We start from the raw sequence: 69,655 nt of genomic DNA, 5'->3' as shown, positions 1-69,655 counted from the left end.
AGCTGGAGTTCCGATGGAGACTGGCATAGGATTGATCCGGTTTCACACGGTCTAGGTTTCAAGAAGTCCAAAGATGCGACCAGAGTCAGGAGAAGAATCCCCTATAATGTTTTAAAACTGTTAGATCTTTTTGTGTATAAGAAAATTAAATTCATTGAAGAGAATGAGTCATGAGTTTTTGGACTTACCGTCAGCGAGATGAAAGTTGAGGCAGAGATGACGAGGATGTTTCCAAAGAAAGAATCAGCTAAAATGGCAGCTACAAGAGGCAACATGCTGAGGCATCCATTGACAATGTTCGAAATCTGAGCAGCAGCGATGCTCTTGATGTTGAATTCCTCGATCAAGAAGACAATCAAGTTCAGTACCCATCCGAAAGATGTTATGGACATACCTAACAATGTAGCTGCACCACGTAGAACAGACATCAATATGTATAAGTCTCGCCTTCAAAGGAACATAGACAACAACAACAACAACAACAAAAAACAAACAGACAAACCCATCATGAATGGAAAAGTTATCCAGCCACCGGGCTTGCTGCTTGGACCTCCAGCGCATTGCGCTTCTGTATCACCCGAAACTGAACCAGCCATGGAAGAAAACAAGTGGGAGCACTTGTGTGTGACTTTCTTTGTTTGTGTGTGATGATGCATATAATGAGCCGTATATATAAGCAAATGCACAATAATTATGTTCTTTAGTCCCAAAACTACCTAATCATGTTTTGACATTCCATCTACTTATGTCCTATTCTGAAAACAGGTTGGTGAAAAAACACCAAAAGGATTTGGTCAGATCTTTAATGGCATCAGAATCCACTTCGAATAATTTCGCATAAATTAATCAATATACTTACGAGCACACGATGCTCACAACCACCTATAGTGTGTCTAGTCCCTTTGTGTTAGTTACTTCGAGTAATCTTTATATAAAATAATCAAATATACTTACGAATACACAAGGCTCACGACCACATATAGTGTTCATGATCATCTGTTCTCAAAAGAGACTGACCCAGCCACTACAGAGCATTGAGGAAGCAGAATACACGTGGGTGCTAAGTAGAAAATTCTTAAAAACTATATATAAGGACGTTCAGAATAACTTTTCCCATTGAAACGATTTCTTAGCTGTTGTCCAAAATATACCTAAACCCACTTTTTTATATTTATTCTGGTTGGTCCCCTCTAAACGTGTGATTCTTAGAAGTTAGAAATATGGATTAGAGGGAAATGATAATTAACATGAATCTACTATATCAATATGTAACCTAATTCAGTTGTAGTTGACATTACATCGTTGATAAAAGTCAGCTTATTTGTTCGGTTGACCCCAAAAGTTTGTCCGTTCAAGTTTCACAAATCTGTCCAATACTTATTTTTAGAGGAAATTACTACTTGGTCCAATACTTATTTTTAGAAAAACATTTTCATAGTGAATAACAGATACATAATCTGGAATTTTGGATACAAGGAAATAAGGGACAACACCACAGTAATCTATATATATAAATAAACACTTTCTCCGTTGGTCGAAAACCGAGACTAGTACTAGTTATGTCCATGATGCTAATAACATCTCCTTCCCGGAAGAAAAAGGATCATATTTTTCTTCGGACTAGACCTTTGAAAAAGTCAAAGCTGTAGTTGAACACACAACATTACATATTAGCTTTAACATGTAATATCATAATGTTATTATCCATTTAATTGATTCAACTTACCTATTGCCATCAGGGTGAAGCTCATACATTTGATAATCATCTCCAATAGCCAGCAGATATCCCGAAGATGTCAAACCCTAGTAGAGATGTAAGGAGAATTAAAGCACAATGACTAGAATTTTTATATAACAAATCCATAAGACTCCTCTTTACCTGGATAGTCACAACGTTTTGAACAACTTGGTCCTCGATTTTATCTTCAACGATCACTCTTTGGCCGCTGCACATGTGAGAATACATGGCAACGTATTCAGAAATTTGGATACAGCCACAAGTGAATAAAACTATGTGTGTTTATGTATCAACAAAACAAAAACATCAATTATTGGTCAGTAATATGTCTTGTTCTTACTTTAAGAGCTTTTAGATTATTGCAGGGAAACTACGACATTGAATATTGAAATAATTTTATGGTGTTTTTCTACGCCAAGTAAACATGCTAATGGACGAAGGTTTACCCAATTAGTTCAGAAAGTGACAAATGGAATACACCAGAACTAAAAATCAGTTCTAAAATTCAGATAACACAGACATTTCATTGACAAGCAAAAGGAAAAGACAGATTACCTGTGAAGCCATGTCCTGTAGTAAAGCTCCTCGAGAGATTTAAAACCTGTAAAATGAAGTGCAATGACATAGAATGGGGCTTAAGACTTGATAATAAGATTAGTCAAAAACTGACTGATGAATCTTCAAGCAATCTTTAAGAGGTTTAACATTACCTTGGTCAATAAATAGATCAAAGAATTTTTCGAATTTATGAAAGAAGGCAGCAATAATTTCTTCTCTTTTAAGTAGAACTGATGCAGGAGATATATCTTTTAGTACAGCATTTAAGCATGTGGTCGGTTGATTGTTGTCCACATTCAATCCCACACCTGCAAAAAAAAAGGATCAGTTTAGCAATTTTCTTGGAACAAAGGCAACGCAACTTGTAAAGAAGAGTAAATTAATGCGTATTACCAACACTAACGTGAAATATTCTAGATCTGTAGGTAGAGGTACACAAAATGCCTCCGACTTTAAGGCCATTCAAGTAAAGATCATTGGGCCACTTTATTTTAACGTCTATATACGGCAAACCCTGAAAATTGATTTAGCCAAAAAAAAGTCAGAGATCTTTTTTGAATCTGATGCAAAGAAGGGAGGAGGAAAGCAAGAGATAGATAGAAACCTTGTTGTCACAAACATCTTTCACAGCCTCAGTTACAGCAAGAGATACAACATACTGAATCAAAGGAACGATTCGACCATCTTCCATTTCTACCGTAAAAGAATACATAAGACAACCCTTTGGAGATTCCCACACATTCTTTGTTCTGCCTGAAATTTACACTTACGGTTTCAGGTTCCATTTTTTTTTATTATTATTATTATTCTAATTTAACAAACTCTTACCTCTACCCTTGAACTGAATATCTGAGACACAAACCGAACCAACCGGAAGCTCAGAAAAGTTACTGAAAGAAAATACAGATTAAAACACGCAAAAGGTAAAACCTTTTGAAAGAAAACAGATGTTGAAATGATGCTTACTAAGAAACAACATCGTGAGTGGAAGACAAGCGGGGAGACCAGATGAGAAACCGACCAAAGCGAGCAGTTGAAAGCGAGTTCATGAAGAGTGAAGGACTGAATGAATCATCATCTCTAACCAAATTATTAATCTCGGAATCTAGAAAGAGTGAAACTTTAGTAGTATCATCTGGGAGCTTAAGCACGTTCTCGCTCTTCAAACGCTTTGCTGTATCATTCTCAACACAGGACTTCCCACACAAAACCAAGCTACACGAATCTAGATCACCATCCATTGCTTTATTCAAAACAAAAAAAAAAAACGAAAAAGTGTTAACTATACTTACAATCCAATTTCAAACCGAAAAGGAGTTTGGAATAGAATGGTTCGAACCTGTGGCAGCGACGGAGAAAGATAGACGCCAAGAAGGCCTTAAAGAAACGAAACGCCACAAGTTCGCCACTTGCATATACGTAGAAAAAGGCAGGCTTTCGGACGGAGAAAACAATGTCTACCGAAATTGAGAACTGTAGATGACGACGACGACTACCAAGGCCCTTTTTACCGGTTTAATACGGTCTGGTTTAATATTCCGGTTAGAGTTGACTCAAAAGTCAAAATCAGAAGACTCTATTTCACTAGATACTTGTAATATATAAAGAGTTAGTGTCAATCCACTAATTACCAATTGATTTTAAGTTGGAAGTCCGATACATCCAATTTAGCATTAATAAAATAGTACTCGAGGTTGTCAAACGAAATTACAAATTTGTTGCGGCTTCATCGCAGATCCAACAAAATCACTCTGAAACGGTAACTAGGAAGAAATGGCCTTGAGAAGGGTTTCTTGAGGCGGGCCTTGATAGGATTGATCGTTGTTGGTGCAATTGAGACGAGGGAGCCGGTCGGGAACAGACGCAAAAGCCACTTTGTCTTAGCTTCTCTGTTTGGAGATGATGAGTACGAAACGAAACGCTCGTTCATAGCGTTGCCGAAGGACGAAAAGGTAAAGACACTTATGCCCTTAAGTTGTTGTCAATGTATAACAAGCTGAAAGTAAAAGAAAAATCCATAATTGTTAGACCCAATTTTGGTCAAGACCAAAATGGGTCCCGATCAGAGACATGGACCAAGACATGCCGAGGCCCACAACAAGAATCAAGCTCGAAGAAGGAGTCACAGAGGTCGCAATGATCGCGGAGATGGCACGGAAATCTCGGAGTCGACTTGCTATAAAGAAAGGAGAAAAAACAAAGAAGAGGACACGTTGAAAACCCTAGAGAGAGCCTTACATTCATATCAATCTTATTGTCTTCCCACTTCTAGATTCCTTCTTGATCGAACTTTTGTGTATCATTCGATCTAGTTCAACTCATTGGATTCGATCCCAGTTATCAATAAAGTCTATTTTAACCTACTGAAAATTATTTAACATCGTTGTGTTCTAAAAATATCGTTGCCCACATCATTTATCTTTCCTAGATCAACCCCGATCACTATTAAATACTTTGTGTAGAATTTAGGTTCTACAGTAATGTCTTCAGTTTGCTATATATTTTTCGGTTTCGAACCAACATTCTATCCCAAACTTGTGATGAGAAAAATATATAGCAAGCTGAAGGTAAAAAGAGAATCCATAATGTCTTCAGCTTGCTATATATTTTTCTCATCACAAGTTTGCCAAGTTTGTAGAAATGTGATTCTTTCGTAACACCAAAGATCTTTATATAAAGAAAGGAAGAGTTGTCTCCGTCCTGGCTCCAAACCCTCTTGACAAGGTCTAGAGATTGATCAACTTTAGTTATATGTTCTTGGAGGATTCTAAGCGATGTGTATAAAATGATTCTATCGGAGATATACGAGCGTGTTGAGACTTGAGATTCGTATCTGTAATCTTTTCATCCTTTGGCGTGTTGTATTTTTTGTAACAATGTTATTTAACTTTATATAACCTTACTTTTTTTTATAAAAAGATGAACATCAAACTAAACAATCTTCAACCGCAGTTTTGTATATACGAGACATAATTGTTTAAAAAATAAGACCCAAGAAAATACAAGAATACATGACGGTGACTTCACTTATATTAATGGGACCAAAAGAAAGTGATGATAGATGTTAAGAATCTACATCATCCAGTTTAGTCGGTTTTGGGAAGAAGAAACATGGTCACCTCCTCTAAATGATGAATCATCAAAGTTGATCAAGCTTCTTACTGATTGTTTGTTGCTGCCATTTTGTTGCAAATAGGAAGGATGAGAGAGGTTGTCGCTAGAATCCAGTAGCAAGAATGGAGAAGCGGAGGCAGTGGAAGCCATGGCTGTTGCTCCGACAGGAAGTGGATGGTTATGTGTCCCTTCGTATGTTGTTATCAATATCGACATGTCTTCTAAACACCTTTGCACCTTCACAAATGCTTACAACTCTTTAATAACTATATTATGTACACAGATTGCATATAACGACAAAAACTATATATATATATATATATATATAGACATAAAATAGAGTCATGACATGTAGTTTAGTGATTTATAGTTTTATACTAGTGGCATCACATGCATTTTCAAATCTAGTAAATAAAATATTAAAATTTCTGTTATTTTTGTAAATAAAATCATAAATTTTGATTATGTAGTACATATTTGAACTTCTCGCAGAGAGAGCTTACCTGTTTCCTAACGGGGCATCCTGGAGCCACGGTGCATCGGTAATAAGCTCTTGGACATGGATTCCCTTTCGCGGTTTTTTGACCGTACTTTCTCCATTGGCATCCATCATTCATCTACACATATACATAAAAATTTATATAGTTTTATGTTACATTTCTCCAAATTGAGTCATAGATCAGATATATAATGATACTCACCGTTGGAGTGTCACATCTGGCTCTCACAGATACCCTGGTCTTTCTATTACCCGGAGAAGACATTATGACACGTTGCGTGTTCATATCTTGTCCCTGGGCTTTGTTGCTACTATTGTATCTTTGCGTGTTATTAGACTCAAGTTCTTTGTTCTCGTCTTGTTTCTGCTTTTTCTGCAAAGAAAGAGAAAGCCCTAATTCTCCCTCTACCAAATTCAGGGAATCATATCTTTCCACTCCTCTTTTCCGATCTTTGGCTTGTGCTCCAAGGAACGTTTCAAGATACTAAGTTTTTTTAAAAAAGACATCAAGTTATGTAAGTGTTAACTATCAGACTACTCGTGAAATTAACGTGCATGAAAAGACAAGATTCTCTCACCATGTTGTTGGTTTGATCGATTACCGGGAATTTCATCTCGAGCTGGCGATAATCTTGAAGGGTTTGCTCTACAAGCTTCCTCAACCTCGTATTCTCTTCTTTCACATGTTCCATTTCGATCTGCATTTGCAAGAGCTGATCTCCATCCATGGATGTTAACATATTATCACACAAAATGTTCTGATGTATATTTAGACGTATCATAAGTACCTCCTCACGTTCTTTTTCTTCTTGTCGGGTTCTTGAACTTAAACAAGAATCTTCAATTTCGTCTTCTTTCACCATTTTTTCATCTTTATCTTCACTAGCATCTTCTTTTTCTTCTAATTCTTTCCTCTCACAGATGTGTGTTGATCTTTCTTCATCTTTCTCTTTCTCGAGCTTGAGAGAAAGATCCATGCCCATTAATAGAGATGAAATTCAGACCTCTGTATTTGTTCTAAAAGTTTGAAGTGCTAAAGTCAAATTCCATTGTCTGATCAGAACTTCGTTTACTATTTGTATTATTCACTCTCGTACGCATCTAAAGCTAGCTTTGACTTTCTTTTAAATAATCAGTTTATCGTTAAGACAAAACTAATCCTTTTTAACTAATAAAGCAATTGTTTGGCCTTTAAAAGTAATTAAACCGGAGTTACCAATGGAATCATGGATACATTCGATGGAGTTTCTTTATAAGTTAGTTTGTTATAATATCAATATTTGGGCATTAGGGTCCAGGAAATTTCCCGTCACGTGTATGCTACCATGTGAAATACAGAAGACCATCGATGTATGTATATCTTTTCAACTTGTTAATGATGTGTTTTAAACTAAACTAGATTTTGACCCGCGCAGGCGCGCGGGTATATATTTTGAAAAATATGTTGATATTTGTTTTTCATGTAATTATTAGGATTTGGAAAAATGAATCCGAGGAACATAACCGATACCGATCCAAAGATATAGTACCAAACCCAACCATAAATTGATTAAATATTCTAATTATTCAAAATTTTGTTATTTAGAGAACCGAATCTGATCCGAACCGAAGTATTTGGGTATCCGAATTTATCTAAAAATAGATTTATATACTTATATATATTAATTATTTTTAGATTTAACGTATATAAAACATCAAAAATGATACTTTTAAATTGGTTTAAATACTTGAAAATATATATAGATAGTCAAAAGTAAATATCTGAAATAGTTAAAGTATACTCAAATCACCAAAAATACTTAAAATAATTATTGATTTCGTATCCAAAATTTTAAATCAAGCCAATTGATATGTTAAGCTTAAGTATTATGACATATGTTATTCAAATTTATACGTAATATATTATTTTATTTATACATTTTGAGAAATTTAAAATATATAATGATTTAAGACTTTAAAAATAATTTAAATTAGTTATCCAAACCCAAACCAAACCCGCAAAGATCCAAATCGAACTCAAACCAAAATTTAGAAACATTCTAATAAGGCTGAAATCTTTGACCCCGAAAACCCAAAATACAAACCGATCAGAACTAAACCCGTATGGGTATCCAAAAGCCCATCCCTAGTCATTATTATATATCGTATTTTATCATCATATAATTAATCGTATTTTATATGTACCATCATATAAGTAATCATATAATTAATAGTATTTTATACATACCATCATATAAATAATTACATATATTATATTTTTAAGACTTAATATGAAATATGAAAACCATAATTTGAGTTGGTATTTCAAATTGGGCTTTGTATTATATTTTTCTTATATATATTGACAATATTTTTTTATAATGGTTATTGAAAAATAGTTTAGTAAAAATCCATTTTTGAATATATGTATATTTTTGAATCAATTTTTGATATAAATCAAATTTGAATTATTATTTTGATTTGAAATATGTATATAAAGTTTAAATTTTGTTTTATGGTTAGTTTAGAAAATTTTTTTTTAGGGAATTAGATTGACCCATTTTGGTATATTTTAAAAGTGGCCTAGATAACTTTCAATTTTTTTAAAAAACATAAGCCCATTACTTTTTTTCTTAATACTACTATCCTTGTTTTCAAACAAAAATATTTTTTTTAAAAGACTGCAATCCATGTTTCCAAACACTCCAAATTTTTAAAAGTCCTATTCAAGTCTCCAAACACTCCAATTTTGTACTTGAGTTTTAATAAGATAGATGCATAGTTCAAAACGTACAAGAGTATAATAATGAATTGGATTATTAAATAACGAGTCTATTATCTTGAATTTTCCTCTCGAAGGATTCTTGAAACTTTCAACTTCATACGTGCTAGGGTGGTGAGGATATATTCTTGAAGTCAAATTTTGTTTGGTGCTATGGAATTGTATTGGCGTGCAGCCCTCATGCGAGGGCAGTGAGGATATTAATTACATCTTCGTGCAACTTCTCAGAAAACTTAGTTAGTATAATGGATAGTACCATAATTTTCAAATATCTGTGATTTGCTTCTTATTTTAGGAACATCTAATTTTTGAATTTGTTTTGCTTTGGAAAAATAAAGATATCCGAATAATTTACAGATATTGCGAATATTTACGGATATTTACCGATATTTACGAACATCTCGTTCAATTTACTCAATACAAGTAAATCTTTAAAACAATATACAAGTCTGTTGTCAAAAATATATTTTACATAATATAAAGTAAAAAGTAAAATTTAGTGAAACTTTGTGTTCCATAAAATTTTATAAAACATAAAATTTTAAAACATTATAATTTTATAAAGATTTTATATTTATTTCTTAATTTAATACTTTTATAAGTAATTTTATACATGAAATTATTAAATGTTAAAATAATAATTATAAATTATACTTTTACAACTCTTTATTTAAATGTATATATACTTGTATTTCTATAAAAACAAAGCTGAGCGGATATTCCACTTCAAAATTTTTAGTGTTTGTTATTTGATTTGTTTTTAGTGGATATTGATTTTTAATATTTATTTTTAACTTACGGATATTCAGATTTTTCAGATCGAATCGAAACGAATAATGAATCAAAACAAATTTAACGGATAAAATGTTCTAACCCTACTCTTTTATCCATTGTTTCTAGATCTCATTACTTTATAAAAAAAAACCAATCCTGAAGTTTTTGGGCTACAGACAATTTATATAAAAAAAGTAATAAAATAAACTTTTTAACACTATGGATTTTATGTTTATATGTACCCCATAAAAATTTTGAAAACATATGCCGATATTTTATTTGTCTATATGCTCCAAACTGACCTATCTAGCAGACATGTGCAGTGTAGCATAAACCAAAGTCACCGATCTATTGTGTGTTGATATACAGTTGATGCTGGTTTGAACTGGAAATAGTATATTAACATGTATGAGATATACGATAAGACGGGCTTGTGATGGTTTCTTTTTAAATTTTGTACGTGTTGGTCCATAATTTCATGGCGAGAATTTCGGATTATAGTATTATGTATGTCCCTCTGCTAAATAATTAAATCTATTGTTTTTTTGTAACGTGAAATTGAGATTTGCAATTAATAAATTCGTACGAAAAAAATCCAGAACAAGATAGTTTGCCTTGGGATCGGATCTTAGAAAATTAGTCAACTCGAAGACTTTCAGTTTTTCTTATTTTTATAATCTTATCTCACATTCATATTACAAGCTTTTTAATCCAAAATGTAGCATTTGGTCCATGAAATTATAACAAGTTTGATAGTCATATCTCTAGCGCCAGATCAAACTCGTGAATAGATTATAAACACAATTAATAACTATGTATTGGTTATTTACACAACGTTGTTTTAGGATAGCTACTAACATGGCATAAGTATAAAATGTTAAACTTCCTAGCTAGCCAACAGTTTTCATAATCAGAAGTTCAGTACTTACCTTTTTTTTGGTTAACTGGGAAGAACTGGAGCCAAATTCTAATATCTCCCTAGATCTGGGACTACTTCATGTCATGACGTAAAGTATATATTCCAACGGATATCGAATCAGAAGCATAATTGTTCTAATTTTAAAGGCCAAACCACTAACCCAACAGATTCTTTTTTTTAAAGGAGATAATATAAACTGAATAGCCAAACACATTGATTTGATCCCAAAAAAAAAGCCAACACATAGTTTCAGGGGGGAAGCTAGTAACGAGAGAAAGCGTACATGCTCCCATACTATTTTTTGAATAATATATATATTCTGTAATCAATAATTTGTAAATTTTACACTAGTTATAATATTTATCAATTTAATAAAAAAAAATTAAATTTGCCTCTGCATAGTTTTGCTGTTATTTATTAAGTGACTATGTGAAGATACTTTCTAACTTTCGATTTCAAAAGCAATTCATGATAAATAATATATATATATATATATATATATATATATATCTCACATCTCTTTATATTAATCTTGGAACATTACAACATGTTTTCTTAACCACGTTTCACCAATAGGATGATTCTTAGAATCCTTAAAAAATAAATTGGTATATATTAATATATATATATTATATTTTCTTATTAAACTAAATATTTAATTGATTATTAATGTACAAAAGAACATTCTCAATTCTTTCCTTAAATAAAAGCTATGAAATTACCTGATATGATTAACATATATATAATATATATTTGATAACAATTTTAGTATCATCTCTCTTTCTTATTTAGTTTTATATTATTAAAAAATAAACAATCACATTAAGCATATAATAAAAAAACTGATTTTTTCTTAATGTTTTTTTTACAACAGATTTTTTCTTAATGTTATGTTTTGAATTTTTTTAAACGACTATAAATTACTAAAAACGGTAAAAGTCATACATTGAAAATTTTGTGATCAATGGTTTAACCTTTTTTTAACAAGATACAAATGATCATAAATCATATGAATATGAAGTCTCATTAATAAATATTCATATATATATATATATTAATATCATTTAAATTAAATTATATACTATATAAAATATAATATATGTTAATTTCAAAATTTGCATTGAAAATTTATTGAGATCTTAATATTTTAATTTTGAAAATTGTATTGAAAAAACTCACCTTAATTTTTTTGTAATTAACGGTTTAAATTTTTGTTACAACAAATATACAAATGTTAATAAAATCATATGAGTAGAAAGTGTCAATAATATATTTATATTAAAATATACTATATATATATTAAGTAGAAAGTGTCAATAATATATATTTATATATATATCTATGTCAATATCAAAAAAAATTAATTATATACCATATAAAGTAAATAAAATGATTGTTTTGATTTATTTTCCAATGATTTTAAATAAACAAAAGGTATTGATTGTGAATTATGTGCTTACTCTAATGTATATATTTTTATGTGTACAAATTATTTTTTAAATAGGTGGTTTCTCATATTATATTTGATTCTCACAATCCCAGAAATATATTTTTTCAAATCAAAGTGATTTTTGATATTGGAAGCACTATATATATATATATATTATTTCATTCAAATTAAATAATTTACTCTTGATTTTTTATCCTAAAAATCTTTTAATGAAATATCATGACAAGATTCCAATAACCTATTTTTTGAGTTTGTTTGGAGAATGAGAGATTTGATCATGTTTAATATTTGTTTCTCCCTAATACCATATCTGGCTATTATAATTTTAAGAATGAGAGATTTGAACTATTTATTATAATTTTTCTGATTTAGAATAAACTCCAAAACGTAATATAGTACCTAACATGCAGACAAATTTTAATATAAAATACTTAATTTTAAAAAATTATTTTTATTTATTAAATTAGATTAATAATAAAATAATAAAATTAGATGATATTTTTATTTAGTTATAGTGTTATACAATGAATCAAGTTGTGTTTGATGTTTCTACAATTTTATACTTTGTAATTCTTCTATTAAATATGTAAAATACAATGGGTTGAACAAAAATATTATCAATTTTATAATAATATTAGAAAATGTAACCAATGTAAAACGGGTTAAAATGTATTGTAATGTTTCGGTTTCATGTCATAAAATAAGTTTGAATCTTCAAAGAATATTAGATAGAGCTTTACAGTATATATTTTGAATTATTTTTCACAAACACAAATGGATGTCACAAAATAAAGTTGCACCTTCTATTCATAGATTTAAGATAGAAGACTAAATTGTGCTGTTATCACAAAACTAAAATTACAAATTTTAATAAAATATTTTTCATATAAATTTAAATTATTTTAATTAAAATAGTATAAAGGGTGATCATAATTCTTTCCTATCCCAACAAATTTAGCACACTTTAAAAATAAATAAAATAAATTTTACAAAACATATAAAAATATTTAAAATTATAAATTCTAATTGAAAAAAATATTAAACCAAAATAATTCAAAGCGCGTATCAAAATCTAGTTGCTTTATATTATGAGAAGTTTTAAGTCTTCTTAAAATGTATTAGAAGTCTGATTGATAGTGTAGGTATGAGAACATCTAGTTATTTACCTTAGATTCAATAAAATTGTCATTAAAATGTATCACGACCATTTTCTCTTTGTATTTTATATATCAATTTTTTTTATGATGTAATACTGTAGTTTCAAACCAATTTCAAAAATATATATTTTAAACATTTTGACAGACTAACCAGTCTCATTTGCCTCGGTTAGAAATAAGTTATACGATTCCTTTGGATTAATGTACTAAGTTGAATCATCTGAACAAAAATATTGGAAAACAGAAACTACTTTTGCTTTAAATCCATCCACCCACGCAGAGAAGCAGACTACAGTTTGTTTATAAAACAAAAGGAAGAAAGGAAAGAATTAAGTCTTCTTGATACTCGGGAAATACTTTTAAGGATAAACTGTCTTAAGATCTTTGGAGTTGAACCTTTCTTCTAATCTTCCACACATGCTTCAGCTTCGATTGTTTCCTGCAAAACAGAAACAAAAATTAGCGACTATGATTAGAACTGCATTTATACAAAATTCCAGAATTACGAAAAGATTCATCAAAGAAGTCTTGCTTGATTGGTTCGGTGCCTCGGTTTCATCCACAACGTTCAGCAACGCAAACGATCTTGATATATGGCTTATAATGTCATTCTTTAAGCCAGACTTGACCTGTAGGATAAAAGATCAGAGAAGGAAGAATAGCATAGTAGTGATGGAAATATTTTGTTTTCATATTTAAGATGATATCCCATACAATTAAAGAAACAATATATGAAGACACTAAATAAACACACAAATGGATTATAAAAAAAAAATAGAATTCTGCATTGATAAGCTTAAAACAACTTATAAAAAGAGAACAAGAGGTCTAATACCTTCCATGTCGAATTCTCAAAGGAAAGAAGCTTATTGTTCTGAAGGTTATCAAGATCATCAAGGGCTGTTGCTGATCTTTTAATACACCGAGCTAATGATTCATCATCATATGCGTCATGAAAACAGTCTCGTGCCTTAGCATCATCTACTAACTGACTCCATACTGATCTATTGTTGGTCAAAGTCGACTCGTTTCCAAGAATCCATAAGCAGAATCTACAAAAGAAATTAATAAATGAAGAAAACACACAAAAACAGTTTTCACAAAATTAGTATAGATTAAAGGAAGTGAGATAGATACCTCGCACGTGTGAGTGCAACATTGGTTCTTTGTTGATTAGATAAAAAACCAATGGCTCCTCTACCGTTAGACCTAACGGTAGAGACTATTATAATATCTTCTTCACCACCTTGAAACCCATCAACAGACCTAACACTCACTGTGAATTTCTCACTCGTATCATACTTTTGGCCTATCTGTTCTTGAATTGCAAACACTTGAGCCTTGTAAGGTGAAATCACACCAACACTTATCGATCTTCCCGACTTTCTTGATACTGCCAGATTAATTAGCATCACATTATCAGACACCACAACTTTTAAAGACCAATCAAGAATCAAGATTAGTGTTATACCTGAGTAAAGCTTTGACAAAATCTCATCCACAACAGATACCTCAACAATGTTTTTCGAACTGAACCCTTGTCCAAACTGCTCTCTTCCATAGGGCACGTTGATGAAAGAGTAAGGCCCATACATTTTCCCAGGGAGAAACTGTTTCTCATAACTTCTCACTCTAACAGAAGGAGCATCCAAAATCTTCATACCATAAAACTCTTTATTCGGGAAAATACTAATAGAAGGATGCATCCGGTACTGCATGTTCAGCAACTGCTTCTTGTGCCCCAACAGAACCAATCTCTCGAACAAGCTCCTCCCAAGATCAGCCTCCGAAGCGATCTTGCTTTGTATCATCGCAGGTAACTGCTTCTCATCGCCGATTAAAACAGCGTGCTTAAGCCCTGGAAGCTGCAATGGGATCGCAGACTCGCATTCTTTTAACTGAGCAGCTTCGTCAATTACAAGGAGTTGTATCGGACAGCTCATGTGTAGCTTGGCGGAGCTCGACGCTGTGCAGAACATCAGATACGCGTTTTCTAAGCAGAGTCTTTGAAGTCCTAACTTCCCTATAAAATCTGGAAGTTCGATGCTTTCGCAAATCGATCCTAACATCTCCACACAGTCTTGCTTTCTTGTATCTTCTTTCCTGGAGATAACATCTGAAACACTCATAGTTCTAAGGAGATCACTAGTGGCATTCATTTTCTCCGCGACTTGAAAGGAGAGCGAAGCGGTTGGTAGATGCAGACACAAAGTTGAGAACTGAGAACGCAAGTCTGTCCTGAGTTTACTAAACCTATTTTCTACGAACTGTTTAAACGAAGGACGCTTGTCCTTCTCGATGAAGGATTGGTTATACACTTCTTTTGGATCAGTGAGCAAAGAGATCATGCGTTTAACATTTGCTCTCCATCCAGTTAAAGCAAGAAAGCAATCGTAAAGCTCATCAACTCGGTAATCAAGGAAAACATCGAAAAGGTCCTCCCGATCATTATCGATCTTCATCCTTTCTTTGTTACCAAACAAGACAATGTCTCCAAGACCGTATCCACCAAGCCTCAACGACTCGGAGACTAACTTCACAACCCTTGAAGCAACTTCCAGAACGGCTATGTTAGTTGGAGCGCAAGTCAGTGTCCTGCATCTCATTTTAAAGAGGTTTAAAAGCAGAACACTTGTTGTTTTTGTCTTCCCGGTCCCTGGTGGTCCCCATATAAGTTTGATGTTGTTGGAGTGGCGGCAGTTTTTGGCTTCTAGACAACGCAAAATCGCATCCTCCTGAGATGTATTCAGCTTGAAAGAACGGAGACTTTTCTCTAAGTGGTTTGGCATAATATTCTCACTGTTTTCTTGGCAAGAAACACAACTTTCACCACCAGCCTACACAAGAAACAGAGTTTGTAAGAATTGAATTTTATTTGCTTCAGGGGAATTTATTTTTAACTAACTTATTGTTTTTTTTTTTTTGAATGAATGTTAAATTTATTCATCCGAAAAACCATTTTTACAATGAATGCGTCTAAAGTTTGAGATGTTAATTTAGATTACATTTGAAATGTTAAATTACCTCATTGTTGCTTTGAAGTACTTTAGATATAAGGTTTAAGTTTCCACCTTCAGGATCTGGATGCAAGGCGGTCCAAATACGAATATTGGTCATCATGTTGGTCAAATAAACACCAAAGAGGCTTAGCCTTTTCTTCACACCCTTTCCTTTCTTTCTTGTTTCCATGTGATCTTCGTCGAAAACGATGGGTTTCGAAGCCAAAATAGTAATCAAATGTGGGTTATCTTCGTTCACTCCACAAACAAGAGCCAGCAAGTAAGGCTCATTGGAACATCTCAAGTCATCGATTCTATAAGGCTTGTTATCAGTCACTGCAATGAGATCGTTGAACTCCAACAGTTTCCGATCTCCGTTGGTCGTATTATCAGACACTGTCTGCAAAGTAACCTCGTAATAAAGATTCTTGGGAGGTTTAAAATCTTTGGCTGGCTTGATTTCCCAAACTTTGAAAGCTGGTGCTCGTCTCAGAGTTTCCATGCTTGACAACAAAGCAGCATGTGTCTCTTCGATGATCGGATTAACAAATGACTTAAAATACTCTTTGCTTGACTGGAATGTGCTAGGGATCTTATCAACCTATTAAACCAAAACACACGGAAAGCAACTAAGCAAAGAGGTAATAAGAGTAAATATATCTTAGGTTTCTAGGAAGAAAACAGAACCTTTCCTTTGTAAAGATTTGAGTTGAGGACATCGAGAACAGACCATGAGAAGACAACATCCACTAGATCTCTTCCTTTGATGATTCTCTCCTTCTTCGTCTTCTTTTCCTTCACTTCCCACAGTCGCTGCATTATTTTTAACTCTCACTGCAATCACAAGACTTCTCAGTTTCTTCCAATTCTATGCAAATATTTATTAGAGCTTTTTACACACAGAGAGAGAGATACATTTATTCCAAAAAGAAGATGAAGAAATATTGCAAGAAGGGAAACGAACGGTTGAGTGTTGGAAGTCGAAAAGATGTATTCTATCTTTTGTTTTCCTCCTCGGAAAGGAAAAGAGAAATCAAATAGTTTTACTTTTGAAAATTCAAATGCCATAGTACAATTTTTATACTTTCTATCTAGGTTTAGCTTTCTCAATTCAGCAAATACTTCCAATTCTTTGAGATCTTTTTTTTTTCTTTTTGACTAAATTTCTTTGAGATCTTTCTTTCTTTATTCAGGTCACAAAAACTCTAATTTATATATATACTATCCTTAAATAACACCTGCTAGTCAAAACATTCCAAAAGCTCCTACTATAATTGCGATAATAGTAGATAAATTGAAGTAGTATGAGATAATTATTTAAAGACATGGTACAATTTGTACTGCTCAATACTTACAAGTTACAACTGAACTCGGCTTGGTTCCGAGTCCTCCACACGTATGAACAGTTTTACTCCACCTTATGCTGAGAGCAGACGTGTAAGTGGGTGATTTTGCTAAATAATTACTAATTCGTAGCAAAATAGTCTACCTTTATATACAAAGCGAAATGCGTAACGAATCCAGCAACGTGTTTAGATGCTATTGACACGTGCGGCGCATGCTTTCAGCTTTGTGGTTCTCCATAACGTACGTACGCCAAAAAAAGTGTACAAAAAGCTTGTAGTCCATATGAAGTGTTACCAGAAATTGTTGAGAGTGCATGTATTAGTACGAAAGATAGATGAACTTCTGAAAATATGCTTTTACCTTGGCCGTCGATTTTGTATCCAGCTTTAAGGAATCTCATCTTTATTTCTATTCACGAACACAATTCTAATTACGTACGTCAATTTTGTGCTATACCATCAGTATACACCGTTACTTTAAAGTTACAGATGAGTTATATTTTTTTGTTCTCTGACAGTTTTACACTCTTGAGATTTTTCTTATTCTTTTTTTCTTGTAGATCATAAACCAAATTTTAGTAGTGTCATGTAGAAAATCGAATATTCTTGTCATCTAAATCATTTTTAATAATCAAAGAAAATCTTCAGTGATATTCATGGATGGTGAAATTCGATATGTAACATTGATCCACAGGGCGAATCTTCACCAAACACCACTTGGTTACTTTGGGGACTTCTTTAGTGGAATAAACTTTACATCTAGCTCCAAGAGTTGTATTTCTCTTTGCAAATTTGAAATATATAACCATACGAATCTGAGCAGTTTCTGAAAGTTAATTAGCTAAGAATCGTACGTTTACATGAAGATAGAGATCGATGACAGTTATGATTCAATGATTTGTAGATGTGTCATTAACTATGTTATACAAAACCGACTAGACCAGCTAGCCCCTTAGCTCCAGTCTTTCATTCGAACATGAGAGTTAGCGACTTTATCAATGAGGAAACAAAAGGATTGCTAGAGAATTATGTGGTCTCTGAAAACACTTCTTATAAGAAGTTTAGCCATAAGCTTTACTCATAGACATAACACTTTATGTTGGAATTACACGAATAATGGTATGTACACGGTTAAATCAGGATATTGGATACCTCGTAATTTATTGCGACGTGAGGAAGAGAAGGAGATATTAGAACCCAATATAATTAAGCTCCAGGCCTTTTCTTGGAAGATAAAAGCTCCACAAAAAATTTATCATCTTATATGGCAATTGATAACATGTCACGTGGCAGTAACAAAAAACTTGATAAGACGTAACATGAGATGCGATAACTACTGTCCAAGATGTAGGGAACCAGAAGAATCTGTTACTCATGCAATATTTGAGTGTTCGTCTACTCTACAAGTATGTACCCTATCTTCAACTCCAACGAATTCAGATATTTTCCCTATCTCGAGTATTTATGCTAATATGGATTACTTTTTCTGGAGGAAGAACATCATTGCCGAGCCAGCCTTAGATAGGGATTCATACCCCTAGATAATCTGTATATTTGGAAGGCTAGGAACGATAAACTTTTTAGGGGCATAGACAAAGATCATAGGAGCTAGTTCGCTATGCAGAGAATGAGTGTCAAGCCTGGTTCAATGCGAATGAAATAATTCCATCGACTTTACATGAGCATAGTAGTGACCAATCTCAAATCATAAGCTTGAGTAATATTTGTATGATAGATGAATCATGGACATCTACATCACAATTCAGCGGGAGTGGATGGGCTTGGATAGACAGTTTGGGGAATGCTCAACTTATGAGGACACGAAATTATATACGACGAGAGTCTCCTCTGCACACTGAAATAGAAGCATTAAGGTGGACGATGGAGAGCATGCTACAATATTCGACATGTCAGAGCTTCGGAACAGACTGCAAGGATCTGATTGCTATGATTAAGGAACCACAAACTTGGCTTAGTTTTGCAACAGAATTGGATAGGATAGAGACTTCGCATATATGTTTTTCGGAATTTAAGATTAGCCATGTTCTACGACCACAAAATCGGATCTCTGACTTCCTAGCTAGGACGACAAGATCTTTCCATAGAGATATGTATTTTGTTGGTTGTTCTATTTTTATCTGGTTACACAGACCATCTCAAGTTTGATTAATAGAATAGCCTTTTCGATGTCATAAAAAAAACTATGTTATACAAATTATTCTTCAAATTAAAATAGATTTATATTTTTTGAGACAAAATTAAAATAAAGATTAGCGGCCATAACTTTAGAACTTTCGGGTAAACATAGTAATATAAAATAATTAACAAAAAAAAACTGAGAATATGTTGAGGCATTTGGGTGTGGAAGAAACAAATGGTAGAGAATAATATAGGATTGTAGGAACTCCAAGAGGCTGAGGCCACGAGCTTTTAGTTGATAGATGATCACAACGAACTAATTTTGAGGTAGCAGCAATTTGGATTTTTTTTTAAATATATATTTAATTATAAGTCACTTTAGACCTTCTTGAGACGTTTTTCATTGCCATAATTTCCTTATTTTTGTGTGAGGTTTCTTTTTCTCTACTTTGGGTCCGTGCATAGTAATGTAATTAATTAAGTGAGAAAGCAAGTGTATCAGATATATATGCAGGCCTGGTTCTTGGCTAATAGTGTTCTGGTAAAAGTAAAACTATCATTTTTAGTACTCGCCTAATCATCAATTATATCTATCAAAAATGTTCTTTGTTACTATCATCTATCTATCAAAAATGTTCTTTGTTACTATCACAAATGATGATTAACTATCATATGCTTGATTAATAATTTAACATACATCAATTTCACGACGTATCTCTCTACTTGACGGTTTTACATGTTTATCTTTGATAGACATACTCTTTGCAATACACGAGCATAACGAACAACCGAGAAATTATATCTTTTGAGAATCAAAACCCAAACTTAATGTAATATCTTTTAAATCTTCTGACCACTAGGCCAAAAAGCTTTCGCAAAGTATCATATTTCCAGTTTCAAAAAAAAAAAAAAGTATCATATTTCAAAGTTCAAATTTAATAAAAGTTGAGAATTAATATTATATGTGCATACACTAGTAAGAAAAAGGATACAACCACGTTTTTTCGTGGTTATGACTCAATTACTTAACACAAAACACAAGTACCCAAAGTTAGATCATCCAAATCTCATCAATAGATAGAAATAGGTTCGAAGCTGGTTCAGCTACAATGGTAACTAGAGGAAGAAGCTTTCGTGGCTATATTTAAGATTTGCTACTAATGCCATGAAACAAAATATGTGGTTATAAGATCATAGCAAAAAAAGACCTATCAAAAACCGTAACAAAAGTTAGGAGTTTCGTGGCTAAAATAGCTACGTTTTAGTCATGAAATATTCATGGCTAAGAATAGCCACGAAATTTGTTTTTAATTATTCGTGACAAAATTATAGCTATTTTTAACCACATTTAATTTCGTGGCAAAATTATGGCTAGTTTTACCACGATTTTCACACGAGTTTCTATGTTTTTCTTTGTGATTTTTTCAAAAGTTGCTACAAAAAATCGTAGCTATTTCGTGGCTATAAAGAAAATTTACTAGTGATACGAAAACATGGTCTTCTATAATATACACACGTCCAAGTACTGTTAGTGAGGGCCTAATAATGTGTTTTGCCACCCACGTTATAAGAGCGAGTCAGTGTCTAATGCATATAATTTGCATTCATATGCACGTAAGTTACTTTTTCAGTGCAATTTTATTTTCTATTAGACGTTCAAGATTAGAGTTGTTAGATAATTCTAAGACTCGTGAAATAAGTTAATTTATTAATAAGTGTTTAATAAGTTAAATACACAAAAAGGAGAAATTTAAAATAGAAAATGAATTTACTATTTTGATTATGTTTGTATTTCCATATTTTACATGCAAAATAAAATTATGTTTCACTATATATATATATATATATATATATATATATATATAAGTCTCATGAGAGTTATTTCATAAGATCTAAGAGAAACATTAAGAGTTTCAGTTTCGCGAAGTTTTTAAAGCAAGAAAAAAATTGTTCTTATAATTTTTTGTGTTTCTAGAGATTTGAGTTGATATTAGAGCCTGGTTTAAGCATCGATCTTGGCAATAGAAAATAGATCATGTAAGCAAAATGACGGACATGACTAGATCTGCGCCTCATACAAAAGACTTTGGATCCGCATCCATCCAATGTATTATGTTGTCATAGGCAAACTATACGGTTTGGTCGATGAGGATGAAGGTTTTTATGCGTGTTCATGAAGTGTAAGATACAATCAAACCCGTTTCAGATTCGAAAGAAGAACAATGTTGCAACTGCTTCTTTCTCAATTCGTTCCCGAAATTTTGATTTTCCAGGTAGGAAAACAAACCGCATCAAAAGACATTTGGAATTCCATCAAGTCATGAAACCTTGAAGCTAATTGTGTAAGGGAGGTGATACTTGAGACGTTGATGACGGAGTTTGACAGATTGAAGATGGTTGATAACGATACCGACGATGACTTTGCGAGAAAGATATTGGGGTTATATTCCAAGGAAGCCTTGTTGGGAGAAAACATAGAAGTGTCCAAGATGGTGAGGAAATTCTCGAAGAGACTTCCGAGATACAAGTACATCCAGATCATAGTGTCCTTTGAGCAAGTCTCAGAATTAAATGCAACAGGTTTTGAAGATATATTTTGAAGGCTAAAGGCTTATGAGGAGCGTGTAGGGGGAAAAACTGAGAAAGAAAACCAAGGGAAGCTTATGTTTTCAAATATTGACCAGCATAGTCATAGAAACTATGATAATTTATGTAGAAGAGGTAGAAGACGGAATAGAAGAGACAAAGGTTGAGGTCAGTTCAATAACCAAAACCATGTATCACACACCAAAGTTAAAAACTCGAAAAAAGATCCTTCAAAGGTGATATGTTAGAGATGTGATAACACGGGTCACTATGCAACTTTCTATCTCGAGAAACTAATAAATAATCAAAAAAAACAATCTAAATGAGACACGAGAGGTCGACGCCTCTATGTACACAAAGTGGTGCTGCTATATGAAGGCAAAGTGATTCCAAGGAATATTGATATCTACAAAGGAAATGCAAGTGTTTGGTACTTGGATAATGGAGAGAGCAATCACATGACGAGGAATAATGATTTATTTTCGAGTTTAGATCAAAACACCCAAGGAAAGGTGAAGTTTGGTGATGGTTTGTATGTTGACATGGTAGGAAAATGTGTAGTTACTTTATTGTGCAAAACTGGAGAGAGGAAGACACTCAAAGACATATATTACATACCCGATCTTAAGCATAATATATTGAGTTTTGGACAAGCAACATAAAATGGATGTGAGGTTAACATGAAAGATACCTATTTAGCACTCACAGATTCGTATGTAAGGTTGCTAGTATGAGTTACAAGATCCTAAAACCGTCTCTACAAGATTCCTATGGATATTAGCTATCTTAAGTGTTTACATGTCAGAGATAAAGATGCTACATGGAGGTGGCACGCTCGACTAGGACATATAAGCTATTGAGTTATGAACAACATGGTAAATAAGGAAATAGTCGTAGGAATGCCGAGTGTAACACAAGAAGAAAGCTTGTGTCACTCATGTCTAGTAAGAAAGCATATTAGACACTCATTCCCGACTAAAACCGTGTTTCATGTGACAAAGTCATTGGAGTTATTGTATGGAGATTTGTACAGACTCTATGATCCGGTTGCTGGAAAGGTAGTGGTGATTAGAAATGTGATTTTTGACGAGAAAAAAGCTTGGGATTGGACATCTACAACAACCGAAAAAATTGTGAACTGAGTCTTCTTAAGCTTACACATGATGGTGAAATAGAAGAAGGTGATGATCAAGGTGATGATCATGAACAGAAAGTTATAAACAAGGAGGAAGAAGAAGAAGAAGAAGAAGAAGAAGAAGAAGAAGAAGAAGAAAAAGAAGAAGAAGAAGAAGAAGAAGAAGAAGAAGAAGAAGAAGATGATGATCACAATGCAAACTAATACGGTGGTGGTCACCCGTTGGTGTCTAGGCACTGCCGCATCATAACAAAACCAAGGTATCTCGACGATTATGTGTTACTTGCAGATCAAGAAAGTGAAATGTTGGTGCTCACCATGGATGGTGAGCTAGAGAACTATCTTGAAGCCGAACACATAAGAGAATGGATTGAAGATATGGTAGCCAAATTGGAACTATTACAAGAAACAAGACGTGTGAGCTTGTAAATAGACCGGCTGGATTTAAACCCATAGAGTCAAAGTGAATCTACAAGATAAAAAAAAGGAGGATGGTATGGTGAACAAGTATAAGGTGGAACTTATGGCAAAAGGCTGTGTACAAAGAAAAGGAATATATTTCGATGAAGTATTTGCATCAGTAGCACGTCTCGAAACTATATGGCCCTTAATAGCCTTTGCAACAACGAATGTATCAGAGATTTATCATTTGGACATAAAAACCGCTTTTTTTGAATGGAAATCTAAAGGAACTAGTATATATGACATAACACAGATTTTTTGAAAAGAAAAGAGAAAAATATCGATTTTATGTGTTGCACAAGGCTTTGTATGGATTACTCCAAGCACCTAGAGCATGTTTAATAAGTTAAACTAGGTGTTATGCCCGCACATGCATGCATAGTATTTTTATAGATATTTATCTGTTTATAAATATTAAATCAAAACCAAAATAATCAATTATTAATTTAATTTTTAAAAAGATAAATCAAACATTAAACTTTATATTTTATAATAAAAAATATTATTTCAGATAAAAACACAACATATTTAAGAATTATCTTATGTTTTAAAAATATATTTTATTTTTGAGAATTTTATTATATTTACTTATCAATTATCAAATATAATATATAAATAAAATATTATTAATATATATTCATTAGTTTTTATCAAAAAAAAAAAAATATATATATATGCTTATTATTGTGTTAAATTTTAAAAACATTCACATATAATTTAGAAAATGTATTTATTTGTTTGATAAGCATTTAATTATAAATTGTTTTATATCTAACTATAAATTTTATAATAAAATATTATTTTCAGATAACAACAGAATATATCTAAGAATTATCTTATGTTTTAAAACATGTTTTTATTTTTGAAAATTTTATTATATTTATTTAAAGTCAATTATCTAATAAAATATATAAATATAATAATATTAATAGAAATTCATTTTTAATTATTTATATTTTAGATAATTATTATCATTATTAATTTTAATCACTTATTTAATCAGATATATTTTAAATTCATTTTTATTTTTGACTAATTATATAATTTATTCATTAAGGGTATAAACGATTTATTATTAATTTTAATCATTTTTTTTAATCAGATAGATTTGAAATTCGTTTTTATATTTTGACTAATTTATATAATTATTCATAAGGGTATAAACGATATTAATCGCTCTAACTTTTAACGTGAGAGCTCTATTGCGAAAATTTACTTCGCAAATAATAGTATAGATACACAAAAAATTATAATAGAAAATGAAGTTTATTATTTAGATTATCTTTGTATTTTCATATTTCACGTGTAGAAGTGAATTTTCTTTTATTATAAATATAGGTTTTATGTAGAGTTGTTCCATAATATCTAAAAGAAACATTGAAAGCCTTAATTTTGAAAAGTTTCTAAAGCAATAAGAAAAATTGTTTTTATAATTATTTGTGTTTAACAAAAGGCATAACAAGATTTTGGTTCCGAAAACTGGTGATTAGTAACTGTTTTAGATAAATAAATAAACATAATCTGCTGCTACTGATGTATGTTGTTTGCCAATAATTTGAACTAAGCACAGTAGTTTATTTAAAACGACTGCTTTATTAGAACTAAAACCTAAAAGCATTACGACACTAAACAAGTTAATAGAAAATCAAAGAGCTACTAGCAATAGCAATGGTGTAAACAAAAGCATTTTTCAAACCGTTTTCACTTGTAACGCAAGAATATGTCTGAACTGGGAACTGTAAGCACAACACTGACCCATTCAACAATTCACCAAACTTCGTCATCCCTTAAGCGTATTTCAAACCCAATCACCAAGTTTTTTTTACTAGTGCTTGTAACTTAAAACTTTTATACATTTTAGGCTAAAAATATATACAAAAAAAATCAGTAAATTACTCTGTTACATTCATAGATACTAGACATGAGAAAAAGGAGAAGCATGCAACAAAGTAGAGGAAAGTGCAAAAAAATTAAGACATCAGTTCCATTAAAATAAAAACACACTTGAGATGGTAAAAATTGCAAACGCAGATATATAAGTTAACAAGAGCATGTTACAAATTAGAGAAAACTGAAGCAAACATGTTGTCTGTCTTAGGTTGAAACATCTTTAGGATGTTGTTCATTATCACCTTGGAGATTTCTGTATGTGTAGAACCAAGAGCAGACTGAGAAAATATCCGAAATTCAAGACTCCTGCAACGACCAAAACCCAGTAAACATTGTCAACTCTTCCCTTGTTAATGTCATTTGGTAACCACTTGGTAGTCCTCTGGAGCAGACTGATAAGAGCTGTGCTCAGATAGAAAGAGATTCCAATCACCAGCGAGGTCAGTGAAGTCGCGGTGTTCCTCAGAGACTCCGGGAATTCTCCATAGAACAATTCAATGTTACCCGGAAACTGGAAGGCCTCGCCTATCCCCACTATAACGAGAGGAGGAAACAGCCATAACACTGACATGGGATGCCCGTTTTCAACTGTTTTCAGCCTCTTCGCTTCCACAACCGCAGAGACTGCCATGCTTAGGATGGTGAGAACCTGGCCTATCCCGACCTTTTGAAGTGGAGTTAGCCGCTTACCGGTTAGCTTCTGATACATGGGGTAGACAAGCCAGTTGTTGATTATTATAAAGGTGGATGCAGAGGTCATTATAATGACTTGGAGGGACCCGGCCGGGACTTCGAAGTGAGGACCAAGCGCACGGTCCGTGACTAGAGCTTGGAGTACCATTAAGCTAGTTTGCATCACCATTGGAGTACTAACAAAGATTATGGCTACCCACAGAGGAAGAAGCCGGAGAATGGCTTTGAAATCTTCCACTTCCTGAACAGAGCACACCCTCCAGATGTTATTAACCGAGCCGCCGTCTTCGGTTTTCAAGGCTGCACGGTTCAAGAACCCATAGCTCTTGGAGGGTATTATTGCAGGAGAAGTCTTGGCGAGTCCCTGGTGATAGTCTTCTTCTTTAGACGAAACCGCAGCCTTTCTTTTCACTGTAGCGGCGACTACAACACTGATGAGGCTTTTGAAAGGACTCCCCATGGGCTTCTCATGCTTGTAGAGTCTTTTCCCGCAGACGAAAACAACGAAACTTACGAAATTCGCAGCAGCGCAGAGGCCAAACCCGAGTTTCCAGCTAGCATTGTCCTGTGTGTGTACAATAGCCGTCGCTCCGGTAATAGCCCCAGCGTATAGTGTGAGGAAGTACCAGTTGAAGAAGCTTCCTTGATCCTTAGGTTTCTCGTACTGGTTTGCTCCCGCAGATGCTAAGGTGAACCGTGTCCCACCTGCTCCAATGGTTACTAGAACTAAGGCTGTGTACAAGATCCCAAGCTGGAGTTCCGATGGAGACTGGCATAGGATTGATCCGGTTTCACACGGTCTAGGTTTCAAGAAGTCCAAAGATGCGACCAGAGTCAGGAGAAGAATCCCCTATAATGTTTTAAAACTGTTAGATCTTTTTGTGTATAAGAAAATTAAATTCATTGAAGAGAATGAGTCATGAGTTTTTGGACTTACCGTCAGCGAGATGAAAGTTGAGGCAGAGATGACGAGAATGTTTCCAAAGAAAGAATCAGCTAAAATGGCAGCTACAAGAGGCAACATGCTGAGGCATCCATTGACAATGTTCGAAATCTGAGCAGCAGCGATGCTCTTGATGTTGAATTCCTCGATCAAGAAGACAATCAAGTTCAGTACCCATCCGAAAGATGTTATGGACATACCTAACAATGTAGCTGCACCACGTAGGACAGACATCAATATGTATAAGTCTCGCCTTCAAAGGAACATAGACAACAACAACAACAACAAAAAACAAACAGACAAACCCATCATGAATGGAAAAGTTATCCAGCCACCGGGCTTGCTGCTTGGATCTCCAGCGCATTGCGCTTCTGTATCACCCGAAACTGAACCAGCCATGGAAGAAAACAAGTGGAAGCACTTGTGTGTGACTTTCTTTGTTTGTGTGTGATGATGCATATAATGAGCCGTATATATAAGCAAATGCACAATAATTATGTTCTTTAGTCCCAAAACTACCTAATCATGTTCTGACATGCCATCTACTTATGTCCTATTCTGAAATCAGGTAGGTGAACCAACACCAAAAGGATTTGGTCAGATCTTTAATGGCATCAGAATCCACTTCGAATAATTTTCCATAAATTAATCAATATACTTACGAGCACACGATGCTCACAACCACCTATAGTGTGTCAAGTCCCTTTGTGTTACTTCGATTAATCTTTATATAAAATAATCAAATATATTTACGAATACACAAGGCTCACGACCACATATAGTGTTCAAGATCTTCTGTGTCTCAAAAGAGACTGACCCAGCCATTACAGAATAAACGCGTGTGAGAAGTAGAAAATTATTAAAAACTATATATAAGGAAGTTCAGAATAACTTTTCCCATTGAATCGATTTCTTAGCTTAGCTGTTATCCAAATAATACCTAACCCATTTTTTCATATTTATTCTCGTTGTCGTTTTCAAACATTTGGTTGGTAACTCTAAAAGGAGTGTGATTCTTAGAGATATGTAACCTAATTCAGTTGACATTATACTGTTGATAAAAAAAATCAGCTTATTTGTTCTGTTGACCCTCAAAAGTTTGTCCGTTTAAGTATCACAAACCTGTCACTTTTGGCTAAAAATTGCATTGAATGGAATTTCCTTGTAAATCCACACCATACTTTGGAGTAAATTACTACTTGGTCCGATACTTATTTTAGAAAAACAATTTCATAGTGAATAACAGATACATAATCTGGAATTTTGGATACAAGGAAATAAGGGACAACACCACAGTAATCTATATATATATAAATAAACACTTTCTCCGTTGGTCGAAAACCGAGACTAGTACTAGTTATGTCCATGGTGCTATAACATCTCCTTCCCCGAAGAAAAAGGATCATATTTTTCTTCGGACTAGACCTTTGAAAAAGTCAAAACTGTAGTTGAACACAACATTACATATCAGCTTTAACATGTAATATCATAATGTTATTATCCATTTAACTGATTCAACTTACCTATTGCCATCAGGGTGAAGCTCATACATTTGATAATCATCTCCAATAGCCAGAAGATATCCCGAAGATGTCAAACCCTAGAGATATGTAAAGAGAATTAAAGCACAATGACTAGAATTTTTATATAACAAGTCCATAAGACTCCTCTTTACCTGGATAGTCACAACGTTTTGAACAACTTGGTCCTCGATTTTATCTTCAACGATCACTCTTTGCCCGCTGCACATGTGAGAATACATGGCAACGTATTCAGAAATTTGGATACAGCCACAAGTGAATAAAACTATGTGTGTGTATGTATCAAGTATCAACAAAACAAAAACATCAATTATTGGTAAGTAATATGTCTTGTTCTTATCTTTAAGAGCTTTTAGTTTATTGCAGGGAAAATACGACATCGAATATTGAAATAATTTTAAGGTGTTTTTTAGCCAAGTAAACATGCTAATGGACGAAGGTTCACCCAATTAGTTCAGAAAGTGACAAATGGAATACACCAAAACTAAAAATCAGTTTCAAAATTCAGATAACACAGACCTTTCATTGACAAGCAAAAGGAAAATGCAAATTACCTGTGAAGCCATGTCCTGTAGTAAAGCTCCTCGAGAGATTTAAAACCTGTAAAATGAAGTGCAATGACATAGAATGACTACATGGGGCTTAAGACTTGATAATGAAATTAACTGTTTCGAGGATTACCTTGGTCAATGAATAGATTAAAAAATTTCTCGAATTTATGAAAGAAGGCAGCAATAATTTCTTCTCTTTTAAGTAGAACTGATGCAGGAGATATGTCTTTTAGTACAGCATTTAAGCATGTGGTCGGTTGATCGTTGTCCACATTCAATCCCACACCTGCAAAAAAAAGGATCAGTTTAGCAATTTTCTTGGAACAAAGTACAACGCAACTTGTAAAAAAGAGTAAATTAATGCGTATTACCAACACTAACGTGAAATATTCTAGATCTGTAGGTAGAGGTACACAAAATGCCTCCGACTTTAAGGCCATTCAAGTAAAGATCATTGGGCCACTTTATTTTAACGTCTATATACGGCAAACCCTGAAATTGATTTAGCCAAAACAAAAAAAAAGTCAGAGATCTTTTTTGAATCTGATGCAAAGAAGGGAGGAGGAAAGCAAGAGATAGATAGAAACCTTGTTGTCACAAACATCTTTCACAGCCTCAGTTACAGCAAGAGATACAACATACTGAATCAAAGGAACGATTCGACCATCTTCCATTTCTACCGTAAAAGAATACATAAGACAACCCTTTGGAGATTCCCACACATTCTTTGTTCTGCCTGAAATTTACACTTACGGTTTCAGGTTCCATTTTTTTTTATTATTATTATTATTCTAATTTAACAAACTCTTACCTCTACCCTTGAACTGAATATCTGAGACACAAACCGAACCAACCGGAAGCTCAGAAAAGTTACTGAAAGAAAATACAGATTAAAACACGCAAAAGGTAAAACCTTTTGAAAGAAAACAGATGTTGAAATGATGCTTACTAAGAAACAACATCGTGAGTGGAAGACAAGCGGGGAGACCAGATGAGAAACCGACCAAAGCGAGCAGTTGAAAGCGAGTTCATGAAGAGTGAAGGATTGAATGAATCATCATCTCTAACTAAATTATTAATCTCGGAATCTAGAAAGAGTGAAACTTTAGTAGTATCATCTGGGAGCTTAAGCACGTTCTCGCTCTTCAAACGCTTTGCTGTATCATTCTCAACACAGGACTTCCCACACAAAACCAAGCTACACGAATCTAGATCACCATCCATTGCTTTATTCAAAACAAAAAAAAAAACGAAAAAGTGTTAACTATACTTACAATCCAATTTCAAACCGAAAAGGAGTTTGGAATAGAACGGTTTGAACCTGTGGCAGCGACGGAGAAAGATAGACGCCAAGAAGGCCTTAAAGAAACGAAACGCCACAAGTTCGCCACTTGCATATACGTAGAAAAAGGCAGGCTTTCGGACGGAGAAAACAATGTCTACCGAAATTGAGAACTGTAGATGACGACGACGACTACCAAGGCCCTTTTTACCGGTTTAATACGGTCTGGTTTAATATTCCGGTTAGAGTTGACTCAAAAGTCAAAATCAGAAGACTCTATTTCACTAGATACTTGTGCACCTTAAGTAATATATAAAGAGTTAGTGTCAATCCACTAATTACCAATTGATTTTAAGTTGGAAGTCCGATACATCCAATTTAGCATTAATAAAATAGTACTCGAGGTTGTCAAACGAAACTACAAATTTGTTGCGGCTTCATCGCAGATCCAACAAAATCACTCTGAAACGGTAACTAGGAAGAAATGGCCTTGAGAAGGGTTTCTTGAGGCGGGCCTTGATAGGATTGATCGTTGTTGGTGCAATTGAGACGAGGGAGCCGGTCGGGAACAGACGCAAAAGCCACTTTGTCTTAGCTTCTCTGTTTGGAGATGACGAGTACGAAACGAAACGAAACGCTCGTTCATAGCGTTGCCGAAGGACGAAAAGGTAAAGATATTTATGCCCTTAAGCTTTTGTCAATGTATAGCAAGCTGAAGGTAAAAGGAGAATCCGTAATTGTTAGACCCAATTTTGGTCAAGACCGAAATGGGCCCCGATCAGAGACATGGACTGAGACATGCCGAGGCCCACAACCAGAATTGAGCTTGAAGAAGGAGTCACAGAAGTTGCAATGATCGCGGAGCTGGCACGGAGATCTCGGAGTCGACTTGCTATAAAAGAAGGAGAAAAAACAAAGAAGAGGACACGTTGAAAACCCTAGAGAGAGCCTTACATTCATATCAATCTTATTGTCTTTCCACTTCTAGATTCCTTCTTGATCGAACTTGTGTGTATCATTCGATCTAGTTCAACTCATTGTATTTGATCCCAGTTATCAATAAAGTCTATTTTAACCTACTGGAAATTATTTAACATCGTTGTGTTCTAAAGATATCGTTGCCCACATCATTTGTCTTCCCTAGATCAACCCCGATCACTATTAAATACTTTGTGTAGAATTTAGGTTCTACAATAATGTCTTCAGTTTGCTATATATTTTTCGGTTTCGAACCAACATTCTATCCCAAACTTGTGATGAGAAAAATATATAGCAAGCTGAAGGTAAAAAGAGAATCCATAATGTCTTCAGCTTGCTATATATTTTTCTCATCACAAGTTGCCAAGTTTGTAGAAATGTGATTCTTTCGTAACACCAAAGATCTTTATATAAAGAAAGGAAGAGTTGTCTCCGTCCTGGCTCCAAACCCTCTTGACAAGGTCTAGAGATTGATCAACTTTAGTTATATGTTCTTGGAGGATTCTAAGCGATGTGTATAAAATGATTCTATCGGAGATATATACGAGCGTGTTGAGACTTGAGATTCGTATCTGTAATCTTTTCATCCTTTGGCGTGTTGTATTTTTTGTAACAATGTTATTTAACTTTATATAACCTTACTTTTTTTATAAAAAGATGAACATCAAACTAAACCATCTTCAACCGCAGTTTTGTATATACGAGACATAATTGTTTAAAAAATAAGACCCAAGAAAATACAAGAATACATGACGGTGACTTCACTTATATTAATGGGACCAAAAGAAAGTGATGATAGATGTTAAGAATCTACATCATCCAGTTTAGTCGGTTTTGGGAAGAAGAAACATGGTCACCTCCTCTAAATGATGAATCATCAAAGTTGATCAAGCTTCTTACTGATTGTTTGTTGCTGCCATTTTGTTGCAAGTAGGAAGGATGAGAGAGGTTGTCGCTAGAATCCAGTAGCAAGAATGGAGAAGCGGAGGCAGTGGAAGCCATGGCTGTTGCTCCGACAGGAAGTGGATGGTTATGTGTCCCTTCGTATGTTGTTATCAATATCGACATGTCTTCTAAACACCTTTGCACCTTCACAAATGCTTACAACTCTTTAATAACTATATTATGTACACAGATTGCATATAACGACAAAAACTATATATATATATATAGACATAAAATAGAGTCATGACATGTAGTTTAGTGATTTATAGTTTTATACTAGTGGCATCACATGCATTTTCAAATCTAGTAAATAAAATATTAAAATTTCTGTTATTTTTGTAAATAAAATCATAAATTTTGATTATGTAGTACATATTTGAACTTCTCGCAGAGAGAGCTTACCTGTTTCCTAACGGGGCATCCTGGAGCCACGGTGCATCGGTAATAAGCTCTTGGACATGGATTCCCTTTCGCGGTTTTTTGACCGTACTTTCTCCATTGGCATCCATCATTCATCTACACATATACATCAAAATTTATATAGTTTTATGTTACATTTCTCCAAATTGAGTCATAGATCAGAATATAATGATACTCACCGTTGGAGTGTCACATCTGGCTCTCACAGATACCCTGGTCTTTCTATTACCCGGAGAAGACATTATGACACGTTGCGTGTTCATATCTTGTCCCTGGGCTTTGTTGCTACTATTGTATCTTTGCGTGTTATTAGACTCAAGTTCTTTGTTCTCGTCTTGTTTCTGCTTTTTCTGCAAAGAAAGAGAAAGCCCTAATTCTCCCTCTACCAAATTCAGGGAATCATATCTTTCCACTCCTCTTTTCCGATCTTTGGCTTGTGCTCCAAGGAACGTTTCAAGATACTAAGTTTTTTTAAAAAAGACATCAAGTTATGTAAGTGTTAACTATCAGACTACTTGTGAAATTAACGTGCATGAAAAGACAAGATTCTCTCACCATGTTGTTGGTTTGATCGATTACCGGGAATTTCATCTCGAGCTGGCGATAATCTTGAAGGGTTTGCTCTACAAGCTTCCTCAACCTCGTATTCTCTTCTTTCACATGTTCCATTTCGATCTGCATTTGCAAGAGCTGATCTCCATCCATGGATGTTAACATATTATCACACAAAATGTTCTGATGTATATTTAGACGTATCATAAGTACCTCCTCACGTTCTTTTTCTTCTTGTCGGGTTCTTGAACTTAAACAAGAATCTTCAATTTCGTCTTCTTTCACCATTTTTTCATCTTTATCTTCACTAGCATCTTCTTTTTCTTCTAATTCTTTCCTCTCACAGATGTGTGTTGATCTTTCTTCATCTTTCTCTTTCTCGAGCTTGAGAGAAAGATCCATGCCCATTAATAGAGATGAAATTCAGACCTCTGTATTTGTTCTAAAAGTTTGAAGTGCTAAAGTCAAATTCCATTGTCTGATCAGAACTTCGTTTACTATTTGTATTATTCACTCTCGTACGCATCTAAAGCTAGCTTTGACTTTCTTTTAAATAATCAGTTTATCGTTAAGACAAAACTAATCCTTTTTAACTAATAAAGCACTTGTTTGGCCTTTAAAAGTAATTAAACCGGAGTTACCAATGGAATCATGGATACATTCGATGGAGTTTCTTTATAAGTTAGTTTGTTATAATATCAATATTTGGGCATTAGGGTCCAGGAAATTTCCCGTCACGTGTATGCTACCATGTGAAATACAGAAGACCATCGATGTATGTATATCTTTTCAACTTGTTAATGATGTGTTTTAAACTAAATGCATAGTTCAAAACGTACAAGAGTATAATAATGAATTGGATTATTAAATAACGAGTCTATTATCTTGAATTTTCCTCTCGAAGGATTCTTGAAACTTTCAACTTCATACGTGCTAGGGTGGTGAGGATATATTCTTGAAGTCAAATTTTGTTTGGTGCTATGGAATTGTATTGGCGTGCAGCCCTCATGCGAGGGCAGTGAGGATATTAATTACATCTTCGTGCAACTTCTCAGAAAACTTAGTTAGTATAATGGATAGTACCATAATTTTCAAATATCTGTGATTTGCTTCTTATTTTACGAACATCTAATTTTTGAATTTGTTTTGCTTTGGAAAAATAAAGATATCCGAATAATTTACAGATATTGCGAATATTTACGGATATTTACCGATATTTACGAACATCTCGTTCAATTTACTCAATACAAGTAAATCTTAAAAAAAATATACAAGTCTGTTGTCAAAAATATATTTTACATAATATAAAGTAAAAAGTAAAATTTAGTGAAACTTTGTGTTCCATAAAATTTTATAAAACATAAAATTTTAAAACATTATAATTTTATAAAGATTTTATATTTATTTCTTAATTTAATACTTTTATAAGTAATTTTATACATGAAATTATTAAATGTTAAAATAATAATTATAAATTATACTTTTACAACTCTTTATTTAAATGTATATATACTTGTATTTCTATAAAAACAAAGCTGAGCGGATATTCCACTTCAAAATTTTTAGTGTTTGTTATTTGATTTGTTTTTAGTGGATATTGATTTTTAATATTTATTTTTAACTTATGGATATTCAGATTTTTCAGATCGAATCGAAACGAATAATGAATCAAAACAAATTTAACGGATAAAATGTTCAACCCTACTCTTTTATCCATTGTTTCTAGATCTCATTACTTTATATAAAAAAAACCAATCCTGAAGTTTTTGGGCTACAGACAATTTATATAAAAAAAGTAATAAAATAAACTTTTTAACACTATGGATTTTATGTTTATATGTACCCCATAAAAATTTTGAAAACATATGCCGATATTTTATTTGTCTATATGCTCCAAACTGACCTATCTAGCAGACATGTGCAGTGTAGCATAAACCAAAGTCACCGATCTATTGTGTGTTGATATACAGTTGATGCTGGTTTGAACTGGAAATAGTATATTAACATGTATGAGATATACGATAAGACGGGCTTGTGATGGTTTCTTTTTAAATTTTGTACGTGTTGGTCCATAATTTCATGGCGAGAATTTCGGATTATAGTATTATGTATGTCCCTCTGCTAAATAATTAAATCTATTGTTTTTTTGTAACGTGAAATTGAGATTTGCAATTAATAAATTCGTACGAAAAAAATCCAGAACAAGATAGTTTGCCTTGGGATCGGATCTTAGAAAATTAGTCAACTCGAAGACTTTCAGTTTTTCTTATTTTTATAATCTTATCTCACATTCATATTACAAGCTTTTTAATCCAAAATGTAGCATTTGGTCCATGAAATTATAACAAGTTTGATAGTCATATCTCTAGCGCCAGATCAAACTCGTGAATAGATTATAAACACAATTAATAACTATGTATTGGTTATTTACACAACGTTGTTTTAGGATAGCTACTAACATGGCATCACTACTATATAAAAGAGGCTATTTTGGGGGTTTCTTAAGCATGCCACATGGGCAGAAAAATTCATGGCCAATCAATCTGCCATGTCATTCTGGACTGGGTTTGAAATTAAAAAAAATTAGTGACCTTAGCAGCCCATTTGACCTCTCTGGTCTGTAAGCTTTCTGTTGAATGGAAATCAAGGGTTTCCATCATCGGTTCAACTCATCTCTGAAACACGGTAACTCTTTGTGTTTCCATGAAACCGTTTGTCTTCCCTACCTTTACATCTCCTCTTATTTACTCAGTTCATCACTAATGGTTCCTAACCGTAACACCTATGAAAATCCTCCTTATATATAGTTTCTCAGCAAACAGAGGAACCCTAAATCTGAAAATATCATCGATTCATCTATTAGGCATAGCTTTTTACACCTCCTCGAAAATGTCTGCCTCTGATGTTCCGGTTGCTCAAATCAGCATCCAAATGTCATTCTTCGACTCTCTTCGCCTTGGTAGTCCGCCTGTCATTCTTCTGAACTCAAGTGAGTTATCTCTATATTTTGTCATGTACGTGTTGTGGCGATATAATAGACGGATTTACATAAGAGATTAAGCTAGCAGGAGATATTGATGTTTTGAGAAGGCAAGGATTAGAAAGAAAGTTATTAAGTATACACTTCTATATCAACAACAATTAACAGACGCATCAGCAAGAGACTATATAGAATTTAACTGCACTCATGTCTGATTTTAGGTCGTCTATTCCTCAACGCAACCTCTTGAACACACTTCTACTTTCACCAGAAAACTCTTGCCACCAACAGCTTTCTTAAAGTATAAGATGAACCGACTTTGGACTATGTTTTCACTGCCTTTCCATTGCTTTTCTAATACTTCTTAAACACTGCTGCAGGCAGGATGTGTTGTTATGAGACAGACTCATCTTAGAATTCTTCCAATTATTTAGGTTGATAAGAAAATTGAATCTGTCACGCTATTGGAGTTCAATGCCTATGTCGTTGATTCTACTCCACATGTACGTCTATTTACTTATTGACATTAGAATCTTGAGTTGCTTTTCGCTCTTATTAATAGTTGCAGTGTACTCATCTTCAACATGTCTAACCCTGTAGAAAACTGAATGCCTTTGCAAAGCCAAAGTCAGTGTCATCTCCTGTAAAAATTCTTACGTTTATTAATGCCAGCTCAAACTTCCATACCACCCTGCTTTGGAAATTGGAACACGAACATCAAAGTGAACTCCTAAAATGCCTCCAAGAAATTGTTCAAATTTTCGTCCACGCATCAGTCCATTATTGTCTCTTGGATTTTCGACACCCACCGTTGGCCAATTTTACACAACAGGTACGTCCTAACATGTGCAACATGTTTTTCAGTTTTAAATATAGACCTTAATAACAACATCGTAGCTATGGCTTCAGGGAGGTAATGGTACTATCCAGGGGATGACGTGTCCGGAGCTCAGAGTGTTACGGAGAAGCTCTCTGATCTCGCCAGAATGGTGTACCAGTGAACAACAACCGATGCGATTCTGGACAGTGACTGCACCACCGCTACAAGCTCCACTGTGGCCGACGTAAGCTCTATGGAGGATCCTGCTAGAACCGAAGAACAATGCAAAGAAGGCGCGCAAGTAGTGATGACTCAATTTTTTTGAGATGATATGATAGGTCTGATACACATTATGAAGACCCACAAGCAGTTATAAAGTTTAAAATTTAAGTCAAACTATGTTGTCCATTTCGTATTTCCAAACCCCATGTTATTTGGGTTTAGCCTTTAGTTTGGGATTGTCAAGAATAAGACATTAGTTTTTTGACCATATGTTTCATCTAAGTCAATTTCAAGTTTTTTTACATCTTAACATCGTCATCCATATATGTAACTGAAATGGTCTTTAATATACTATGGCTTTCGTTACTCTGCTAATTTGAGTTTAAGTTGGTGAATAACAGACTTCAAGACATAACATGTTAACAATTCTCAAATGGTCTAACAAAGGCCAATCAAACACCGACATTTTTGGGAACAAATAATATGGAGTTGGTTGCGAGTCAGGAAGCATTTGCGAAACCATAAGAAGTATTGAAATAAAAACTTCGGCAAGTGGTCAACAAAGGCCAAACAAACACAAAATATATATATAGACTCTTATGAATTGAGCTTAAGTTGTTACGACCCAAAAAAGTAGTATTTCGTGGAAGAAAATTTTAAGAGTGGCGTTCGGGTACCCATTCTGATTTGGTTTGGAGTTATTCGGATTTCGAGTTTTCGGGATAAACATTTTAGTCTCTCGGGTATTTATAAATTTTGGTTGGGTTTGGGTTCAGATAACCCGTTTAAACTATTTTAAAATTTTTGAAACTTATAAATATATTAAATTTTTCAAAATATAAAAATAAAAATAATATATAGCATATAAATTTGGGTAATATATGCCAAAATATATAAATATAACATAAAAATGGTTTGATTGAACATTTGGATGGAGAACATATAAATTATAATTATTTTGAGGATTATTTAGCTACTTTAGATATTTACTTTTAACTATTTCTAATATATTTTTCAAATATTTTGGACAACTTCAAATATTGTGAACCAACCAAGATGACATGTCATCCGGACTAGGCTTGAGTTTAAAAAAATAAGCTATTTTCGGAGCCCATTCGACCCATCTCGAAGCCCATTCCCGAGCCAATCTCTCATAAGCATAATCCCGTGTCTTAAACATCCTGTGTTAAATTTTTTAAAACACTCATATCTTAGAAATAGTTAAGAAAATATCTTTTTAATTTTTTGTATCTTTTTAACTTTTATAATAAAAATATTGTTTTCAGATAGCAACAAAATATATATAAGAATTATCTTATTTTAAATTTTTTTGATAATTTTATTATATTATTTTAGAATCAATTATTTAATATTAATATAACATATAAATTTTATATGATTAAAATAAAATTCTTTTTAGTTATATATAAAATTCATTAAGGGTATTGTTTTAATTAACACATTAGCGAATCAGTTAGAAATTAATAATAAATCAATAACCTATCTAAAAGTCTAAAACCTAATAAAATATGAAAAATAAGAAAAACTAACTAAATTTTAATATAAAATAGAAATTTAATATTACTAAAATAAAATTCATTTTAATATATATATATATAATATTAATTAAGAGTATTTTTTAAATTAATAAATTAGTGACTTAGCTAAAAACAAATAATAAATCAATGATTTAACTAAAACCTAATAAAAATATGACAAATAAGTAAATTTACTAAAATTATGGATAATATAAAATATGATTGATTCTTTAATACAAAATTAAAATAAGAGTTTTGTTAAATCAAACATAAGTTTACCGTATCGGTGTTACAAAAAAAACAATCATTAATATAGGAATTATGTATTTCTCATTAGCGAATAAAATTGAAGAAGAGTGTTGGAAGATAGCTCAACGTATAGACGAGATTATGGAGATTGATATGGGAGTTGAGGTAACGGACACAACTGTTCCTCCGCAAAGAAACGCTCCTGTTAGACATCCTGGATAAATGAAAGAGACATATCTGGACTTGGCTTTGTGTTAATGGATGGTGACTTTCCAATGCTGTTTGGAGCAAGGGCCGATATACACGCACCAAATCACCACTGCAAGCGGAAGCTGAAGATTTGCTATGGACAATGCAAGTGATACTGAAGTTTGGACACAGAGAGATGGTCTTTCAATAGACTTTGAACAACTGGTTATACTCATTCAAAAGGAGGAAGATTGGCATGTGTTGGACTCGGAGCTCGACAAAATACAGACTGTATCCAAAGAATTTTCTGAACTTTCTATTGCTTATATTCCTAGATCTTTAAAATTCCGTACGAATAGCCTAGCAAAAGGTGTCTGATCACGCGCATCTCGATCATCTTTTGTAAACTCTTTTGACCAAGTTGGATAGCCCCACAAGCTAGCATGAGGGTGCCAAAAAAGAGAGTAAAGTTAAAAGTGAAACTAAATATCCCAATGAACAAATTTATCAGAAGTCCATATTTATGTGGATGTCTATATGGGACAAACAATTTTTTTAGACAATTATAGAATATAGTCACAAAAATCAATCCTAAAATATATAATTTAAGAAACCATTTAAACAAACCATCAAAATTTTCAATATTACACCAAATAAGAATATAAAGACCAACTATATTCTCTTCATGTATAATGTGTTGTGGTAAGATTAAAAAAAATTAACTTACTTTACAGTAAGGAAAAATTAGATTTTTAATTCCAAATTTACAGTAAAAACATAACATTTTATAAAACTAAACAATTGACATAATAGTACAAAAAAATGAAAAAAAATCAAAATACTATCCGCGCGTAGCGCGGACAAGGACCTAGTAAGTATAAAATGTTAAACTTCCTAGCTAGCCAACAGTTTTCATAATCAGAAGTTCAGTACTTACCTTTTTTTTGGTTAACTGGGAAGAACTGGAGCCAAATTCTAATATCTCCCTAGATCTGGGACTACTTCATGTCATGACGTAAAGTATATATTCCAACGGATATCGAATCAGAAGCATAATTGTTCTAATTTTAAAGGCCAAACCACTAACCCAACAGATTCTTTTTTTTAAAGGAGATAATATAAACTGAATAGCCAAACACATTGATTTGATCCCAAAAAAAAAGCCAACACATAGTTTCAGGGGGGAAGCTAGTAACGAGAGAAAGCGTACATGCTCCCATACTATTTTTTGAATAATATATATTCTGTAATCAATAATTTGTAAATTTTACACTAGTTATAATATTTATCAATTTAATAAAAAAAAATTAAATTTGCCTCTGCATAGTTTTGCAGTTATTTATTAAGTGACTATGTGAAGATACTTTCTAACTTTCGATTTCAAAAGCAATTCATGATAAATAATATATATATATATATATATATATATATATATATATATATATATATATATATATATATATCTCACATCTCTTTATATTAATCTTGGAACATTACAACATATTTTCTTAACCACGTTTCACCAATAGGATGATTCTTAGAATCCTTAAAAAAAAATTGGTATATATTAATATATATATTATATTTTCTTATTAAACTAAATATTTAATTGATTATTAATGTACAAAAGAACATTCTCAATTCTTTCCTTAAATAAAAGCTATGGAATTACCTGATAGGATTAACATATATATAATATATATTTGATAACAATTTTAGTATCATCTCTCTTTCTTATTTAGTTTTATATTATTAAAAAATAAACAATCACATTAAGCATATAATAAAAAAAATTGATTTTTTCTTAATGTTTTTTTTACAACAGATTTTTTCTTAATGTTATGTTTTGAATTTTTTTAAACGACTATAAATTACTAAAAAGGGTAAAAGTCATACATTGAAAATTTTGTGATCAATGGTTTAACCTTTTTTTAACAAGATACAAATGATCATAAATCATATGAATATGAAGTCTCATTAATAAATATTCATATATATATATATATATATATATATATTAATATCATTTAAATTAAATTATATACTATATAAAATATAATATATGTTAATTTCAAAATTTGCATTGAAAATTTATTGAGATCTTAATATTTTAATTTTGAAAATTGTATTGAAAAAACTCACCTTAAATTTTTTGTAATTAACGGTTTAAATTTTTGTTACAACAAATATACAAATGTTAATAAAATCATATGAGTAGAAAGTGTCAATAATATATTTATATTAAAATATACTATATATATATTAAGTAGAAAGTGTCAATAATATATATTTATATATATATCTATGTCAATATCAAAAAAAATTAATTATATACCATATAAAGTAAATAAAATGATTGTTTTGATTTATTTTCCAATGATTTTAAATAAACAAAAGGTATTGATTGTGAATTATGTGCTTACTCTAATGTATATATTTTTATGTGTACAAATTATTTTTTAAATAGGTGGTTTCTCATATTATATTTGATTCTCACAATCCCATAAATATATTTTTTCAAATCAAAGTGATTTTTGATATTGGAAGCACTATATATATATTATTTCATTCAAATTAAATAATTTACTCTTGATTTTTTATCCTAAAAATCTTTTAATGAAATATCATGACAAGATTCCAATAACCTATTTTTTGAGTTTGTTTGGAGAATGAGAGATTTGATCATGTTTAATATTTGTTTCTCCCTAATACCATATCTGGCTATTATAATTTTAAGAATGAGAGATTTGAACTATTTATTATAATTTTTCTGATTTAGAATAAACTCCAAAACGTAATATAGTACCTAACATGCAGACAAATTTTAATATAAAATACTTAATTTTAAAACATTATTTTTATTTATTAAATTAGATTAATAATAAAATAATAAAATTAGATGATATTTTTATTTAGTTATAGTGTTATACAATGAATCAAGTTGTGTTTGATGTTTCTACAATTTTATACTTTGTAATTCTTCTATTAAATATGTAAAATACAATGGGTTGAACAAAAATATTATCAATTTTATAATAATATTAGAACATGTAACCAATGTAAAACGGGTTAAAATGTATTGTAATGTTTCGGTTTCATGTCATAAAATAAGTTTGAATCTTCAAAGAATATTAGATAGAGCTTTACAGTATATATTTTGAATTATTTTTCACAAACACAAATGGATGTCACAAAATAAAGTTGCACCTTCTATTCATAGATTTAAGATAGAAGACTAAATTGTGCTGTTATCACAAAACTAAAATTACAAATTTTAATAAAATATTTTTCATATAAATTTAAATTATTTTAATTAAAATAGTATAAAGGGTGATCATAATTCTTTCCTATCCCAACAAATTTAGCACACTTTAAAAATAAATAAAATAAATTTTACAAAACATATAAAAATATTTAAAATTATAAATTCTAATTGAAAAAAATATTAAACCAAAATAATTCAAAGCGCCTATCAAAATCTAGTTGCTTTATATTATGAGAAGTTTTAAGTCTTCTTAAAATGTATTAGAAGTCTGATTGATAGTGTAGGTATGAGAACATCTAGTTATTTACCTTAGATTCAATAAAATTGTCATTAAAATGTATCACGACCATTTTCTCTTTGTATTTTATATATCAATTTTTTTTATGATGTAATACTGTAGTTTCAAACCAATTTCAAAAATATATATTTTAAACATTTTGACAGACTAACCAGTCTCATTTGCCTCGGTTAGAAATAAGTTATACGATTCCTTTGGATTAATGTACTAAGTTGAATCATCTGAACAAAAATATTGGAAAACAGAAACTACTTTTGCTTTAAATCCATCCACCCACGCAGAGAAGCAGACTACAGTTTGTTTATAAAACAAAAGGAAGAAAGGAAAGAATTAAGTCTTCTTGATACTCGGGAAATACTTTTTAAGGATAAACTGTCTTAAGATCTATGGAGTTGAACCTTTCTTCTAATCTTCCACACATGCTTCAGCTTCGATTGTTTCCTGCAAAACAGAAACAAAAATTAGCGACTATGATTAGAACTGCATTTATACAAAAATTCCAGAATTACGAAAAGATTCATCAAAGAAGTCTTGCTTGATTGGTTCGGTGCCTCGGTTTCATCCACAACGTTCAGCAACGCAAACGATCTTGATATATGGCTTATAATGTCATTCTTTAAGCCAGACTTGACCTGTAGGATAAAAGATCAGAGAAGGAAGAATAGCATAGTAGTGATGGAAATATTTTGTTTTCATATTTAAGATGATATCCCATACAATTAAAGAAACAATATATGAAGACACTAAATAAACACACAAATGGATTATAAAAAAAAAAATAGAATTCTGCATTGATAAGCTTAAAACAACTTATAAAAAGAGAACAAGAGGTCTAATACCTTCCATGTCGAATTCTCAAAGGAAAGAAGCTTATTGTTCTGAAGCTTATCAAGATCATCAAGGGCTGTTGCTGATCTTTTAATACACCGAGCTAATGATTCATCATCATATGCGTCATGAAAACACTCTCGTGCCTTAGCATCATATACTAACTGACTCCATACTGATCTATTGTTGGTCAAAGTCGACTCGTTTCCAAGAATCCATAAGCAGAATCTACAAAAGAAATTAATAAATGAAGAAAACACACAAAAACAGTTTCACAAAATTAGTATAGATTAAAGGAAGTGAGAGATAGATACCTCGCACGTGTGAGTGCAACATTGGTTCTTTGTTGGTTAGATAAAAAACCAATGGCTCCTCTACCGTTGGACCTAACGGTTGAGACTATTATAATATCTTCTTCACCACCTTGAAACCCATCAACAGACCTAACACTCACTGTGAATTTCTCACTCGTATCATACTTTTGGCCTATCTTTTCTTGAATTGCAAACACTTGAGCCTTGTAAGGTGAAATCACACCAACACTTATCGATCTTCCCGACTTTCTTGATACTGCCAGATTAATTAGCATCACATTATCAGACACCACAACTTTTAAAGACCAATCAAGAATCAAGATTAGTGTTATACCTGAGTAAAGCTTTGACAAAATCTCATCCACAACAGATACCTCAACAATGTTTTTCGAACTGAACCCTTGTCCAAACTGCTCTCTTCCATAGGGCACGTTGATGAAAGAGTAAGGCCCATACATTTTCCCAGGGAGAAACTGTTTCTCATAACTTCTCACTCTAACAGAAGGAGCATCCAAAATCTTCATACCATAAAACTCTTTATTCGGGAAAATACTAATAGAAGGATGCATCCGGTACTGCATGTTCAGCAACTGCTTCTTGTGCCCCAACAGAACCAATCTCTCGAACAAGCTCCTCCCAAGATCAGCCTCCGAAGCGATCTTGCTTTGTATCATCGCAGGTAACTGCTTCTCATCGCCGATTAAAACAGCGTGCTTAAGCCCTGGAAGCTGCAATGGGATCGCAGACTCGCATTCTTTTAACTGAGCAGCTTCGTCAATTACAAGGAGTTGTATCGGACAGCTCATGTGTAGCTTGGCGGAGCTCGACGCTGTGCAGAACATCAGATACGCGTTTTCTAAGCAGAGTCTTTGAAGTCCTAACTTCCCTATAAAATCTGGAAGTTCGATGCTTTCGCAAATCGATCCTAACATCTCCACACAGTCTTGCTTTCTTGTATCTTCTTTCCTGGAGATAACATCTGAAACACTCATAGTTCTAAGGAGATCACTAGTGGCATTCATTTTCTCCGCGACTTGAAAGGAGAGCGAAGCGGTTGGTAGATGCAGACACAAAGTTGAGAACTGAGAACGCAAGTCTGTCCTGAGTTTACTAAACCTATTTTCTACGAACTGTTTAAACGAAGGACGCTTGTCCTTCTCGATGAAGGATTGGTTATACACTTCTTTTGGATCAGTGAGCAAAGAGATCATGCGTTTAACATTTGCTCTCCATCCAGTTAAAGCAAGAAAGCAATCGTAAAGCTCATCAACTCGGTAATCAAGGAAAACATCGAAAAGGTCCTCCCGATCATTATCGATCTTCATCCTTTCTTTGTTACCAAACAAGACAATGTCTCCAAGACCGTATCCACCAAGCCTCAACGACTCGGAGACTAACTTCACAACCCTTGAAGCAACTTCCAGAACGGCTATGTTAGTTGGAGCGCAAGTCAGTGTCCTGCATCTCATTTTAAAGAGGTTTAAAAGCAGAACACTTGTTGTTTTTGTCTTCCCGGTCCCTGGTGGTCCCCATATAAGTTTGATGTTGTTGGAGTGGCGGCAGTTTTTGGCTTCTAGACAACGCAAAATCGCATCCTCCTGAGATGTATTCAGCTTGAAAGAACGGAGACTTTTCTCTAAGTGGTTTGGCATAATATTCTCACTGTTTTCTTGGCAAGAAACACAACTTTCACCACCAGCCTACACAAGAAACAGAGTTTGTAAGAATTGAATTTTATTTGCTTCAGGGGAATTTATTTTTAACTAACTTATTGTTTTTTTTTTTTGAATGAATGTTAAATTTATTCATCCGAAAAACCATTTTTACAATGAATGCGTCTAAAGTTTGAGATGTTAATTTAGATTACATTTGAAATGTTAAATTACCTCATTGTTGCTTTGAAGTACTTTAGATATAAGGTTTAAGTTTCCACCTTCAGGATCTGGATGCAAGGCGGTCCAAATACGAATATTGGTCATCATGTTGGTCAAATAAACACCAAAGAGGCTTAGCCTTTTCTTCACACCCTTTCCTTTCTTTCTTGTTTCCATGTGATCTTCGTCGAAAACGATGGGTTTCGAAGCCAAAATAGTAATCAAATGTGGGTTATCTTCGTTCACTCCACAAACAAGAGCCAGCAAGTAAGGCTCATTGGAACATCTCAAGTCATCGATTCTATAAGGCTTGTTATCAGTCACTGCAATGAGATCGTTGAACTCCAACAGTTTCCGATCTCCGTTGGTCGTATTATCAGACACTGTCTGCAAAGTAACCTCGTAATAAAGATTCTTGGGAGGTTTAAAATCTTTGGCTGGCTTGATTTCCCAAACTTTGAAAGCTGGTGCTCGTCTCAGAGTTTCCATGCTTGACAACAAAGCAGCATGTGTCTCTTCGATGATCGGATTAACAAATGACTTAAAATACTCTTTGCTTGACTGGAATGTGCTAGGGATCTTATCAACCTATTAAACCAAAACACACGGAAAGCAACTAAGCAAAGAGGTAATAAGAGTAAATATATCTTAGGTTTCTAGGAAGAAAACAGAACCTTTCCTTTGTAAAGATTTGAGTTGAGGACATCGAGAACAGACCATGAGAAGACAACATCCACTAGATCTCTTCCTTTGATGATTCTCTCCTTCTTCGTCTTCTTTTCCTTCACTTCCCACAGTCGCTGCATTATTTTTTAACTCTCACTGCAATCACAAGACTTCTCAGTTTCTTCCAATTCTATGCAAATATTTATTAGAGCTTTTTACACACAGAGAGAGAGATACATTTATTCCAAAAAGAAGATGAAGAAATATTGCAAGAAGGGAAACGAACGGTTGAGTGTTGGAAGTCGAAAAGATGTATTCTATCTTTTGTTTTCCTCCTCGGAAAGGAAAAGAGAAATCAAATAGTTTTACTTTTGAAAATTCAAATGCCATAGTACAATTTTTATACTTTCTATCTAGGTTTAGCTTTCTCAATTCAGCAAATACTTCCAATTCTTTGAGATCTTTTTTTTTTCTTTTTGACTAAATTTCTTTGAGATCTTTCTTTCTTTATTCAGGTCACAAAAACTCTAATTTATATATATACTATCCTTAAATAACACCTGCTAGTCAAAACATTCCAAAAGCTCCTACTATAATTGCGATAATAGTAGATAAATTGAAGTAGTATGAGATAATTATTTAAAGACATGGTACAATTTGTACTGCTCAATACTTACAAGTTACAACTGAACTCGGCTTGGTTCCGACCCTCTACTAACCTACTCGAGTTCCGTGATTTCTTCAACTCGCCTAGTAAATATTATATAATTCACCTCTGCTTTTAAAGTAGACTTAGTATCACCGAGACCTTTTTTACAAACACTAGAGATTTTTTCCGCGCTTCGCGCGGATTGTGTCTTATAAATTTATTTTATTTATAATATTATTTGTCGGTTTTTTTTTACATTAACTTCTTGTTTTTCCAATGTTAGTTTTTCTTAATTTAAATTTATATGTTTATAATTTTTTATTTTTCTTGTTGTAGATGGATAATTATATTTTTTATTGATGGTTTTTTTTATGTGACATAAACTTTTTGAAATTTTAAAATAATGTTATATATAGTACGATTAACACATTAAAGAAGAGAAACATATTCAGGCACATTTTACACAGGTTTTATATGCATAATTTTAAACATTATATATGTATATATTTTAAGTTTGAAACATGTAAATGCTTTTTAAAGCTAAATACTTGTTCTGAGTTTACATAACTTATCGAAAGTTTTATCTCTTTTTAAATTCAAATCACATAAAAAAATATCAAAAAGTCAGTATAGATGGGTTTTTTGGGCTTTTAAATCAACACTGAAAAATTACATGAATCAGATAACAACAGTTTTATAAACAACTGGACAAAATTTGACCGAGCCAAAGATTTTCACACAATATGTTCTTTCTTCTTCAAATTGCGAAAAGCCTATAGGCACAAAAAAAAAATTTGTTTTCACTTATATAACATTTTTTCTCCTTTGCACATGGAGTTTATTCCACTGTTATAAGCAATGGAGAACTCTATTCATATAAAATTCACATCTATGCATTTTGACAAAGAAGAATTTTAGCCATCTTTAGTTTCAGAATGAACCAACTTCAGTCATATACACTATATTTTCTCTATGATTCAAATCTTACGATTTTAATATATGTGCAGATTTCCATGTGAAAAAACACGTACGCCATCTATCATTCAACCTATTACTTTTTCCAAAGTAAACACTATAATCCTTGTTTGGTTAGCTCCACAAATTAATCTCTTTGGATCAGTTTACTAAAAAATATAGATACTAATGTTAGAAAAGAATATAAACACTATCAACAACAAATATTGGCAAAAGACTATTTGGTTCAAGGAACATATTCTACGTAATACGTTTATATCATGGCTGGCTTTGCGGAGAAGACTGCCAACCAAGGATCGCTTGAGTCGTTGAGGGTTAAATGTCTCAGGAACATGCGTCCTTTGTAATCTGGAAATAGAGACTCACCATCATCTCTTCTTTGAGTGCTCTTTCACTCGCTTGATATGGGAGCCTTTTGCTGCTGAAGTTTGGATTTCTCCTCCGGCTGATCTACACTCTGTTGCAGCCTGGATCAATCAACCTCGCGTCAACGCAGATACGCATGCTTCTCCAGTCATCAAGCTCTACTTTCAGTCAGCCATCTACCTGCTGTGGAAAGAGCGTAATGCTCGTGTGTTCACAGCTGTCTCCTCACCTTCATCAGTCATCCTTGCCTCTCTCGACCGTATGATGCGTGACCGTCTCCTCTCTTACCCGGCAAGTTCTTCTTTCTCCTCTTCTCTACTTCTTTTTATCTTTCTTGTATAAAACTTCCTTAAGACTTTTTTTACCTTGAGTTGTTGTTGGTTGTTTTTGTTTCCTTGCTGTAATAAGTTGTTTAAAAACAACAGTGTAACCCTTCAAATCTTAACATCTTACAAAAAAAAACAACAAATATTGACTTATTTATGTGAATATATATTTTATTTTAAATCATTATAGTGGACGAAGAAAGCACCATAATTTGTATAACAAATTTTCTTAGATTCACGTCATCATACTCACCATTTTACCATTTTAATTACATAATTTTACATGAGCTTCTTCACCCTCCCCGGTTATTTTCTCTTTATTTATAACTACAATATAAAGTTATAAACTATATATATTATAAATTAATAATTTATTTACCCTTGAAGTCTAACGATTAAAAATAGAACATAATTCAATATAGATATATGATTCTATTAATAAATTAGTAGTTACAAATTTGAAATTTTTAGAAATATCAAAAGTTGTATGTTAGTTAATTATCTTCTAAATGACATTTATTTCTAATTCTTTTTGGATGAGAATATTTTGGCTAAGGTGGATAGTCCCAAAAACCTTAAATTTAGTCCCTTTTATATAGCCTGGATCAATCAACCTCGCGTCAACGCAGATACGCATGCTACTCCAGTCACCAAGCTCTACTTTCGGTCAGCCATCTACCTGCTGTGGAAAGAGCGTAATGCTCGTGTGTTCACAGCTGTCTCCTCACCTTCATCAGTCATCCTTGCCTCTCTCGACCGTATGATGCGTGACTGTCTCCTCTCTTACCCGGCAAGTTCTTCTTTCTCCTCTTCTCTACTTCTTTTTATCTTTCTTGTATAAAACTTCCTTAAGGTTTTTTTTACCTTGAGTTGTTGTTGGTTGTTTTTGTTTCCTTGTTGTAATAAGTTGTTTAAAACAACAGTGTAACCTTTCAAAAAATGATAATCTTAACATCTTACAAAAAAAACAATAAATATTGACTTATTTATGTGAATATATATTTTATTTTAAATCATTATAGTGGACGAAGAAAGCACCTTAATTTTTATAACAAATTTTCTTAGATTCACGTCATCATACTCACCATTTTACCATTTTAATTACATAATTTTGCATGAGCTTCTTCACCCTCCCCGGTTATTTTTTCTTTATTTATAACTACAATATAAAGTTATAAACTATATATATTATAAATTAATAATTTATTTACCCTTGAAGTCTAACGATTAAAAATAGAACATAATTCAATATAGATATATGATTATATTAATAAATTAGTAGTTACAAATTTAAAATTTCTAGAAATATCAAAAGTTATATGTTAGTTAATTATCTTCTAAATGACATTTATTTTTAATTCTTTTTGGATGAGAATATTTTGGCTGAGGTGGATAGTCCCAAAAGCCTTGAATTTAGTCCCTTTTATATAGTAGGATGACGTCTAAAACTTTCTGTCGACATTAATGTGATTGATTAGGATGACATGTACAGTGTATATTCAATCGCATAACTTATTGCTTTCCAATTTATTATCCTTCCTTACATTTTTGTTTTTAAACCTTATTTTCTATACAAGAAAAAGATCATACAAGAATTAGGAAAATATTTGAACGAAAGAAAGTTGTTGGACATAAACTAGCACATACAAACAATCTCACTGGTTAAAACAGGATGCCGGCTTTCACGATTTTGTCTAAGATTCATGGACATCTTCTTCAAATTGAAAAAAAAAATTGAATCTTCCTAAGTTTAAGGAAAATTAATTATAATATCTAAATTTATCTTCGAGAAAAAAGAAAGGACAATTTTCTTAAATAGCTCTTTTAAATTTTTTGTCACAAAAATAACACTTGATAAGGAAAATGACTAAAATTTTTATTTTTTATTTTTTATTTTGAAAATTTTAATTTTTTATTTTTAAAATTTGAAATCATATTATCTAAATTTTACTCCTTAACTCTAAACACTAAATCTAGATTAGTTAACCATAAAGTATAAACATATTTCTACTCTTTAATAAAACTTATTTTGGTCATTTTACTCATTGAATACTATTTTTGTGACAAAAACTTAAAAATGTTACCTTGGAAAATTTCCCAAAAAAAATATTTTATTATTTTTAGATATATATTAATATTTATTAATTGTTATACATATATGTTAGATACAAACCAGAATTCACTTCTGAGCGAGCCAACTCCTCTCATGCCCCCAACTTTTTTAGAGTCAATCTCCTATGGCCTCTCAAATCCCCTATGTCCCTATTGTTGGATCCAATTTTGGTCAGTACCGAAATGAACCGCGATCAAAGGCATGGGCCGAGACAGGCCGAGGCCCACAATGAGAATCGAGCTCGAAGAAGGAGTCGCAGAGGTCGCAGAGATCGCGTAACAAGAAGCTGAGATCACGAGCTGCCACGGGGATCTCGGAGTCGACTTACTATAAAGAAAGGAGAAGAAACACGGAAGAGGACACGTTGAAAACCCAAAAGAGAGCTACACATTTACATTGATCTTGTTGTCTTCCTACTTTTAAATTCTTCCTTTATCGATCTCCTTTGTATCACTCGATCTCGTTCAATTCATTGTATTCGATCCCATTATCAATAAAATTTATTTTCAAAACGGTCTCCTCTCGATGAATGAACTAAGAGATGGAAGATACCAAGATAGTTTCCAACAATGGCTAAGAACTACCTCTGCATCTTAATTTGAAAAAAAAATTCTTCACATGAAAGATGGAAATGGTTTAAATACCAAAGTTTACACATGATGTAAAACAGTTTTTTTTCTTTTGAATCAAATTTAACATTTTATTCAAAATAATAAAATCTTTTTTTTTTAATTTAAAATTGAATTTGGAGTAAAACATTTATAGTGATATTTTATTTTTCATTCTATCACAAAGTAAAAGGGAATTTATTCTATAAACAGAGTAATCCATTTATTTTTTGTTCATCACTCTATTTTTTTTTACTTTAAAATAAAGTATCATTGGAGTAGAATTAACTATATTATAGAATTACTCTATTTGAAGAAAAAAAAATGAACCATTAGAGATGGTCTAAGCATATGTTAGTTTGTTCAATATTTTTCTTATCGATTCTTATTAAATATAAATATATGATCTTGAAAAACCGTATATATATTCCACAACAATATTTTAGGTTATTATTTTATTTTACATAACCCATAATTTATAGAGAATTTAATTTGATTGATAACATTTTATCGGTACAAATATATGCATTGTATATATGGAAGCACCTTAGCCTACTGATTAAGATGTAAAGGCTTCTACAACTACGTCTGGAGTTCGTATCCTAGACTATGCAATTTCTTGTAGGTTATAGGATGCAAAGCTTATCAGAGGTTCCAGATTACTGTATGCCGCCTACTACAGAAAGAGACTGTCCATTAAGGATGTGCAGAACCATCCGACACGAATTACCACATCCAATACTTAACTTCCCCATCTCTTTGGGTCCTCCAAGTCTTCTGATGCTCATATTCATTCCTGAGCCGAGTTGAACGGTCTTTAGTTAAACAGTTCCTGACATAGGTTCCAAACGGTCTATCTAGTATTTTGTACATACCAATTATTTTCCTCATTGCAAAGTGCTTTAACATTAATTAATCAAATTGCTTAAAACATTATTGAATCAAAGTGAAACATTATTAGTGATCCTCGTATAGTCACATACACAAAGGTCTATATAAATGTGTAGCCTATATCATAGATATTTGGTACATTGTCATCTTCCCTCATTGATCTTGACTCCAAGTTGCTTCAAGTTGCCGTCTCTGGGCCTCACAAAACTTGTGGAGTTGGACGCAGAAGAGCCTTTGTCTTTTGTTTGAAAGGCACTGAAAGAGGAGCTTGAGGTGTCATCAGATCTCCAGTCCGTTAGGTAACCTGGCTTAGAGGTTATATCACTGACCTCAACATCTCCTGAAAGCATAGCCACCACTCTTGACATGGGTGGTCTCAAGAAATGAGATGAGTGTGTGCATAGCAGAGAAATGCCTATCATGCGTTTAGCTTCTTCCATGTTGAATTCAGTCAGCTCATGATCAAGTAGTTCAACTTCACGGCTGTTTTCGTGTAGATTCCATGCCTGTATACACCATCACTGATATATTAATTGGATTTCAGATAATATATTATCTAAATCAAACTTTTGACTTACAATCAGGACGTACCCAATCAAGAAGATATTTTTTCTCATTTTCCAAGTTCACATCAAAGTTTTTCCTTCCACTCAGCAGCTCAAGAACCACAATACCAAAGGCATATACATCTGTTTTCTCTGTTAGGTATCCACGCATGGCATACTCTGGCGCAAGATATCCACTTGTGTTTTGTACAAACAAGTGTTTGTAAACAAATTAACTCCATAATATATACATTAGTGTTGCAAAGAATAAAAAAAATGTTGAGGGTTTGTGAATGCGTACATGGTTCCTGCCACTCGCGTACTCATGTGAGTTTCCTTTTCATCGTATAGCTTTGCAAGCCCAAAATCAGAGACTTTTGGAAGCAGGTTAGAGTCAAGCAAAATGTTGCTGGCCTTCACATCTCTGTGTATTATGCGAATACTCGCCTCCTCATGGAGGTAAGCTAGACCTCTGGCTACTCCCATGCAGATTTCAAAACGGGTCGGCCAATTAAGCTGTAAAGTCTTATCACCTCCTGCAACATCCAAATAATAATGAGTAATTTAGTTTGGCAGAGAAGCAAAGATAAATACATCAAGTTTCTGTTCATTACCAAATAGTGCATGATCGAGACTTCCATTTTGGAGATACTCATAAACCAGCAAACGATTATCTCCTTCGTAGCAGCAACCATAAAGTTTTACTAGGTTACGATGCATAACTGCAGAAATTGCTACGATTTCTGCAACAAATTGTCTCTTCCCATGTTTGGATCCAACCGACAATACTTTCACAGCGATCTCTCTTCCATCATTCAGGTTCCCCTGTTGGATGTATTAATTTTATCCATTTTATTTGTTTGGGGCCTATGAAGAACTTGTCTTATGTACCCCGGAGACGGTTTGGATGTCCCCAAAACGTTCAAGCCAAAATAAATGGTTTATTTTGTGTTTTTTATCCATTCAAGAATTGATGAAGTCACAAGCTCACACACCTTCGGCTTCGGTGAGAAAGGACTCTCCCAGGCACATTCTCCAAGACGGGTAATGCAACTTGTCTAACGTCCGAAAGTCTTGATTGTGACTACTCAAGAAGTTACCAAATTTGGAAGAATCCACCGGTCCGTTGCATCGCCTTTCTAAGGAAACCCTATTTTCTTACTGGAAGTGGCATCCTCCAAGAAGATCTTCTCAAATTTCAACTTCAAGACTTCACAACTTTGTAGATCTACCTCCACTGCTACGTAGTAATCTGCTCTTAAATCTCTTTCAAGCTAACAGCAAGAGGCTGCCTACCTCCATAGAACTTCTGGAACCAGAAACAAGAGTCATTGAAAGGTGTAGAGATACGATGGCAAGTAGATTTACCAAGGAAGAAAAAGGAAAACATCAACTCTCGGGAGACATAGAACCCACCATCAAGAGAATCAAAGCTCGCTACGTGGATAACTCGATTCTCATCAAGGAGAACAGGCTCACACTCATCGGTAGAGTCACCAACCCCCAGGAACAAAAGCTTTGGGCTCTCCTCCCAGCACTGCCTCGCAAATGGCACCTACAAGGGAAGGTGACCGGCTCAGATCTCGGGAATGGTTGCTTCCAGTTCAGATTTGAAAAGGAAGAAGAACTACAAAGAGTACTAGACAACAGACCTTATCATTTTGCATACTGGATGATTATCCTCCAACGGTGGGAACCTGTCATATCTGCTACCTTCCCGTCACAAATTCCTTTTTGGATTCGTATAAAAGGGCTACCGCTCCACTACTGGCATGAAGACATGATTTGTGACATTGGGAAGGAGTTGGGAACGTTGCTGAATCACGAACTCACCAAGACATCTGCAAGAATCAAAGTCTTAATTGACGGGCTCAAACCCCTAGAGAAGAGATCCATCATAGAGTTTGATTCTGGAGAAGAGAGTCTAATTTACCTGGAGTATGAAAGGTTGGAGAATCACTGCTCCTGCTGCCAGTCTCTCTCGCATCTGAAAGATGATTGTCCTAAACGCATGGAAAGAAACAAATCTCTAAAACTTCAGGCGGAAGAAGATCTCTACAGCCTGGGTAGAAACTTCAATCACAACAGCAGTAAAAAAGACACACAGACCACAGGAAAGGAACTGACAAATCTTTCTGAAAGCCAAGAGAGAGACCCCCACAAGAAGGATGGGACCACGAAGTCTTTCAACGAAAGAGTCGACAGACATGGCAACAGCTTCGGAGAGAGAGTTGCAACCAAACAAACTAGAGTGCCCCCACCAGTCAGAGCTCTGATTACTAAGGCAGACAGAACACAGAACTGGAGAAGCAGATCTAGCAATCTGGTGGTGGAGGTCCAAGAACACAACTCTCCTCCGTACACAGTGAGAAGAGAGGAGGTTGAAGGACGACAACTTAAGCGAGCTCTTTTTCCTCAGAAAGGTCTTAAGGAATGGAGAGCTAAGCCAGTAGCAACGACATTCTCATCTGAAAGGAATGAAGAGATACACATGACAACTACTCATCCTCTAAGAGGTCAGAACCTACAAGGTCAAACTTCTACGCCTAAGTCAAAGACCAACCAGACAGAGGAAGAAATTCAAAGAGACCTTGATGAGGCCACGTTACTCTACCTTAGCTGCCCTGACCCAACAGAAGCGGCGGCTAGAAGACAACGTGTGATGAGCAGTGATGCTAAGGGCCAGAGAGCAGAAACATTGGCTGTTATGATGAGATCATCTTCACAGTACCTAGAACAAAGACCTACGGGAACTCAGGAGAATAGAACAGGGTATACAAAGACAAAGGAGAGTATAATGGAAGACCTCCAAGATGTAACAAAGCAGTACCTTTGTTGCACAGACCCTACGGAAGCTGCAGCCAGGAAACAGAGAGTTCTAACGGGCGACGCCTCGGGCTCAATGGAAGAGACAGCAGATTCTATTTTGGCAGCCACAACAAATATCAGACGCCCGCTGTCTCCATGGGAACGAGGAATAAGATCTGTAAGCCCCCAAGCGAAGGATAACCCCCTGAACGCTTATTTCGGCCCGGATCAGTCGCTCTTGTTTAGCCCAACAGAAGGAGAAGATAAGCACGACGATAATGAGCTTGACATCTACGACAGTGAAGTCACCCCACCACAAGTGACAGTACCTGTGCGCAAAAACAATGAAAGATCAGCAAAGATGAAGTCAATTATCATCAACGCTAATGTGGGAAGGGAGGAATCAACTATCATCAGCACTAATGTGGGAAGGGAGGAGGTTCCTCCATCAGTTCCAGAGCACCAAGAGCAAATGACTCCAGCTGAGCAAGAGGAAACTCTGCGAGAATTTCAAAACAAAGTGAGAAAAACCCGAAACCCTGCAAAAACAAAAAAGTCGAGAAACAGTCCCATACTTAGAGGAACTAGTTCCAAGAAAAGGAAGTTATCACAAGTGCAGAACTCACCTAAGGGAGGAAGAGGTGCAGGTGAAGGTACATCCAGAGTAAATCAGAAGAGGAAAATGACAAACGACCCAAAAGCTCGCTCCCAAGGAACTGGTAATCCACCAATCCAACTCATACCGGCAATGACCCGAAAGAAAGCGGATTTTCGGGTCACTCCACCCCGGGCTCCTTAGTCGTACTTAGCTGGAACTGTTGCGGGCTGGGGAACCCTGCAACAGCCCAGCGGTTGAGGGAGATACAGAAGAGGAACTCTCCCGATATTTACTTCCTCATGGAAACCAAGAACAACCTGGAAATAGTCAAGAAGAAACTGCAAGGCCTTCCACTAGATAATTATCATGAAGTTCCCCCTAACAGCCCAGGGAGTGGAGGTCTGTTTCTCATCTGGAAGAGCGACATCCAACTTACGGTTAGAGCGAGCAATAAAAACTTTATTGACACGCTAATAACAGAAAAAGGGAATACCTTCCAAGTTACCTTTGTGTATGGAGAGCCAGATCACACAAAGAGACTCGCTGTCTGGAATGAATTGTCTTCCTTGCAACCTACGATAGGAGAACCATGGTTTTTAACTGGAGATTTCAATGAGATTACAGACAACAGTGAAAAGAAAGGTGGACCAGAAAGAGCTGAAGGCACCTTCTGCGCCTTTAGAACTTTCTTATCGGAAAATGATCTCTTTGACATCAAGCACTATGGGAATTTTCTCTCATGGAGAGGAAACAGAAGCTCACATTTGGTTCAGTGCCGTCTTGACAGGGCTCTAAGCAACAGCGAATGGCTAAACATATTTCCCTCGTGCCGAAGCCAATATCTAAAATATGAAGCCTCAGATCATCGCCCTCTCCTAACCTTCATGGATACAAGAAGAAAGAAAGGTCTGAAAATCTTCAGATTTGACCGAAGATTAAAAGATAACAATGAAGTGAAACTGCTTATCAAGGAGGTTTGGGAAGCTGATTCTCACTTGAGTGTTGAAGAAAGGCTAATCAGCTGTAGAAAAGCCATTTGTAGATGGAGTAGAGAATTCCAAATGAATAGTAAGAAGACTTTAGACGGTCTGCGCGAAGATCTAGATGAAGCTCTGTCTAATCCATGCCCAGACGAAGACCTGATTCATAAAATAAATATCAGTCTGCTATCAGCATACAAACGAGAAGAAGAGTATTGGCAACAGCGTAGTAGGCAATTATGGTTAACACTAGGTGATTCAAACACAAGTTATTTCCATGCTGCAACAAAGACAAGAAAATCTAGAAACCGTATGACGGTTATAGAAAATGATGATGGAATACCTTCGTTTGAGGAAGACCAAATAGCTGAAGTGATTTGCAAATACTACGAGAAACTCTTCACCTCCTCTCCAAATGAAGGCCTGCAGAGGGTAGACGAAGCCCTCCAACCCTGTGTCACTCACCAGATAAATGCGGAACTGATAAAAGAACCAACACCAGATGAGATAAAAGAAGCTACCTTTGCCATCCATCCGGACAAAGCTCCGGGACCGGATGGGTTCTCTGCTAGTTTCTTTCAAGCCAACTGGGAGACGGTAGGACCGGCGGTGACTAGAGAAATAATGTTGTTCTTCTCAACTGGTAAGCTCCGCCCCTCGCAAAATGTTACACATGTTAGATTGATCCCGAAGATAGTGGGAGCAAAGAAGGTGGCGGATTATCGGCCTATAGCCCTATGCAATGTATTCTTCAAGATAATCTCTAAGATGCTGGCGTTAAGGCTAAAACCAGTGCTCCACACGATCATATCAGAGAACCAATCAGCATTTCTACCAGGAAGAGCTATAGCAGACAACATTTTGATTACACATGAAGTATTGCAATTTCTGAAAACGTCTAAGGCGGAAAAAAGATGCACAATGGCAGTAAAAACTGATATGTCTAAAGCCTATGACAGAGTGGAGTGGAGATTCATAGAAAGAGTCCTTCAACGCCTAGGCTTCCATGCAAAATGGGTGCAACTAATAATGCAGTGTGTCTCCACGGTATCATACTCCTACCTAATCAATGAATCAGTTCATGGTGAGGTAACGCCTAAACGAGGAATAAGACAGGGAGATCCACTCTCCCCCTATCTCTTCATCCTCTGTGGCCAAGTTCTGTCAGGTCTATGCCGTAATGCGGAGAAAGATGGTACCTTGCAAGGGATAAGGGTAGCGACAAAGTGTCCAAGAGTGAACCACTTGCTGTTTGCAGACGACACCATGTTCTTCTGCCAAACTTCACCAGCGAACTGTGATAAACTGAAGAGCATCCTATGGATGTATGAGCAAGCTTCGGGACAACAGATTAATACCACCAAATCGTCCATCACTTTCTCTTCAAAAACTCCTGAAGAAACGAAGAAGCTAGTAAAAGAGAAATTAGGAATTGACAAGGAGGGAGGGTCAGGTAAGTATTTGGGCTTACCTGAACACTTTGGTCGCCGGAAAAAAGATCTCTTCACTACGATTGTGGATCGGATCAGGCAATGCGCAGCGAGTTGGTCTACAAGACACCTCTCCAAGGCCGGGAAGTTGACAATGCTGAAAGCAGTTCTGACCGCAATCCCTACGTATACCATGTCCTGCTTTGAGTTACCTGTGAGTTTATGTAAAAGAATCCAGTCAGTACTCACTAGGTTCTGGTGGGACACGGCTGATGGGAAAAGAAAGATGAGTTGGGTGGCTTGGCAAAGACTAACTAAACCTAAAGCTGGAGGAGGCTTAGGACTGAGGGATATACAACTCTTCAACCAAGCCTTATTGGCTAAGCAAGCCTGGAGGATACTAACAAACCCAGACTGTCTCCTTGCGAGAGTGCTCTTAGGTAAATATTGCATTAACAAATCATTTCTGGAGGTGCAATTGCCTACGGTCTGCTCACATGGATGGAGAAGTATACTTCATGGAAGAGAACTACTAAAAGGAAATGTAGGAAAAGCCATAGGGAACGGTCTAACCACTAGAGTTTGGAAAGACTCATGGATCTCGTTAGACACAGACACTAGAGTCTACGGCCCTATTCAAGAAGACGCCATGGACCTTACAGTATCGGATCTCCTAACTTCAGATATGCAATGGAATAAAAACAGAATTGAGAAATTCTTACCTCTTGTAGCAAAGGAAGTTCAGATGCTGCAGCCAGGACACAAAGAAGCCGGAGACATCTATGTATGGCAACCACTCCAATCTGGGGTATATAGCACCAAGTCAGGATATTACACTGCGGCTATGAAAGACCAAAGCCATGTAAGGCCGAGTGATGGTTCCTTCGACTGGATAAAAGACATTTGGGCAAAGGAAAGCTCACCAAAAATGAAGTTATTCATGTGGTCCATTGCCCAAGAAGCTCTTCCACTGGGAGAACTGCTACAAAAAAGAGGAATCCAATCAGGAGTGGCATGTATCCGTTGTAATGAAGTGGAATCAGCAACACATACCTTCTTCAACTGTCCATTCGCACAAGAAGTCTGGAAACTCATCCCAATGAAAAGAGTAGTTCACATAGCTACGGATATCGACTTCAAAAACGCAGTGGTAGCCTTCAGACAAGCGGTTTGCCTACCCCCAACAGGTATCACAACGACGATTCTCCCGTGGGTATGTTGGGCCCTTTGGTCAGCTCGAAACAGGCGCATATTTGAGAATCACACCCTCACTGCTTTAGAAGTGGCGACAAAAGCTCTTAGACTAGCAAGAGAATGGTTAAATGCCCAGAATCAGAGCGGGGAAGTGAGTGGTTCAGTACCTCAACCCAAGCAGGCGCAGCAGCTTCAGAGGAACAAGGAAACGACGGTGACACTCAGATCAGACGCAGCTTATGACAAGCAATCCCGAAGGGCAGGATTGGCATGGATCTTCAAGAAACCATCCGGTATACATCTCAATCAAGGAGCCATCACGCATGATCTTGTTAGTTCTCCACTTATGGCAGAAGCGCTTGCCCTGAGATCCGGATTACTTTCTGCAGTGAACCTCGAGCTAGACAAGCTCCAGGTATTCTCTGACAACACAACCCTCATCCGAGCAATCAACAACGACACACAGGTAAAGGAAATCTTTGGAATCGTCAAAGATGTTCAACAGATTTCCTCTGTTTTTGTCGAGATAACATTCTCTCACATCTCTCGGTCTCTCAATGTTGAAGCCGATCGACTATCCAAATTTGTTCTTTCATCGTCTTTTGTAATGAACCCCGTAGTGGGCTAACTTGGGCCTGAGGCCTCTTTGAACCTATTTATTTAATGAGCAAGTGTTACAAAAAAAAAATCCATTCAAGAATTGAAATTTTTATTTCCTAAAAAAAAATCAAAAAACTTATCACTAAACTACTTTGAGTTGTTTTAATTGAAAACTAGACTCTGACCCAGTATATCTTTTGTTTTTGTTTTTAGAAAATTAATTTTCATATTGTGTTTTTCTTTGTAAATATATTTGTGTATTAATCAAAATCTATTTTATAAAATAATAGCAATTTAAAAGTTGACCCGACATACATACGGTTCTTTGTAATCATATATTTGTATGCACTTTTTTTGTAATCATTTTTGCCTATTTTAGATTTTGATCTCCACTTTCAAAACATTGATTTATTTCTGAAACAAATCAAATTTATTTAATATAAATTTACATTTTTGATTAACAATTTACATTTAAATATTACAAAGAAATCATTGTAATTGTGCAGATTATAATATGTTTACCGTTTTAATAATAATAATTTTGATGATGAAATATGTAATCATGTTTAACTAAAATCAGGATATTTTTGTATTTCTTATCATTTTGAATTATTAACGTAATTAATAATATTTGTAATAAAAACCCAATGTGCAATCTACCCGTAAGTCTAGGTTACAAATCCAATTAAATCCAGCATATATACTTATAAATATTGATTTATTGTATTGATCCAAATTTCGCTAAATTTAATTTATAATATAATTTTATATATTTTTGGTATTTTTCATATTTGATCTGAATCCACGATAAAAATGGTAAATCAAGTGATCTGCATATAATCCAGCTCAGATTTTAGATAAAATTATAAAAAAAATATTAAAAGCTCTATAAAATCCGGTTAAAACCCCAAAAACTGTCATTGACCCGTGATCCATTAATGGTTAACTAGAAAAAAAACTTAGATAAATCTAATGATCTTTTAAAAAAAATTAATTTTATGATTATTATTATTTATTTATACTCAAAATCCTAATTTGGTAGATAAATTAGTCAAATAATTTTAATTTCATGAAACTGAAAAAATCTTATATTTGGTAAATAAAAATGCTTTTTATATTAACTTTTTCTCTGGTAAATAGTATTATTAATATATTATCTATTTTATTAAAAGAGAAGGGTTAGAAAATATAAACTTAGAGTTTAAGTATTAGTAGTCATAATTGTAATAATAAAGTTGGATATTAATTAGTTGGATTAACTAATGTATAGTGTATAAGTAAAGTGTTATTTGTTGATTAATAACATATATTGTCCGGAACAAAATGTGTAGATGTTTTTTTTAAAGGGTGTTGTAGTTATTATACATATATATATGAAAGTATGATATCAATATTAATTATTTCAAACGACATAGGGGGTGATTGGTAAGCACTGTGAGTGCTTTCCACAGCTCATTTTTTTCTACATCCACTTTAGTTTACTAATCATATGTTAAAAAAAAATTAAACTACAGCCATAAAAGGTAAAATAGGAAACAAAATAGCTTTAGAAATCAATTTTTCTAGAGCTTTATATTTAGTGCTCTGAAAATAATTAATCTAAAGCTAGATCAACAAAATCTACAGCTATTTTTCTAAAACCAAAAAATAAAAGTTACATCACTTACCAATCATTCCCATAACTTGTTGACAAAAAAAAAACGACACAACTTTAATTATTGGGGTGCATAGGCTGTGGAATTAAACAAAGTCGACAGTTTAGCCGCTGAGAGTAGTGGATCCCTAATATTTTGGAATTAAAAGGGCTGGTTAAAAAATATGTGGGGCAATTCTTTTAAAAAGACTTTTTTAAGTTTTTATCACAAAAATAGCATTCAAAAAATAAAATGACCAAAATAATATTTTTTGTTTTAAATTTTTTAATAATTACTTTTTATTTTTTAAAATTTGAAACTCTACCCCAAAGTTCCCCTTAACTATAAACCTTAAGTCTAAATTAGTTAACTCTTAGATATAAATGCATATTTACCCTTTAATAAAATTTATTTTGGTCATTTTCTTCTTTGAAGTCTATTTTTGTGAAAATAAATTAAAAAATGTTATCTAAGGGAATTTCTCGAATAATATATGCTTAGAAGTAGTTTTTTTTTAAACATTGCTTAGAAGTAACTATGTTATATAATTTTATTTATATTTAAAATAGATCCAGTGGCACAAAAGTAATATTCCAAGTAGTGATAGGGGTAAAATAGAAGAGTGATCATGAATTAATAATGTTGATATTTATAATTAAATTCATTATTTCAGCGTTTCTAAAAAAAAATTATTCGTACTCGTTTCCAAAATATTTAGTTTTGGTGTTCCAGTTCTCATCTCAATTTTGCCCATAACCGTTTCAGTGCTACTTAGTTCAGGGTTTACCTTATAAACAGTCCCAAATCCTCCCTCTCCAAGCTTGTTGGAGGGATTGAAATCTCTAGTGGCATTTTTAAGTTCAGAGTATGCAAAAGTGTAAGGCTTTACGTCCATATTAAGCAGCTCTGCAACAACCAAAATATGAACCAGTTTGGAAGATGATATCCAAGTTCAAAGACTTGTTTGTGTTTTATTATTACCTTCATCATCTGTGTAACGCTTTCTGCTTTTTCGGATGATGAAGATAACCACGCCCGTAAAGATGCTTAAAAGTCCTAGCCCGACAATAACACCTACAATAGTACCCCTCCTATACTTTTTCTTTGATAGTGGCCTGTTGGCCACAGTTGGTTTAAAATCTGAACAACAACAATATGTAACACTTAGGCACCCATGAGGAGATAGGAAAAAAAAGGAATTCACCAGCATGTATACCTGGTTTTGCAGTTATGGCCGATATTAGTGGCCCATAAGTTCCTGGAATAGGAATACTAATTGTTCCTTTGCCAGCCCAGAAAAGATGAATTTCAAGATAATTTTCTGATACATTTGCTTTATATATTCTTTGAACTGCTCGAACAGTACTGTCACCAGCTGTTCTACGTATAGCAAAATCTTTTTCAACAAGGCGTCCCTGGAAAACGGAGTTAGGTCTCAGATTTCAGGTAGGAGATTATTACATAAAGAATGTAACTTGTAAACCGGTAGGACAGAAGACCTGGACATAAATGTTGAAATATCGTGTTCCCAAACCTCTCCAAGAGTTAGAACCAAGAATATCTATTTCAGCAAACCGAAGTGTTACGGTGTAGCCTCCATTTTCTAGTCCCAACCCATAATACCTTAGGGAAGACGAAGAATGTCTTGCTGACTGAAAAAGCTCTGAGTCCAAACTGTTGACAACCCATATATAATTGATACTCCTGGCATAAAGTCCTACGCTACTGACTGCCCATCTCTGACCATCACTCACGAAAGATGAAGCTAATCCAAGATCCTCGTCCTCCCTTTCAAATATTTCTCCGGTAACTGACCGTATTTGTGGCCCTCCGCAGTTGATCAAAAAGTCAGAATCTAGATACCAGTCAAGAGAAAAAACCTTAAGAAAATATAAGAACAGTTGAGAACAATGATTATGATATATAATATCTCTGTTTAAAAGATTACAGATTCCTTTGCCTCGATTGCAGGGGAAGTTCTTCTGCAGGCACTTCAGTCCTGGTAAATCCCTTTTAACAAGATGAAAACAGATTTTCAAAAACAAAAAAAAAATGAAACTGGAATTTCAGGCATCAACAGTATATAACATATTTGATATAATCACCTCTTGTCAAGACCTTCCAAGCTGAAATTGTTAGCAACAAGATTGCTGCATAATAACATATAATTTGTTATGATTTTAATAAATATTTCCTATAAGAAAATGAAGGGGACAATTTATGAGATTATAAAACACCATGAATATATACATACACTCGTAGAGATATAACGGTGTTTCTATAATCAAACATTTCTGAAGAATTGAACAGATTTAATTTTAGTTAGTTTGTAGAGAATTTTTTCTGAGTTAGCGAAATTGTTATGTCTTTATGTAAAATATTCAAGAATCCTATCTGACCATATGATTTATATTTTTATATTTTTATTTAAGAAACTCTACTAAAACACTTTTATCACAACTAATCTCCTAAAATCCACCAGTTATAATAATTTATTAACAATGGATTTTTAATGTACATTTAAAAAAAGTTCAATAGCAATTACATCAATTTTCTTTTTATAATTTATTTTGAATAATATAGAATTTTTCGGGTGAATAATGAAATATTTATCAACAAAACACTTCAGTTTTTAAATTGAATAAAATTCTTAGAGAGTTTATTCAAATTTAAAATTTAGAGTGACTTGTATTAAAATGAAAAAATCATCGGTTATGCAACTATGAATTTTAAGAAACTTAAAAAAATTTGTGTTATTGATTTTTTTATATAATTATTCTAAAATCTACTATTAATGAATATATTTTAAATTGTGGAATAGGAGATTTGCTGTATTTTGAAGATGTTTTGGTGGTGTCTTTGTTGAAAATTAAAAAATAAAAATCTTATGGTCCTAGATGAAATTCTATAATGTTTTAATTAAAACAAATCATTACAAATTTCCTCTCGGTGTTTTGTTTACTTACATTTTCAAGTTTGGTAAGCTGACCCATGAAGGAAGACTACCAGATAAATCATTGTACGAAACATCTCTGAAAGAATAAGAGAAGAAATGATTAGGATCTACAGAATATGTTAGATATTCTTCTTGACAAAAAAATGTTAGATATTCCAAAACAGTTTCCTTATTGTCTAGTACAAATTTTTTGTCTATATCAATCAGGACTTTGTGGCTTTCAAAGAGGATCAATTTAAAAGGACTTTGTAACCCACATATTGCTCAAAGCCTGGCTCTTTTGAATGGGCAAAGAACCATTCAACGTGTTGTTTCCAAGAAACCTAGTATGAAGACAACAAAGTTTTATCTCAGTTATCACTGGTAGATGCGAACATAAATACCAAAAAGAAGTAGAAAACTTACAAGTTGGTGAGTTGATTTAAGTAGAAAAGTGAAGCCGGAATTGGTCCATGTAGTTTGTTGAAACTTAAATCACTAGAAAACAGACACGAATTAGGCAGTAACACATTAAGTCCAGTGACTGGGGAAATTAAAAATAATACTATCAGAAGTGTTAAAATTGTAGGACCGCAAGATCACTTGGTATTCTCACGCTGACTTTCACCGAATAGACTCTGAAACACGTGTTACAAAAAAGACTCCGAAACACGTGGACATATGTTGTACTTACACGTGTTGAAGACTTGAGTATTCCTCGATATTAGAGGGTATTGTCCCAGTGAGATTGCTGTTCCTAAATACTCTGCGACACATATCATCAATGTTAAATGCACGTACGAGGAGAGGGAAATAGTTCATGAACTGGAGTAGTATTTTTGCCTTACAATTTACTTAGAGATTTCATGTCTTTGATGAATTCAAGAGATATACTTCCATTAGGTATATCACCAAGACTCCTACATTTAGGATATTATGATTATGTGGATAGCGTTAAAACTTAAGCTACTTAAACTGTAAAACTTATGCCAAAGCAACACTGACTGAAATAATGTTGGTCAATTTTACTGAATCAAATATCATAACAATTGATATTTTAGACAAATGTCATATATATATTCTAGTTTCTAAAAAGTTAGTTGCCACATGTCAAAAATATTACTACAAACTAATTAAATAAAATTTTACTTTATGTGTGTATTCATTTTGTTTATATATCTATATGAAAAGTAAAAAATATTTATAATTTTTCAAAAATATTTATTTACCCTTTTTAATAATTAAAATAAATAATTTAATATGATTTCATATCTATTCATAACATTTCTTGTAATGTTGAAAGCAAAGTCAATCAATACTATTTTCAATATGTTAATATGACCAATATGAAGAACAAACTTATACAGTTGGGTAAACATAGGAGACTATATGAATAAAAGACTTAAATATTTACCTCGAGTTTGTAAATCTCATTGACTCCTAAGTAAAATGATTTGAACTAACTAGGTTTTAGCAAATTTTAATATATTCTCTATTATTTAATTATACAACATTTTACCTTCCAAAACCTTTTTCTTGTATTAAAATTATATGTATGAATAGTTTTAGCTTGTATAGTTTCAACTATGCATATACTAAAAGAAACTCAAATATATATATATATATAATTAAGCAATCCATTATACTTTTTGACATGTATCATCTGATCAAACAACAGAAACAAAACATGTGATTTCTAACTCAGAAAATTGTAGGCATGACATGTGACTCAGCAAATACTATACATATGACATTTCACAATGCATAATGACCAACATTATTTCCATTTTGGTTTAAATTTTCTAATTCAAAATTTTATTTAGAACAAACTTTAGTTATGGTTAAAATCAGCACAATATCAAAGGTATAGTATAAATTGTACTATTAAATTGTTCAAGTTAAAATAATCGATTTTCCTCAAAGAGAGGAAAAAAAAGAGAGAAAGTAAACAAGAATGAATGATTGTGGCACCAGTGCAACAACATACAGTTCTCTCAAAGAAGTCAAGTTGGAAAATGACGACGGTATCGGACCACTCAAACTAGTTCCTTGAATTCTCCTGCAGTAAAACATGGTAGCAATCCCTGAATCCCAAGTCTAAATGGCAAGAAGATTTTTCCACTAAGAGTGAAAATTACGATAAACTATAAAAACAAGAGCACTGTCCCAATTAAAAAAAATACATATATACATATATATATGTATATGTCTGTAAAAAATGAAATCATTCTTACAAGATAGTAAGTTTGGTCCATTTGCCTATAAATTCCGGTACCTGACCAGTAAGGTCCACATCGTTAAGCAAACTGGTACATACATCAAGGAAAATATTACCCGACAGCAAAACAAACAAACAATGTAAAGTAATACATATAGATTACAAAAAAATGTAAAATCCAACGATAAAGTTAACTAAACGCGCATTCAATACAAGAAAATCTTACACGTCTTCCAGCAATACAAGATTAGCAAATGATAATGGTATTTCCCCTGCAAGTCCAGTATTTCCTATGTAACTGTAATAAAATGTAAGAAATCCATACAACACTAGATGATTGTGAAAGGTTAATAATTAAGTTTTCATATTTGAACTAAAAACACTGCAGAAACGAATTCATAAAAGGACTTTTTGTACGGTCTCACATTTTTATTAGTTTTGTACAATTCCCAATCTCAGCTGGAATAGAACCGGAAAAGTTATTAACACCAATAGCACTGCATACAGAATATGTAATATAAGATTAAGGAAGCATCAAAATCTCACATCTGTGATATTTTTTAGAAGCTTACAGCGATTTCAAGTTTGTAAGCAAACCAATTTCCTTGGGAAGGGGGCCATACAACGCATTGATCCCAAAGCTCCTACGGTAGTTGAGAAACAGTTGTGCGTGAGAAAGATGGCATGTTATTTTGAGGTACAATTAACAGCCTTACATCCATTCCATTCGAGTCAAATTTCCAATTGCAGGAGAAAGGGAGCCTGTAAGATAATTTTGGCCCAGATTTCTGATAAAAAGATGCATGTTATTTTGAGGTACAATTATGAATGCATTTTCAGGATGTTTTTATGATCATAAGAAAAAGAAGAAAAAAAGGGTATAGGCCATACAGATTGGTGAGGTATGTCAAACTCCAAAGCTGTGGAGGTATAGGTCCTACAACATCTATCGCATAAACTTTTCTGTGGAAGTAAATCAACAGCATGACACACTCAGTGGCTAAATGCACATAAATGTGCCAAAGGAAATTAAGAAATGAGAGCTGAAACTGTACAGAGCAGTGATGCGGCAGATTGTGGAGTTGACAAAATTGCAGTTGCATTTGATAAGAGGGTTGTAGTCTTTGTCGTCGATCTTGATCCTGTCGTCTATGGCAACGCCGGAGCAAAGGTCGCCGCTCGTGTTCCATGCCTTCTGCGTCGGGATCTTCCAAGCCGCGAAGATGGAGTTCAAAGTTTCCGCTGTTGTTTCTCCCACAACAACCGTCAGTTTATTTAAACCAAAGTAACTTGTTATTAATTAATTATATTCCAAAGTGATCAGAGACAGAGTAGAGACCTTCGTCGGGATAAGTAGTGGCTCCCATTTGGTTTTGAGCTCGAACCAGGTGAACCGAATCAAGGATACAAATGAGGAACCAGACGGTGAGGAGCAGACACGTGGGCATTATCGTCTAGACGGAGTTTTTACTCTCTTTTTGTTATATCTTGGTCACAACAACGGTCGATCTTACTACACTAAACAACTTAAGCTTTGGGTGGTGTATCGTTCTTCTTAAATATTGTCTTAATTTTTCTTTATTTCACATTATCTATATTGACTTATATCATGGACTTGTATATGTACCACCCAAAACATAATAAGTGAACCCCCGAGCTCTAGGACACGAAAATTTTATGTACTGGACCAGTTGTCGTCGTACCAATTACGTTATCTTTAAAATATCTTTTATATATTGTTATCTATAAAATAATTTTAGAGATAACTACTTGAAAATTCAAAACAAATATACAAATTATGAACTAGCTAAAAACCCTGTTCGAAAACGCTGCCGCCTGGGCACTGTTCGGAGGTTGACCGCGGCGATTATGTCTAAATCGGTGTAGCCAGACATTGATTCGCGTAAGACCACCTAATTTCAGCGTTGACCGTCTAATTCCCGCCTAATCTCGCGTTCCTAAGTTTTTTTTCCGTCCGTGTAAGTTAAAACACGGTTGATTATTTTTTACTCATTATTGATAGATTTTGTGTAATTATTTATTACTAAATAATTATAATTAGCTATCAAATTCAAAAGAAAAAACATATACATACTATTTTTGTCGTACC

The 69,655-nt window shown here is 33.7% G+C and overlaps 8 protein-coding genes, 1 long non-coding RNA gene and 1 pseudogene across 18 annotated transcripts in view; all 10 read right to left on the bottom strand.

Annotated features, from left to right (window-relative positions):
• Nucleotides 1-671, bottom strand: part of LOC106392416 (protein NRT1/ PTR FAMILY 2.3) — a 2,062-nt gene extending 1,391 nt beyond the window's left edge. Inside the window, exons 1-3 of the mRNA XM_013833235.3 lie at nt 503-671; nt 189-406; nt 1-101 (exon numbers count right to left, since the gene is read on the bottom strand). The exon at nt 1-101 is cut by the window's left edge and continues 1,391 nt beyond it. Of these exons, the coding sequence (XP_013688689.2) occupies nt 1-101; nt 189-406; nt 503-656 (473 nt within the window). The 5' untranslated portion in view covers nt 657-671. The remainder of the gene's footprint in view (nt 102-188; nt 407-502) is intronic.
• A 729-nt stretch (nt 672-1,400) lies between these two features.
• LOC106392404 (biotin--protein ligase 2) lies at nt 1,401-3,794 on the bottom strand. The gene is made up of 10 exons (XM_013833228.3): nt 3,636-3,794; nt 3,263-3,539; nt 3,125-3,186; nt 2,901-3,049; nt 2,690-2,810; nt 2,449-2,604; nt 2,294-2,339; nt 1,880-1,946; nt 1,727-1,803; nt 1,401-1,643 (listed from the first exon to the last, which is right to left on the bottom strand). Exons 1-10 carry the CDS (start codon nt 3,709-3,711, stop codon nt 1,604-1,606), a joined length of 1,071 nt encoding a protein of 356 aa, XP_013688682.2. The 5' UTR covers nt 3,712-3,794; the 3' UTR covers nt 1,401-1,603.
• Nucleotides 3,795-3,814: 20 nt separating this feature from the next.
• Nucleotides 3,815-7,382, bottom strand: LOC125585754 (probable WRKY transcription factor 9). Of its 2 annotated transcripts, XM_048755406.1 has the most exons (5): nt 6,698-7,377; nt 6,488-6,622; nt 6,112-6,393; nt 5,914-6,027; nt 3,815-5,647 (listed from the first exon to the last, which is right to left on the bottom strand). In XM_048755406.1, the coding sequence occupies exons 1-5, from the start codon at nt 6,890-6,892 to the stop codon at nt 5,369-5,371; spliced, it is 1,005 nt and encodes a 334-aa protein (XP_048611363.1). In that variant the 5' UTR covers nt 6,893-7,377; the 3' UTR covers nt 3,815-5,368. The 2 variants fall into 2 exon arrangements, with proteins under 2 accessions (XP_048611363.1, XP_048611361.1); XM_048755404.1 differs by having other exon boundaries at nt 6,488-7,382.
• A 5,821-nt stretch (nt 7,383-13,203) lies between these two features.
• LOC106392392 (helicase sen1) lies at nt 13,204-18,037 on the bottom strand. The gene is made up of 8 exons (XM_013833209.3): nt 17,325-18,037; nt 16,657-16,803; nt 15,995-16,570; nt 14,442-15,807; nt 14,108-14,363; nt 13,806-14,022; nt 13,503-13,599; nt 13,204-13,409 (listed from the first exon to the last, which is right to left on the bottom strand). The coding sequence occupies exons 2-8, from the start codon at nt 16,786-16,788 to the stop codon at nt 13,393-13,395; spliced, it is 2,661 nt and encodes an 886-aa protein (XP_013688663.2). The 5' UTR covers nt 16,789-16,803; nt 17,325-18,037; the 3' UTR covers nt 13,204-13,392.
• A 7,555-nt stretch (nt 18,038-25,592) lies between these two features.
• Nucleotides 25,593-27,660, bottom strand: LOC125585748 (annotated as a pseudogene). The gene is made up of 3 exons (XR_007322741.1): nt 27,469-27,660; nt 27,158-27,375; nt 25,593-27,070 (listed from the first exon to the last, which is right to left on the bottom strand). The product of XR_007322741.1 is annotated as a protein NRT1/ PTR FAMILY 2.3-like (transcript).
• Nucleotides 27,661-28,377: 717 nt separating this feature from the next.
• On the bottom strand, nt 28,378-30,800 carry LOC125585745 (biotin--protein ligase 2-like). Its single transcript, XM_048755390.1, has 10 exons — nt 30,577-30,800; nt 30,205-30,481; nt 30,067-30,128; nt 29,843-29,991; nt 29,627-29,747; nt 29,386-29,541; nt 29,259-29,304; nt 28,839-28,905; nt 28,687-28,763; nt 28,378-28,605 (listed from the first exon to the last, which is right to left on the bottom strand). The coding sequence occupies exons 1-10, from the start codon at nt 30,650-30,652 to the stop codon at nt 28,566-28,568; spliced, it is 1,071 nt and encodes a 356-aa protein (XP_048611347.1). The 5' UTR covers nt 30,653-30,800; the 3' UTR covers nt 28,378-28,565.
• Nucleotides 30,801-32,206: 1,406 nt separating this feature from the next.
• Nucleotides 32,207-34,729, bottom strand: LOC106419731 (probable WRKY transcription factor 9). 2 transcript variants are annotated; one of them, XM_048755388.1, is made up of 5 exons: nt 33,646-34,729; nt 33,436-33,570; nt 33,060-33,341; nt 32,863-32,976; nt 32,207-32,604 (listed from the first exon to the last, which is right to left on the bottom strand). In XM_048755388.1, the coding sequence occupies exons 1-5, from the start codon at nt 33,838-33,840 to the stop codon at nt 32,326-32,328; spliced, it is 1,005 nt and encodes a 334-aa protein (XP_048611345.1). In that variant the 5' UTR covers nt 33,841-34,729; the 3' UTR covers nt 32,207-32,325. The 2 variants fall into 2 exon arrangements, with proteins under 2 accessions (XP_048611345.1, XP_022564134.1); XM_022708413.2 differs by having other exon boundaries at nt 33,436-34,729.
• Nucleotides 34,730-43,227: 8,498 nt separating this feature from the next.
• Nucleotides 43,228-47,139, bottom strand: LOC125575292 (helicase sen1-like). The gene is made up of 7 exons (XM_048755382.1): nt 46,684-47,139; nt 46,022-46,597; nt 44,470-45,835; nt 44,136-44,391; nt 43,833-44,049; nt 43,529-43,625; nt 43,228-43,434 (listed from the first exon to the last, which is right to left on the bottom strand). The coding sequence occupies exons 1-7, from the start codon at nt 46,813-46,815 to the stop codon at nt 43,418-43,420; spliced, it is 2,661 nt and encodes an 886-aa protein (XP_048611339.1). The 5' UTR covers nt 46,816-47,139; the 3' UTR covers nt 43,228-43,417.
• Nucleotides 47,140-52,620: 5,481 nt separating this feature from the next.
• LOC106392360 (probable LRR receptor-like serine/threonine-protein kinase At1g56140) lies at nt 52,621-69,147 on the bottom strand. 6 transcript variants are annotated; one of them, XM_048755371.1, is made up of 24 exons: nt 68,885-69,147; nt 68,601-68,787; nt 68,437-68,508; nt 68,262-68,333; nt 68,118-68,189; nt 67,971-68,042; nt 67,772-67,843; nt 67,562-67,633; nt 67,315-67,386; nt 66,176-66,247; nt 66,022-66,093; nt 65,754-65,825; nt 65,606-65,671; nt 65,359-65,424; nt 64,498-64,542; nt 64,341-64,402; nt 63,892-64,247; nt 63,609-63,807; nt 63,374-63,532; nt 63,180-63,298; nt 53,763-53,973; nt 53,450-53,684; nt 53,182-53,345; nt 52,621-53,109 (listed from the first exon to the last, which is right to left on the bottom strand). In XM_048755371.1, exons 1-24 carry the CDS (start codon nt 68,991-68,993, stop codon nt 53,081-53,083), a joined length of 2,727 nt encoding a protein of 908 aa, XP_048611328.1. In that variant the 5' UTR covers nt 68,994-69,147; the 3' UTR covers nt 52,621-53,080. The 6 variants fall into 6 exon arrangements, with proteins under 6 accessions (XP_048611328.1, XP_048611327.1, XP_048611325.1 ...); XM_048755370.1 differs by having other exon boundaries at nt 53,195-53,345; nt 53,450-53,681; nt 68,885-69,146; XM_048755368.1 differs by having other exon boundaries at nt 53,195-53,345; nt 68,885-69,145.
• LOC125585737 lies at nt 53,983-57,528 on the bottom strand. Of its 2 annotated transcripts, none has more exons than XR_007322737.1 (10): nt 57,222-57,528; nt 57,060-57,127; nt 56,583-56,966; nt 56,365-56,455; nt 55,979-56,285; nt 55,763-55,879; nt 55,082-55,672; nt 54,801-54,989; nt 54,565-54,703; nt 53,983-54,457 (listed from the first exon to the last, which is right to left on the bottom strand). It is a non-coding gene; the product is annotated as an uncharacterized LOC125585737 (long non-coding RNA). The 2 variants fall into 2 exon arrangements; XR_007322738.1 differs by having other exon boundaries at nt 57,317-57,520.
• Nucleotides 69,148-69,655: the final 508 nt, after the last annotated feature.

The sequence above is a fragment of the Brassica napus genome, chromosome A2 (assembly GCF_020379485.1).
Source record: "Brassica napus cultivar Da-Ae chromosome A2, Da-Ae, whole genome shotgun sequence".
NCBI classification, from domain to species: domain Eukaryota; kingdom Viridiplantae; phylum Streptophyta; class Magnoliopsida; order Brassicales; family Brassicaceae; genus Brassica; species Brassica napus.
This window is presented reverse-complemented; position numbering and strand designations above follow the sequence as displayed.

Bases quoted from the DNA above. Each gene is read 5' to 3' on its own strand.
- LOC106392404 (XM_013833228.3), bottom strand. From the start codon at position 3,711: ATGCAAGTGGCGAACTTGTGGCGTTTCGTTTCTTTAAGGCCTTCTTGG. The intron at 3,187-3,262 runs GTAAGCATCATT...ATTTTCTTTCAG, and splicing joins ACTCACGATGTTGTTTCTTA to TAACTTTTCTGAGCTTCCGG. The intron at 1,947-2,293 runs GTAATCTGTCTT...TCACATGTGCAG, and splicing joins TACAGGACATGGCTTCACAG to CGGCCAAAGAGTGATCGTTG.
- LOC125585754 (XM_048755404.1), bottom strand. From the start codon at position 6,892: ATGGGCATGGATCTTTCTCTCAAGCTCGAGAAAGAGAAAGATGAAGAA. The intron at 6,394-6,487 runs GTGAGAGAATCT...AAAAAAACTTAG, and splicing joins TCGATCAAACCAACAACATG to TATCTTGAAACGTTCCTTGG. The intron at 5,648-5,913 runs GTAAGCTCTCTC...GCATTTGTGAAG, and splicing joins GATGCCCCGTTAGGAAACAG to GTGCAAAGGTGTTTAGAAGA.
- LOC106392392 (XM_013833209.3), bottom strand. From the start codon at position 16,788: ATGCAGCGACTGTGGGAAGTGAAGGAAAAGAAGACGAAGAAGGAGAGA. The intron at 16,571-16,656 runs GTTCTGTTTTCT...TTGGTTTAATAG, and splicing joins CAAATCTTTACAAAGGAAAG to GTTGATAAGATCCCTAGCAC. The intron at 14,364-14,441 runs GTATAACACTAA...TTAATCTGGCAG, and splicing joins TTTGTCAAAGCTTTACTCAG to TATCAAGAAAGTCGGGAAGA.
- LOC125585745 (XM_048755390.1), bottom strand. From the start codon at position 30,652: ATGCAAGTGGCGAACTTGTGGCGTTTCGTTTCTTTAAGGCCTTCTTGG. The intron at 30,129-30,204 runs GTAAGCATCATT...ATTTTCTTTCAG, and splicing joins ACTCACGATGTTGTTTCTTA to TAACTTTTCTGAGCTTCCGG. The intron at 28,606-28,686 runs GTAAGTTGAATC...GTTCAACTACAG, and splicing joins CTTCACCCTGATGGCAATAG to TTTTGACTTTTTCAAAGGTC.
- LOC106419731 (XM_022708413.2), bottom strand. From the start codon at position 33,840: ATGGGCATGGATCTTTCTCTCAAGCTCGAGAAAGAGAAAGATGAAGAA. The intron at 33,342-33,435 runs GTGAGAGAATCT...AAAAAAACTTAG, and splicing joins TCGATCAAACCAACAACATG to TATCTTGAAACGTTCCTTGG. The intron at 32,605-32,862 runs GTAAGCTCTCTC...GCATTTGTGAAG, and splicing joins GATGCCCCGTTAGGAAACAG to GTGCAAAGGTGTTTAGAAGA.
- LOC125575292 (XM_048755382.1), bottom strand. From the start codon at position 46,815: ATGCAGCGACTGTGGGAAGTGAAGGAAAAGAAGACGAAGAAGGAGAGA. The intron at 44,392-44,469 runs GTATAACACTAA...TTAATCTGGCAG, and splicing joins TTTGTCAAAGCTTTACTCAG to TATCAAGAAAGTCGGGAAGA. The intron at 44,050-44,135 runs GTATCTATCTCT...TTTCTTTTGTAG, and splicing joins GTTGCACTCACACGTGCGAG to ATTCTGCTTATGGATTCTTG.
- LOC106392360 (XM_048755364.1), bottom strand. From the start codon at position 68,993: ATGCCCACGTGTCTGCTCCTCACCGTCTGGTTCCTCATTTGTATCCTT. The intron at 68,334-68,436 runs GTATGGCCTATA...TCTTTTTATCAG, and splicing joins TTGACATACCTCACCAATCT to AAATCTGGGCCAAAATTATC. The intron at 65,672-65,753 runs GTAAGTTTTCTA...TCTTCATACTAG, and splicing joins TTAAATCAACTCACCAACTT to GTTTCTTGGAAACAACACGT.